The 72,089-nt window shown below is 42.3% G+C and overlaps 3 protein-coding genes across 4 annotated transcripts in view; all 3 read right to left on the reverse strand.

Moving 5' to 3' along the window:
* Nucleotides 1–23,703: 23,703 nt before the first annotated feature.
* mcrip1 (MAPK regulated corepressor interacting protein 1) lies at nucleotides 23,704–33,333 on the reverse strand. Of its 2 annotated transcripts, none has more exons than XM_028818944.2 (5): nucleotides 33,150–33,333; nucleotides 30,953–31,032; nucleotides 27,540–27,658; nucleotides 26,844–26,948; nucleotides 23,704–24,428 (listed from the first exon to the last, which is right to left on the reverse strand). In XM_028818944.2, the coding sequence occupies exons 2-5, from the start codon at nucleotides 30,958–30,960 to the stop codon at nucleotides 24,364–24,366; spliced, it is 297 nt and encodes a 98-aa protein (XP_028674777.1). In that variant the 5' UTR covers nucleotides 30,961–31,032; nucleotides 33,150–33,333; the 3' UTR covers nucleotides 23,704–24,363. The 2 variants fall into 2 exon arrangements, with proteins under 2 accessions (XP_028674777.1, XP_028674779.1); XM_028818946.2 differs by having other exon boundaries at nucleotides 33,271–33,291.
* A 10,133-nt stretch (nucleotides 33,334–43,466) lies between these two features.
* ppp1r27b (protein phosphatase 1, regulatory subunit 27b) lies at nucleotides 43,467–49,708 on the reverse strand. The gene is made up of 3 exons (XM_028818497.2): nucleotides 49,403–49,708; nucleotides 49,109–49,259; nucleotides 43,467–43,622 (listed from the first exon to the last, which is right to left on the reverse strand). Exons 1-3 carry the CDS (start codon nucleotides 49,587–49,589, stop codon nucleotides 43,499–43,501), a joined length of 462 nt encoding a protein of 153 aa, XP_028674330.1. The 5' UTR covers nucleotides 49,590–49,708; the 3' UTR covers nucleotides 43,467–43,498.
* Nucleotides 49,709–58,102: 8,394 nt separating this feature from the next.
* p4hb (prolyl 4-hydroxylase, beta polypeptide) overlaps nucleotides 58,103–72,089 on the reverse strand; it is a 34,822-nt gene continuing 20,835 nt past the window's right edge. Inside the window, exons 5-10 of the mRNA XM_028819866.2 lie at nucleotides 67,741–67,971; nucleotides 67,430–67,630; nucleotides 66,565–66,685; nucleotides 65,503–65,684; nucleotides 62,415–62,510; nucleotides 58,103–58,744 (exon numbers count right to left, since the gene is read on the reverse strand). Coding sequence (XP_028675699.1) covers nucleotides 58,679–58,744; nucleotides 62,415–62,510; nucleotides 65,503–65,684; nucleotides 66,565–66,685; nucleotides 67,430–67,630; nucleotides 67,741–67,971 — 897 coding nt within the window. The 3' untranslated portion in view covers nucleotides 58,103–58,678. The remainder of the gene's footprint in view (nucleotides 58,745–62,414; nucleotides 62,511–65,502; nucleotides 65,685–66,564; nucleotides 66,686–67,429; nucleotides 67,631–67,740; nucleotides 67,972–72,089) is intronic.

Genomic DNA, 72,089 nt, shown 5'->3' on the forward strand with positions numbered 1-72,089 from the left:
TTAGGGACGAGTAAAAGCATCTGGTCTGCTGACCCGAGAGGGCGAGGCGGTACATATGGTTGCAGCAGTTCAGACAGATAAAATGGGGCACAACCATTAAAGGATTTAAAAACAAATACAAGAATCTTAAAATGGATTAGAAAACAAACTGGAAGCCAGTGAAGGGAAGCCAAAATTGGGGTAACATGCTCTTTTTGTTAGGTTTGTGCATACCCCTTAGGGTCAGCCATTGCACAGTCCCCCCTGAAGCAATCGCGGATTAAGGGCCCAGCAGAGTGGGATCTCTTTTGGCAGTAACGGCAACATTACGGATACAAGGACGGATCCTTAGCCTCAGAGCCACCACTCTGCCTGCCCTGGAGGAACCCAGGAAGTAGTTCAGGGCCTAAGTAAAGTTTGTCTATGAACATCTAGACAAAGACCAGGACTTCTGGATCAATGTGCTCTGACCAGACCACATACAGAGAGTCAGTCATTTGTCCACAGTCCCAAAAGACATGTTGGTGGAAAGCCATGACAGGGTGAATTGCAGCAGTTTTGAAAAAGAAAGACGAACCAACCCTGCAAATATGCATAAACTTAATAGAATTGTCAATAAATGCCTTTGAAAGTTATGAAATGCTTGTAATTCTACTTCAGTATACCAGAGAAACATCTGACAAAAAGATCTAAAAATACTGAAGCAGCAGACTTGGTGAAAACCAATAGTTGTCATTCTACAAACTTCTGGCCACGACTGTGTGAAGATGTGCTCAAATAGACGTTTCAGAAAACAAAGAATGAAGAGATGGATGGATGTTCTGGTTCAGATAAACAAAGGCAAAGCCTTTCCAGAAACATCAAGTGACGAAAGGAACCACAAAACGGAATCATCCATCAGAAATCCACAGGTCAACAATAAAGACCATCTAGCCGAGAAGATGAAGTGAAAGAAAACCAAAGAAAAAGTCAAAAGGCAGGGAACGTGGGGCAATAGAACTGTATGAAACTCCAGAGACGTTTGTCCATAAGGATGTGGCGAGCCCCTTTATACCATCAGTCCAAAAGCGGCAGCTGTGGAGACACTTCTTTATACAAATACGGTTCCAGGCAAGCACTTCATCAGATTAACAGCCACATCCATTATGAGAACCTCTTGTAAGAAATGTCCGACGTGCTTATATTCTGTACCACATTCCATTAATCAATCCCAGAGTTTAATAAAAATAAAAAGTGGCGCAGGGCGGGAAACGGGGGGCTGTTAATCAGTGTTATTTTAGATTTGCCGACGCCGACTGTGTGACGTTTCATTTATAACCTGAAACGCCCCTCTGTACATCAAGGATGTGAAGCTGTCTCTGCTGTGCATGCCGCCCCATTTTTTTTTTTTTTTTTACCATTTTTGAAGATACTGCAGACATTTCTCCTCGTGGGACATTTTTCACGTATCATGTGTTTTCTTTTTAAACATATGTGGACATCTCAATTTGAACAGCATCTGTAGAAGGAGGTGATGTAATTGTAAAAGAAACAATGAAAGTCTGACCTTGCAATCATTTATTCAATAAAACATCAACAGATCTGGCAGTTCCATCTGTGGAAAAAGTAAGCACCCCCCCCCCACCTTGGCGCTGTACTAGTAGGAATTGTCAGAAACTGCTTGACAGTGAGGGGACATCGACTGGGTGACAGTTCTTTCCACTCCTCCTCTATGCAGAATTCTTTCCATCGTGTGATGTTTGAGGGGTGTCTTGCATGCACAAGTGGTTTCAGCTTTAACTTGGCCAATCCAGAACCATCTCTGTTTCATTTCAGACATTCTTTGGTGGACTTACTGGAATGTTTGGGGTCATTGTCATATTGCCAGGTCCACTCTTAGGGTTGAGCTTCAGATCTCGGGACTGATGGTCTCGCATTGTCCTCGAGCACCTACTGGTATGAATAAGAACACGTAGTGGATTCTATGATGGTAGGTCCTGACACAACAATGCAAACTCAAACCAGAACATTTCCATCAGCATGCTTAATCGTTGGTATTACGTTCTTCTGCACAAATGCTGTCTTTGGTTTTTGCTAAACATGTCTGGTATTGTGGCCAAAAAACTCTTATCTTTGTTTTGTCTGTCCAGAGCAGATTGTTCCAGAAGTCCTGCTCTTTGCCTAGATGTTTGTCTGCCCAGAGCAGATTGTTCCAGAAGTCCTGCTCTTTGCCTAGATGTTTGTCTGTCCAGAGCAGATTGTTCCAGAAGTCCTGCTCTTTGCCTAGATGTTTGTCTGCCCAGAGCAGATTGTTCCAGGAGTCCTGCTCTTTGCCTAGATGTTTGTCTGCCCAGAGCAGATTGTTCCAGAAGTCCTGCTCTTTGCCTAGATGTTTGTCTGCCCAGAGCAGATTGTTCCAGAAGTCCTGCTCTTTGCCTAGATGTTTGTCTGCCCAGAGCAGATTGTTCTAGAAGTGCTACTCTTTGTATAGGTGTTTCTGTCCAGAGCAGATTGTTCCAGAAGTCCTACTCTTTGTATATATGTTCCTGTCCAGAGCAGATTTTTCCAGAAGTCCCACTCTTTGCCTGGATGTTTATCTGTCCAGAGCAGATTGTACCAGAAGTCCAGCTTTTTGCCTAGATGTTTGTTTGTCCAGAGCAGATTGTTCTAGAAGTCCTACTCTGTATAGCTGTTTCTGTACATAGCAGGTTGTTCCAGAAGTCCTGTTCTTTGGCAAGATGTTGTCTGTCCAGAGCAGATTGTTCCAGAAGTCCTGTTCTTTGGCAAGATGTTGTCTGTCCAGAGCACATTGTTCCAGAAATCATGTTCTTTGGCAAGATGTTGTCTGTCCAGAGCAGATTGTTCCAGAAGTCCTACTCATTGTATAGATGTTCCTGTCCAGAGCAGATTGTTCCAGAAGTGCTGCTCTTTGCCTAGATGCTGATAGGTAAACTTGAGTGATCTCCTGATGTTCTTTCTGGTTTCCTCCTGGCACACCTCCCCATGCAGATCTCACTTCTTCAGCCTGTTTCTAATGGTAGACTCCCAAATGTTGATATCAACAGCGGAAAAAGCTACCAAGAGGTCCCATGATGAAATTCTGGATATCTTAGAGACTTCTTTCTACATCTTGTGTTTTGCTCTCAGGATGAACTTGCTGGGGTCATGACTTGGCCTGGACAAGGTGGCAATCATTCAAAATCTTCTCTGCTTCTAGATGATCTTCTAGATAGTGGAATGGCAGATTTCCAACTGTTTGAAGATCTTCATAAACTCCTTCCGAGACTCATAGGCAGCTCAGGGAGTGCTTTCGATCTCGGCATGGTGATGATGCGCACTTCAACGGCCAACTCAAAAGTGTGAGGTTTAAAGAAGATGGATTCAGACAAGAATCTCTCTAATGTTGTGCTACTCATCTGCGTCTGATCTGGTGCACCGCATTCTCATTAGAGGTTATGATAAATGGAGGGGTGCACTTAATTTTCCACATGCAATATTTGCTTTTGTTTATTTAAATGATTGCCGTGAGATGTGACCGTGGCCTGATGTTTGTTATATTATATCACCTTCATTTACAGATACTGCCTAAATGAAGATCAAATCTTGATAGGTCCACATACATGGGATGCACTTACTTTTTCACACGACTGTCATTGCACTCTTGCTTCACTCAAGGTGGCCATTTTTAATGTAACCATCTCTTACGTTCGGGCAGGCAGAGCCCTTGGCTGTGATGAAACGTTTCCCATTTGTGACCATTTTGCTGTGATATCAGAAGATGGTTACCTTCACAAGCCCAGGTTTGTCATGGTTTAAAAAAATGGATCCATTTGAATAGCACACTTATTTCATGACAGGAGTAGGACTAAGTGGGGGAGGGGGAGGGGGTGCACTGGGTGCCAGTCCATAGAGAAAGCAATACAAGGACAACCAAATGTGGGTACAAGCCGAACGCGCAGAGTCCACAAATCTGAACTTGGGTCTCCAGAGCTGTGAGGCAACATCGGTACCCACTGTGTCACCTAAAGTTTGAAACCAGTGAGAACATAGGTCAGGAAGGAGGAGGGTAGATCCATGACAAAGGAGTTCGATGGAAAGGGTCTCAGGCCACCACGAGGGAGACCTTCTGTTTGCAGAACTCCTTAGCAGATGAATCGCTTTATGTTCTATTTAATTAACGTTTTTTTCTAACAGAGCTGCAGACATTAATCATTCGCAGCCTACTTGTTTGCTCAGAAGTGAATGAAATGCAAATCTCTTCCACAGGTCAAGGAATGTGTTACACTAATTCCCCTTATTTAATTGAAAAACGCAAGGCCAAGATTGCACGCCATCTCCGGGCTGAGGAGATTTTTACTGCAGGATCTCCGTACCTGGAGCAACTGGAGCTGCTGACCAATTCTTCATTCGGAACCCTTCATCTCCTATTTTTTTAAATTGAGCCTCAGTCACTTACATCAATGGTCACGTTCAAATTCATTTAGCTAAGAACAAGAGTCCCTCTTGGTGGTATGCTTCTGTGAAGCTTTGAGGGCCTACTTGAGTTTCAAGAGCCAGGCAAATCATAACACAGTGGGGACTGCAGCTCAAAGACAACCCCTGTGGAAGTCCAAATTATGATCCCACTATATGGTCTAGAGCTGAACCTGAATATCACCCCAGATGTTTATTTATTATTTTATCCACCCATCCCAAGAGTACTCCACTCAGTATCCCGCCCACGATACTTGTGTCTCACACAATGCGACAGATGAAGTCGCTGTCACATTGACCTTGCAACATGACAATGACCCTAAACATACCAGTACTGTACATCCACCAAGGAATGTCTGAAAAGAAACAAACGAAGGGTTCTGGAATGGCCAAGTTAATGCCCAGATCTCAGATGCCATGGGGGGTGGTGTTGGATTTGAAATAGGCTTCGTAAGTAAGACACCCCTGGAACATCTCACAGCTGACAAAAAATCTGCATGTAGCAGAAGTCTTTATAAAATGAAGGCAAACACAAAACAGAAAGGTTAATGTAGGGCAGCACAAATGTTTAAATCGTAATGTCATGAGTTCCAAACACTTCCAATAATGCCCACTAGAGGGGGGAAATACACTGAAACCCTGGCTTGTAATGAGGGCCAGCACAGAGTCTTCATAAAATAAAATGGTTCATTTCCACAAAAATGCTTGTAGCAAGAATGAAGCTCCATAGAAGCATAATGGAGTTGCGTCAAACAAAAGGGAATCCGGGCAAACAAGACCCCAAAACAGAAATCCAGAATGAGGTCAAAATACGAAACCAAGAGCAACAAGGTTCAGAAATCCAATACATCAAGGAAGCACAAGAAAACTCACCAACTCCCAAGTGCATTCAAAGTGGACGACCCTCCAGATTTATAGGCGGGTGACCCTTCCACTTGTGGGGGGACCACCCACAAAGCACATGGAACATAACACAGGCAGTTTACATACTATCGCACATGCATGCCAGAGGGTCACCTTCCAGGTTTGCCTATAGTAAATAGTACCACCCCAGGACGAGAGGGGGCACTGTCATTAATGGTCTTCTCTCCTTGTTTCCCCTCACAGCCTTGAGAGACTGCCCCTTGAGGGCACTGAATCCCCAATTCTTCCAGTCTACCCGTTATAAAAGCTGAACACTCCCGGAAGGCGGGGTCTCATTTTGGTGCTGACCTTGCTAATGTGCAGATCAAGACCAGAGCTTGCAACCAAGCAATGACAGATAAATTGATTTTAATTCTAGCATAGTAGGCAGGGACAGATAGATAGATAGATCATTTGCCTATCAGATAGATAGATAGATAGATAGATAGGCAAATGATCTATCTATCTATCTATCTATCTATCTATCTATCTATCTATCTATCTATCTATCTATCTATCTATCTATCTATCTATCTATCTATCTATCTATCTATCTATCACTTTTATGACAACAAATCAATTGACCAAACAATTTGCATCTTTTCAGATATTCCTGTTTGCTCAACACATGCATTTTCAAACCTGCCTGATGTAATTCAGGGTTGCATCAAAAATGCTGTACAAGTGGGCACTTGCATATACAGTGCATCCGGAAAGTATTCCCAGCGCATCACTTTTTCCACATTTTGTTATGTTACAGCCTTATTCCAAAATGGACTAAATTCATTTTTTTCCTCAGAATTCTACACACAACACCCCATAATGACAACGTGAAAAAAGTTTACTTGATGTTTTTGCAAATTTATTAAAAATAAAAAAACAGTGAAATCACATGTACATAAGTATTCACAGCCTTTGCTCAATACTTTGTTGATGCATCTTTGGCAGCAATTACAGCCTCAAGTCTTTTTGATATGATGCCACAAGCTTGGCACACCTATCCTTGGCCAGTTTCGCCCATTCCTCTTTGCAGCACCTCTCAAGCTCCATCAGGTTGGATGGGAAGCATCGGTGCACAGCCATTTTAAGATCTCTCCAGAGATGTTCAATCGGATTCAAGTCTGGGCTCTGGCTGGGCCACTCAAGGACATTCACAGAGTTGTCCTGAAGCCACTCCTTTGATATCTTGGCTGTGTGCTTAGGGTCGTTGTCCTGCTGAAAGATGAACCGTCGCCCCAGTCTGAGGTCAAGAGCGCTCTGGAGCAGGTTTTCATCTAGGATGTCTCTGTACATTGCTGCAGTCATCTTTCCCTTTATCCTGACTAGTCTCCCAATCCCTGCCGCTGAAAAACATCCCCACAGCATGATTCTGCCACCACCATGCTTTACTGTAGGGATGGTGCCAGGTTTCCTCCAAACGTGACGCCTGGCATTCACGCCAAAGATTTCAATCTTTGAATTTTCTTTCTTATGGTCTGAGAGTCCTTCAGATGCCTTTTGGCAAACTCCAGGTGGGCTGCCATGTGCCTTTTACTAAGGAGTGGCTTCCGTCTGGCCACTCTACCATACAGGCCTGATTGGTGGATTGCTGCAGAGATGGTTGTCCTTCTGGATTGTTCTCCTCTCTCCATAGAGGACCTCTGGAGCTCTGACAGAGTGACCGTCGGGTTCTTGGTCACCTCCCTGACTAAGGCCCTTCTCCCCCGATCGCTCAATTTAGATGGCCAGCCAGCTCTAGGAAGAGTCCTGGTGGTTTCGAGCTTCTTCCACTTACGGATGATGGAGGCCACTGTGCTCATTGGGACCTTCAAAGCAGCCGAAATTTTTTTGTAACCTTCCCCAGATTTGTGCCTCAAGACAATCCTGTCTCGGAGGTCTACAGACAATTCCTTTGACTTCATGCTTGGTTTGTGCTCTGGCATGAACTGTCAACTGTGGGACCTTCTATAGACAGGTGTGTGCCTTTCCAAATCTTGTCCAATCAACTGAATTTACCACATGTGGACTCCAATGAAGCTGGAGAAACATCTCAAGGATGATCAGGGGAAACAGGATGCACCTGAGCTCAATTTTGAGCTTCATGGCAAAGGCTGTGAATACTTATGTACATGTGCTTTCTCAGTTTTTTATTTTTTATTTTTAATAAATTTGCAAAAATCTCAACTAAACTTTTTTCACATTGTCATTATGGGGTGTTGTGTGTAGAATTCTGAGGAAAAAAATGAATTTAATCCATTTTGGAATAAGGCTGTAACATAACAAAATGTGGAAAAAGTGATGCGCTGTGAATACTTTCCGGATGCACTGTATATGAATATAGTTAACGTCAATTTAGTTTCACCAACTAATCTAACCTGCATATCTCTGGGCAAGTGCTTGGAGAATCCAGACACACTGGGAGAACGTACAAACTCCACATTGATAGTGATTGAGCACTGAAATCAAACCTTTCCATAGCAACAGTGCTGATCACAGTGCTAACCTCTTTACTCAGCAGTAAAATCAAACTATTTTATTTTGATTTAGTGATAGATATATAGATAGAACTTTATTTGTCTCCAGGGCAAATTCTTTCAATAGTGATTCAGAGAGAACAACTATATCTCTCAAACTATGCACTAAGTTGCATATTTTTTGTTGATTTTCTTGATTTTTTTTATTCCAATTAAATGGTGTTTTGCCCAGTTGGCACCCCAAGCATTTGGCTTTGCCCTGTCTCTTCATTTGCTCTGCTACAATACATGGACAAAAACAAAATTAAAAGAAATATGCACATAATCAACATAAAAAGAACCAAAAAGAGACGTTAAACATGAGTTTGACACATCAACCTCAAATTCGTTAGGAAAAACAACCGACAAAACAAAATAGCAGCAGCTGAGAGATCTCCCTGCATGAATGACGCCAAGCTGGCATCCTGCATTAGTGAACGGTGCAGAGCGAACATTGGCACCAGGCGCAGTTCACTCAGATACCAGTCGATGGCCCCAGTGTCATGGACGTGCCACGCTCGCAGCGCCTGCACTGCCGTTAAATAAGTGCTTTCTGTGTGCATGGATTGTGACACATCTGTGGCCATCAGTGACATTAGTTGTAAATTGTGCTTTATTTTTAGAAGCAACACCGCCAGAGGATAATTTTAATCTGGCAGACAATCAGTTTGACGTGTGGCTAAAAATTACAGCAAATTCTATAGACCTGATTTTCCTTTTTTTATTTTGTTGCACGCTAAACACACTGGAGGCGTACGAGGCAAGGTTCTTCATTCATGTGTTCAAATACAGCATGAAATGAGGGGCCGACTCAGGCACATTCATTGTGTAACCGTCTCCGTTCTCGTCCACAGTAGTGCCAAGGCTGTTAGTGCGAGGTGGAGGTGTTGACGCCAGGGGCTCCTATTTTGATAATCGTTTTCCAATGTCTGTTCACCTGCCGGAAGGACTTTAGACTGGAAGATCCAGCATCATAAGACGGTTCAGTTAGGAATTGGCGTCTGGAAAGACATTTCCGCAATTAGTGTGTGTTTCTTTGTGATTATTTCACTTCATTTATATGGGGGTCACCAGGCTGTTGCTCCAAATGTTTATTATGGTCTGTCTGGTCACTTAAACTGTTAATTTAAAAAAAAAAAGAAAGAAAGACAGCCACTGTGTTGGGTGCACTTACTTTTTCACACGACTGTTCCCTCACTTTATCTCTGCCTAGCCCGTCTTTTTCTCCTTTAAAATATGACAGACATTTCACCTTAGCCTGGCTTTGGTATCTTTAAGGACTTCTGGTAGAACACGTGTCTTACAGCTGAACAGCAGTCTAACAATAACCTAAAAAATGTCGTCATTGAATTTTCTTAAACCCACTTTCCAAGTCTGATGATCATAATGTCTGCCTGTCTTTCTTCATTATTTTAATATGGGGGGGCCACACTTTTACCATTCACTGCGGTGAGTTTTAGTCATAATATGAGTATTAGGAGAACAACACACATAATGTTTAAAATGAGCGTTAATGACCTCTCGTTGCATTTATGGAACAATTACCTGCTCTAATAGTCCACCGCTGCAGACCACATAATGGACTTTAAATGGACCTAAAGAGGGAAGTGCAAGTTACAAACCCCATTTTATCAGACGTAAGTGGCCTGTTAAGGAGTCGAGGCGTCTGACGAAACTTTGGATTGTGGTTCTTGTTCTGTCTGCAGCACTTGATGCCCCCCGGTCTCCATGATTACAGTCATTGTGAGTAAAATGATGACAGTCATGTCCTAGCAGAGGAGCCCCCTGAACATGATCTTACTCAGCTTTGTTTAACAGTTTAAAGGACTCACCCCAGGATTTACTGCTGAATTTACAGCCAAGGTTAACACCAAAGAAAGTGAGTGACAAATGAGTTCAATAAATCTTTCGCCAACATTTTTACCAAAGATGAAATGAGCGCAGTGCTTCAGGCCCAAGTAACCTAAACTCAGTTTTTGAAGACATTTAAAATGTCAGGTATACTCGACACATTAAATATGAACAAAACCTTTGGACCTGAGGAGGGGGTACCAGGAGTGCTGAAAGAAATGAACGGTTGTCCCTGGTTCACTTTTGCTATACTTGTTGCCAGTCACGTGACCTGGATCGTCATCTAGAGCTGCACAGTTTAACCCAAATTTGAAAAATGGGTGCGGTAGCAGAAATTTGGGATTTTTCAGTACTGGAAGTAGACTTCAGCCATCATGTCACACCCCCTCAACACTTCAAAATGATCAGGACTTCACAAGGGACCCCCTCCCCCCAAAACCCCCATTATTGGTTGGATGCAATTGGCACTTCACGGTGGGGGATATTTCTTTGACACGATTGGAACTTAATGGCTTCAAGGGGAGAGTGATGCATAGTGTGGCGTGATGGCTTGGAGCACCAGAGAGGCTGGAGTAAGACTGGGGTGGGGTTTGGAAGTTATCAGTTACTTGCTTTGGAACCGTTTTGGTACCAGTACGGAGGTCCGCAAGCTGGTATCGATACCCAAGTCGAAATTTTAGCACCAATCCAACACTGCGGCCATCACCTTCAAATATTGAGCCTTCAGATAGTTTTCACATGACATGTGCATTTTGTTTTGGTGCAGCCCTGTGCTAAAATCGTTGAAATTCAGTTGTTCCCTCATCGAACAACACTCGATATTCCAGAATGACACACCGAAAAACAGGATTTTAGAAATTTTTTGCCAATTTATTGATAATAAAAATTTGAAATCTCCAATTGACACAAGTATTCAGATGCTTTGCTTTGGCTCGGGTGCGTCCCTTTCCATTGATTACAGTTGTTGAGATGTTTGTGCACCTTGTTTGGAGTCCACCTGTGGACGATTCAATTGACTGAACTGATTTTTGGAAAGACACACACCTGTGTCTGGAAGGACCCACAGTCGTGACAACACCAAGCCATGAGGTCAAAGGAATTGCCCTCAGAGTTTAGAGGCAGCATTGGGTTGAGGCAAAGTTCCGAAGAAAACTACAAAAAAATTTCTGCATCAATGACAGTCCCCAAGAGCTCCATAGACTTCACAGTTCTTGAATGGAGGACGTTTGGAACAACTACAACACTTCCAAGAGCTGCACACCTGGCCAAGCTGAGCGATCTGGGCAGAACAGCCTTAGTAAGAAAGGTGAACCTTATGGTCACTGTGGTTGAGCTTCAGAGAACCTTTGTGAAAATAGGAGAAACTTCCGGAAGGACAGCTATCACTGTAACACCCCACTGATCTGGACTTTATGACAGAGTGGCCAGATGACACCGGAAAGCCCACTTGGAGTTTGCAAAAAGAAAAGGCACCTAGAAACAGGAGTCTCTGCTCTGATGAAACCGAGATCATGTCACATCTGGAGGAAACCAGGCAGCGCTCATCACCTCTGCTATACCATTCCAACGGTCAAGCATAGTGGTGGCAGGAACAATGATCGGGAGACTAGACAGGGTTAAGGGAAAACTGAAAGGAGCAATGTACTGAGATTCCCTTCATGAAAAGCTGCTCACAGTGATCTGGACCTCAGATCGGCATGAAGGTTCACCTTCCAAAAAGACACAAAGCAAAGACAGCACAGGAGTGGCTTATGGTGGCATATGAACCCAACCGAACTTCCATGGAGAGACTTGACCATAGTGAATTTGCAAAGCAAAATACTCCGTGGGTGATGTTTTGCATGTTATCACTGAATTGGACTTTGACTTGTCAGACTCTGATTTTGATTTATGTAATTAAAAAGTATCATGAGGTGCGAAAATCAGCTGAACGATTCCCCAGCTGGTTGTGGTGCTGAACGCTTTTGTGTAGCTGATGTGTCTATGGCAACATTTGCCTTATAGGACCACCACTTACAATGACAAGATTGCATTGCACTACGACCGCCACCGCTGCTGCTGCCCATGGCCAACAAAGATGGCATGGCAGCCAGCCAGCCAGCCACCCGTGAGTGGTGAGCCACAAGAGACTGCAAACTGGTGGCCACAGCATGCAGCAACAGACATTATGTTGATTTATGTGTGAAACGATTAGTTTGTGTACTTTTCAGAAAAAATATTCAGCCCTGAAAGAGTTAAATGGGAGAGGACCCCTCCTGGAGCTGGGAAATCGTGGGGTGGTAAGAGAGGTGACCAAGAACTTGATGGTCACACTGGCTGAGCTCCAGAGAACTTGTGTGAAAGATGGGAGAAAATTCCAAGAAGAGTCAGCATCACTGCCGCACTCCACCCATCTGGGCTTTATGACAGAAGCCTCTCCTCAGTAACAGACACATGGAGTCCCACTTGGAGTTTGCATAAAGGCACCTAAAGGACTCTCAGGCTGTCAGAAATTAGACTTTCTGGTCTGATGAAATCAAGATTAGTGTCGTGTATCCAGCAGAAGACGCCAGGCACCACTGCATGATACTATACCAGTGAAGCATGGTGGTGGCAGCACCTTAATGTGGGACACCAGACAGGGTTGAGAGAAAGCAGAGCAAAGTACGGAGAAATCCTTAATGAAAACCTGCCCAGAGTTCTGTGGACCACTGAGTGGGCAGAAGGTCCACCTTACAACTGGAGAATGCAAAGACAGCATGGGAATGGCTTAAGGTCAACTCTCTTAATGTCCTTGGGTCCCATCTTGTGCCCAGTGGAACAACAGCCGTCCACTGATGGTCTCCATCCAACCTGAAAGAGGAGCTTGAGTGGATCTGCAGAGAAGAAGAGCAGACAATCCCCAAATCCAGGTGTGTAAAGCTTGTGGTGTCAGACCCAGGAAAACCCCCAGGCTGGAATGGCTGCCAACGGGGCTTCATCTAAGTCCTCAGTAAAGCGTCTGATTACTTGTGTCAAGGTGAGATTTCAGTTTTTTGTTTTTAATAAATTTGCACAGATTTCTAAAATCCTGTTTTGGCTTTGTCATCCTGGACTATTGTTTCATGATGTGGAAAAATTGAATTTAAAAGATCTGAGCATAAGGCTGCCCAATAACAACATGTGAAGAGGTGCGAGTTCTTTCTAAAAGTGCCATACATGAACAATGTAGAATCATCAGCTAACATAACGGGCACGTCTTTGTGTTTTCTCTCGCATCCCAAAGCACTCGTTGAAAATCCATGGGGACAACGTTTAATGGACTGGCGTATGACACTAATAGTGTGCCCTCGTGCCACCTCTGACTCGGATTGCGAACAAATCAGCTGGAGGAAGTGTCTTTAGAGATGCGCAGTTCGCTGCCAGTCAGCAATTTGCAACGTGCGGGCCGCAGGTCAGAAACCTTGATAGAGGAGGAGACCTCCGCTCTGCCGCCTCTGTCTTGGCCGTACGTACATTTTACACAAATAACCAATGGCAGATTTATCAATAAATTCTCTGCGGATGCCATCTTTAACTCCGTAACCGCATACACGTGTCGCGCTGTGTGTGCCTTTAGTGAGGATTGGACGAGTTCTCCGTTTTTATTATTCTGGGAAACTTGAAGGAGTTTCATTACTAGCACGTCAGCTCCACCTAGTGTTCGAATCGGAGACGCACATTCATTTAACCAAGCAGGGAGCCCTGCGAGACTAGAAATTAAAGCCTCTATCTGCCGCTTCCCCAGTTCGACTCACTTTGCTCGTTAAACAGAATCGGTTCGAGTAAGCGTTCACCTTTTTATAGAAGGAAAAGCAATGTTCTTGTAATTGACCTTGGTGTTTAATTTTTCACGTCCATGCAAGGAGGTGGCGTGGTCTGAAAAGTGCCGTTTTCTTTTAGATCACAGATGTCAAACTCCGGGCCTGGGGGAGAGTCGCGGTGGCTGCAGGTTTTCATTCTAACCCTTTTCCTAATCAGTGACCACGTTTCACTGCTAATTAACTTCTTTTCCCTTCAGTTTAATAGCCCTGATTTTATGGATTCAGTCATCTCAATTGATTCTTTAAGAAATGAGACATGAAATGAGCTGACAGATGACCAGGTAAATTGGGGCTTCAAACTCCACCCAGTTTCACTCCAACCAGGTTCTTAATGAAAAGCCGATTCTCGCTGTTAATTAACTCTTTCACGGCTGATGTCAACTTTGTCAAAAGGAGGAGTTGGCGATGGTAATCAACTGTAAACGGTGACAAAACCAACTGTTATGTTTTTATTGGACTCTCATTGCCCTAAGGCACGTTAGATTCATTGGTTTGACCGAGATTTCCTGCGCAAGAGTGAGTAGCAAGGCGCAAACAATGGCAAAAATGGGACTGACATCTAGCGAGAGATCAACGCAAATGCGTAAAGCAAAATACTCCGCAGACAACATTTTGCCTGTTATCTCTGAACTGGACAATGCCTTCTCGGACTCTGATTTTGATACAAGTGATCGAAAACGAATGTGAGGTTCTAGATTCAGCTGATTGGTCCCCAGCTAATTGTGGTACTAACAATGTTCACCAGGTAGAACTGCCACGTAACAATAAGAGGTAGAAACGACATTGCAATGCACTGCGACCGTGATCACTGCTGCTGCTGCTGCTGCCCCAGCCATGCGATGACAGCCTGGCAACAAACCTGCTCCACATTCTTGGCAAACTGGCAGCCACAGCATGCAGTAACAGGCGTTATGTTGATTTCTTTGTGAAACAATTGCTTTTCAGAAAATTTTTTGTAAAAAATATTCGGCCCTCAAAGAGTTAAAGCCGTATCATGACTTAATACTGCTCTCATTCTGACACAGCAGACATTTCCAAAACTGTTGATTTTCTGTTTTTTCTAAGAACATCATCAAAATGTTTGGGTGACCTGAGAGATCAGCCTTACAGAGACCTCCACCCTTCTTTATTTCCAAATATTGTGTGATGGGCACAGTTTCCCAGCGGCTCATTTTGTGTCTCATGATTGTTTGACTGCTAATTAAGGAAAAAGAACTACTAAGGGGCCCGAGTAAAATTAATTAAAACTAAGGCAAAAGAAGGTAATTAGCGATCAAAACGGGTCACTAATTAAGAAGATGGTTAGAATGAAAACCAGCAGCCACTGTGGCCCTCCAGGACCAGAGTTCAACACCCCTGTTTTAGATCTTATGGCCTGGCACAGGGGTGGGCAATGTTGGTCCTGGAGGGCCACAGGCTTTTGTTCCAACTCAGCTTCTTAATGAGAAGTCAATTATTGCTGATGAGGCACTTATTACTCGAGTGACATTTTAGTGGTCTCGCTTGTTAAGCTTCCCCAACCTTAATTGCTTATTTCAATTTTAAACCGCTGCATTGTGTTTTAATGGCCCCTTATTAGCAATAAGATGTAAACGACAAAGCAGCCAGCAGTTCCACCGTCTATCTTTCATCCATTTATATCTGTATGTGTTCATCATGCACCGTTTGATTTAATAAAACACTTAACAGAAAAACGGATCAGACTGAAAATGATCGGTTTTAGGCTTCAAAACATTTGGATGACATCCTTGGAAAGGAAAAAATCTACGATATTCGAACCTTACATTGTGCAGACTAATAAGCCATAAAATCAAATAAGGTCAGAGACTGGCAAGGATTGGTTTCTAATTAAGCAACTGGGTTGGAATGAAAACCTGTTCTGGTTCTGTTCTCCAGAACCGACATTGCCCATCCCTGGCCTAGCGGATGCGAGTTTGTCCTTTACTTGGAGATAAAGATGGCGGCAGGGTGCACCATGGGGAAAAAAGGCAAGTCTGTGGAGGCAGTGGGATGCCCTGAAGGTAAACCTTGGGTCTTGGCATTCAGGTGGATGTTACTTTAACACGTGCCACCTACCTAAAGACTGTGGAACACCACAGACACCCCGTTTATGGCAACGGTATTCCCGGATGACAGCGGCCCTGTTCTGTAGCGTCACGCCAAGCATTGTACAGGAATGGTTTGACAAAGAGTTCAAGGTGTTTGACTTGGCCTCCAAATTACGTGAATCTCAATCTGATCGAGCGTCCATGGGATGTGCTGTTCACAGAGGCCCTTAAGACTTTAAGGGTCTGCTGCTAACGACCCCTACCGGGACACATCCATGTATAATAAAAAATATAATTATTACATGGTGTGAGTGAAACGTAGGCAAATCCTCTTCAAATAAAGTTCACAATCTGTTGATTTGTAATTTTAACTGGTGGAGCAGAGGGAGGAAAAAAAATCTAAGGAAAAATGGGTTTTGTCCCAAACATTATGGTGGGCACTGTATTCACTTCTGAAGACACTGGTTGTGGCAAAGGCTGTGAAGTCGCAGTCGGAAGCAGTTATTGTGTTATTGTGTTACTGGAGTTCGAGTTGGTAAAAATGTACATTTTTAATATAATCCATCATCTTCTATTGTTTAACCAGATTTGAGTTGTGGGGGCAGCAGGCTAAGCAGAGATACCCAGACGTGCCTTTTCCCTGCCCCCTCATCCGGGGGTTGGGGGAAATGCCGAGTCGTTCCCAGGGCAGCCAAGAGAGATCTCATCTCACCAGTATGGCCGGAGTCTGTCTTGAGGTGTCCTCGCATTTCAACAGGCCAGACGCAAAGCCCTCCGCGGGGAGACGTCCCAATCTGAAGGCCGAGCAGCGGATGTCTCTGAAGGTGGGTGTATACTGCTGCGTCGGAGGAGTCAGAGTCGAAGGTTTCGTGGACCGACTCAGCAGCCCTGGTTTGATGAGCACGACATTTTAAAGATTTATTTATTGAATGATTGTGTTTTATGGAGTAATTGTACTCGAAATGTTCAGAAGCGCAAGCGTAATTGACTCGTGTGAAATGTAAATTTGACTTAACGAGTTATTTTTGACAGCGATCTTAATAATTTAAGTGTTTGCACTATATTCGAATTAAAGTGGCACGGCCTATAAATCACGGTACGTTTTTGCCCAGAAAGTCTGGTTTGCCACCTCACTTGCTTTTGGTCCGGCTTAGTTCATAAACTGTTCGATGTTCCAAACATGGGGTAGAACTATGACCGCGGGCACCGGCACTCCATAACACAACATCTTCACTGCCACTTAAATTAGAAGAAGGATCACGGACTGGAGCCTATCCCAGGAGCGCTGCGTGCAGGGCATTAAACGGGCTTCGAAGGGGTGCCAGTGCCCACCTAAACACAATCGCACAGGAGCCAATTCGGAATCGCCGAGTAACCTAACCTGCATACCTTTGGTGGTGATGGAGGTTAGGAGCTGGGGGATTGAAACCCCATGCAGACCCAACATTGACAATGAGCAAGCATGGGATTTGAACGCAGAATGCTTCATCCTCTTGCTTCACGCTCAATTAAACGAAAATGGCAGAAATGACAGACAAATCTTCATAATCGATAATTATACTATTAATAATAGAGCTTTACCTGCAGTTGGACTTTTCTTCAGAATTCTCAGCCTTTGTAAAAATCTTCAAGGTGCTGCAAAAGACTGGAGCGAAGCGGAACACACAAAAAGTAACACGAGTTTTCATTATGAAATATTTGTAAAAAATAAAAAGGTCAATGGCTCCGCCTACTGGGGAAAAGCAGAAGAGCTGGTAGATAGAGCCCGAGAGTCCATCTCGCTGCCTGTTCAGTCCTGCTGCGGTCTGGAAGTTCTCTTCAGTTTAGGGAAGTTTCTGCCATCGTGGCGAGGTATGCATCATAAAGTGCAATCAATCAAAGGGTCTTAAAATGGATTCTGGCACCCACCTACTCCAGATTAAAACATAATAAACATAAACAGTTGAAAAGGCCCGTGGACTATTGTGGTGTTACTGATCTGAGCAGATGCCAAGATACAGCAAAAGTAAAGAATCTTTTTAAAGCCTTCAAACAGCTTCAGGCAGCCACCATGATAAAGAGTCCAAATTGAGCGATTCGTGTCTTTGAATGGAGAACTTTAAGAATTCAAATCCGTTAAAGAATTTCAGGGATGTGTGCGGCCAGAGCCAATAAACGACAGACCCCAGACCTGGAGGGAATTTCAAAATTTAAGCTCAATAAAAAAGGGTAGTCTGGTCAAGACGAGTTTCCAGCAGTGAACATAGCAAGGCGGTCATAAAGCGCACGACTTCGGCGTTGTACTGTCGGACTTCCCTGCAAGTTGCACGCCGTGCTTTTTCTTACTGGTACGGAGGACAAAAAGAACTTCAGGGACTGGCACTGCTTCCCTACGTAGAGCCTGCCTGGTTACTCCCTGTGTTCTTCAGATGGCATTTCTCAACTGCTCCAGATGAACCTTGAGCCCTGTGTTGTATTAAATGATGTTTTGAATTGAGCCAAACTGGCACGAGTGGCATTCAGCTAATGTGCAGCTCCCCCAGCTTGTAATGAACAGAGTAGGTTCCGCAAATGGACAGAGATGGTAAAAAGATAAGTGACAAATCTAGGAAAGTGGAGCAAGTCAACTCAAATCCAGATAGACAGATACACAGGAAAGGCACTATATAAGAGATCATTTGGGAAGTTACCATATGATAGACAGAAAGATACATGCTGTATAATTGATACATCTTGAAGGCACCATCCAACAGAAATACTTAAAGGTATTAAATAATAGATATGAAAGGCACTAGATGGATCATTGTGTTATACTTAGGGAAGGTACTCTGTAATATATCTCTCTATCAAGGCACTATAAAATAGATTGGAAAGGTAGATTAAGTCATTGTATTAACCATAGTGAAGGAAAGCATTTTGTAACAAAGACCTATAGCCAGATAAGGTATTATAAAATGTCTGTCCAGCTAGACAGAACACTATATAATAGATATCAAATGCACTATATTAGATATCAAAGGCACACAGAGGCACTATGTAATAAACATATATAAAATGCACTATATTAGATCTACAGAGGCTGTAAATGCTATACAATAGATACAAAAGGCACTATAAATAAAAGAGAGATAAGGCATTACATCAAAAATAGTTATGAAAGGCACTGTATATTTAGATGTGAAGCATACTGTAAGGGAAAGAAAATGGTATTATACAGTTCGGTCCATAAATATTTGGACAGAGACAACTTTTTTCTAATTTTGGTTCTGTACATTACCACAATGAATTTTAAATGAAACAACTTAGATGCAGTTGAAGTGCAGACTTTCAGCTTTAATTCAGTGGGGTGAACAAAACGATTGCATTAAAATGTGAGGCAACTAAAGCATTTTTCTTAACACAATTCCTTCATTTCAGGGGCTCAAAAGTAATTGGACAATTGACTCAAAGGCTATTTCATGGGCAGGTGTGTGCAAGTCCGTCGTTATGTCATTATCAATGAAGCAGATAAAAGGCCTGGAGTTGATTTGAGGTGTGGTGCTTGCATGTGGAAGATTTTGCTGTGAACAGACAACATGCGGTCAAAGGAGCTCTCCGTGCAGATGAAAGAAGCCATCCTTAAGCTGCAAAAACAGAAAAAACCCATCTGAGAAACTGCTACAATATCACGAGTGGCAAAATCTACAGTTTGGTACATCCTGAGAAAGAAAGCAAGCACTGGTGAACTCAGCAACACAAAAAGACCTGGACGTCCAAGGAAGACAACAGTGGTGGATGATCGCAGAATCATTTCCATGGTGAAGAGAAACCCCTTCACAACAGCCAACCAAGTGAACAACACTCTCCAGGGGGTAGGCGTATCGATATCCAAGTCTACCAGAAAGAGAAGACTGCATGAAAGTAAATACAGAGGGTGCACTGCAAGGTGCAAGCCACTCATAAGCCTCAAGAACAGAAAGGCTAGATTGGACTTTGCTAAAGAACATCTAAAAAAGCCAGCACAGTTCTGGAAAAACATTCTTTGGATAGATGAAACCAAGATCAACCTCTACCAGAATGATGGAAAGAAAAAAGTATGGAGAAGGCGTGGAACAGCTCATTACCCAAAGCATACCACATCATCTGTAAAACACGGTGGAGGGAGGCTGTGTGATGGCTGCCAGTGGCACTGGGACACTACTGTTTATTGATGATGTGACACAGGACAGAAGCAGCCGAATGAATTCTGAGGTGTTCAGCGACATACTGTCTACTCAAATCCAGCTAAATGCAGTCAAATTGATTGTCCATCTGTATCATGAAACGCTGCCCAATGACCCAAAACATACAGCCAAAGTAACCGAGGAGTTTATTAAAGCAAAGAAGTGGAAAATTCTTGAATGGCCAAGTCGGTCACCTGATCTTAACCCAATTGAGCAGGCATTTCACTTTTTGAAGACTAAACTTCAGACAGAAAGGCCCACAAACACACAGCAACTGAAAGCCGTGCAGTAAAGGCCTGGCAGAGCATTAAAAAGGAGGAAACCCAGCATCTGGTTATGTGCATGAGTTCAAGACTTCAGGCTGTCATTGCCAGCAAAGGGTTTTCAACCAAGTATTAGAAATGAACATTTGATTTCCAGTTATTTAATTTGTCCAATTACTGTTGAGCCCCTGAAATGAAGGGATTGTGTTAAAAAAATGCTTTAGTTGCCTCACATTTTTATGCAATTGTTTTGTTCACCCCACTGAATTAAAGCTGAAAGTCTGCACTTCAACTGCATCTGAGTTGTTTCATTTAAAATTCATTGTGGTAATGTACAGAACCAAAATTAGAAAAAACGTTGTCTCTGTCCAAATATTTATGGACCTAACTGTAAATGGGAAAGGTACTATACAATAGAGAGATCAGGCACTATATGATAGATGGGAAAGAAATTATATAATAGATAGATGAAAAGGTAGATTAAGTCATTCTATAAACTATAGGTAAGAAAAACACTTTTAACAAAATACTTACAATATCTATTCTGCTACTATTACTGTATATAATAGATATGAAACACACTATACAGTATTAGATATTGATAAGATGTGTAACAGAGATATCAAAGGCACTATACAAGATAAAGCAAGAGAGACACTATATAATAAAGAGATAGGAATGGCTCTGTATAGATTGATGTGAAAGGTACTATAGAATAGATTGAAAAGTATTGTAGCCGCCAAAGTATAAGGCAAGATCAAGCACGGGTAAAACGCGTACCGAAAGAAATTTCTCAGTCCAAAAATTTGTTTTAAAAATATTTAGTGAAAGTTAAAAGAAAATACACAAGAATAAAGAAAAAAGTTGTTAACACACGTAGAATAAAAGGCAAAAAAAGGAAAAATGTATCTTCTCTAAACTTAGTTTATCTTGAGAAACTTTATTTATTTCTGTACTTAAAAGTTCTTAATTTCTTCTTCTGTACGCCTTAGCGTACGGCTCTGCGCTTAAATAAGCATGAGTTACTTCTCACACTTAAAAGGCCCGTAGGTCCTTAGGTTACACATGGCAAGGCTGGTCACTAACTGAGAGTAATATTTAGTTACAGCTATTAGAAATGGCAAGAATATACCAATACAATTCTACTTATGGGGGTTATAGGAACCTCCCATAGATTATGCTTTGTCATCTAGTAAAATATTTATGATTAATCTTGTATAACTAGGAAAATGGCTCTTACAAGTATTGTATTATACATAGGAAAGTTACTATATAATAGATAGGAAAGATATTATACTATAACAAACAGATGGAAAGGTAGATAAGCCGTTATGTCAGATAGGAAAGGCACTTTGAAAATAGATAGCTATTTTATAGTGCCACGTCTTTTTATAGGCCTGTCTAGCTAGACAGAATGCTATATAACAGATATGAAAAGCAACTGCATTAGATACACAAGACAGGTAAGACGCTATGCTAGGTAAAGGGATACAGAGACATTATATAGTAGATAGACATGAAAGGCACTATACAGTAGGTAGGTGGATTGATAGATCACTGTTATTTCACAGATACGGGGCTACACAATGGATGTGAAAGGCACTTTATCAGATAGATGTATCAATACACTGATCCAGAAGGCACTATATAACACATCAGTAGCTGTTCTTTGTGCACAGCAGGCCTGTGTGGTCTACCTAGTCCAGTCAGACCCCGGCACCACCTTCACTGATCTCAGAGGGTCCCCTGGGATTAACAATGTCACTCACCTGCTGTCTGCATTGGAGTTTTTCTTTCTCCCTGCACTGTTCTGGTCCTCTCCTCAGTTTCTTCCTCAGTGTGCCCACAATGTACGAGTCACCTGTGACGTTTCACAGATGGCGTAAATTGGAGCTGTAATGAAAGTTTGGGATTGGGCGGACACATTTCTGGGGTACTCCAGTTCACAGCTCTGGACCCCCACAGCATGTCATCCATCACTTAGACAATCCATGACCCAGGAATGTGGAGGGGTGTCTACCTGCATCACCTGGAGCTGAATCCCCAGACAGTAACGGCACTGGAGAAAGCAAACAACATGAGCCTGAACATGGTGGCAGAGGACATCATCTACTTCAGTGCTAGTCAACCTTTATGGCCTCACGACCCAATTTTACCTCTTTAAGTTCACTGACTACCCACAGACAGCAATCAATGAGCAGGGGGAGGTGCCCCCCTTGTTGAAATGTGGTTGAGAAACCCTGATGTACTTCTATGGGCTCCTGGTGGGGAAAGTGCAGGGGATGCAGGTGGTCTGTACCCAGGGCTTCACATCAAGAGCTCAGTTTCAATTCAACACTCTTCAGTTATGCACAAGAAGATATTTGACAAACTGCTCATTTAACAACACTGCAGATTAGCAGAAAAATCATTCGTTTTGGACACGGTGGGCATACAGCTGGATAGCCAACTTTTGAATTCTGCAGTTTTAGTATGTACTTTCTGATGTCATTGGCTGTTGTTGTTCAATGTGGGACCCAATATGAACCACAGCATATCAGGAATATGATTACCTCAAGTTCATTATTCTGCAGATTTACTGTACGCTGCATCTTCACTGCTGTATTAAGCAGGCCATGTTCCTCAGAGTGGGAAGCTCCAGGTACAGAGGATAAGCGCTCATCAACCACAGCTGACGAGTATCGGGCTCTGATCCCTGTGCATTCGCTCACACCGAGGGGCGAACAGTGCAAAACAAACCTTGAAGGAGCCCAACCCCCTCTCCCACCCAGAGTAAAAACACACGAAACCCCATGAAAAAAATAAGAATAATGAAAGATTTATTACTATTTACAATGTGTTTCTCTTGTCTTGATAGAAGGAAAAAATGTGAAGCATCTGCACAGATAGACCGGGAAACAAAAAAAAAAAAAAAGGCATGGCAGCTGCAAGGAGTGTGACTTCAAAAACCTCTGTGTGACATGGCCAGTCGGTCACAGTGAATGCAGCGATTATTTTTATTTTTTTTAATCTGAATTCTGTTTGTGCACATCTTTGGCCACAATAAATGGGTCCGGCGTAGTTTGGCAGATGCTCCCCAAGCCCTGAGGGACGCCAATGCACCATTATAATCCACATTTACAGCCAGTTGGGACTCCAATGCACCATTATAATCCACATTTACAGCCAGTTAGATTGGTCCTTCCCCATTGAACTCGGTACATTTCCCCCCCAAAGTTTGGCAATCACAATTGCGCTGAACTCCCACCTTCTCGCTAATAATGTTACCACCGTGTCAATTCTTTTTCTGCCCGGAAGATCAGGAATGCAACTTAAAGGCGAGACATTTAATTATGCCTGTATTTTGTTTATGTATGTACACATAATATGTTAACATATGTACATGTATATACATATTTATACATCCATATACACCTATGATGAACTTATACAAAAAAAATACTAATTCAATATTAATGTCATTGCTTCCAGTAAAAAAAAAAAAAAAAAGAGCAACTCAAAACAGATGATTTCTGCTTCCTCAAATATTTCGTTTTGACAAAGCAAGGACTTAAAAACAAAAAAAGGAACGAAACACAGGTTCCATATCGATGAGTTACTACATTTTAAAATGCTCAGTCCCTCGTGTGCTGCTCTCCTTGTTACGGAGGATGACGACGGATGCCAACTCATCCGCATTTCTGTGTGATCCACGTATTTTAATTAAAAAAAAAAAAAAAATAAATAAAGCTCAACAGCCAAGTAGGTAAACTACTCTAAATCGATGAGACTGAATGCACTTAGAAAGTATTCAAATGTATAGATCAGCATGTGTCCCCCATTATTATAAAATACATTTTATGAATGTAGACACACACACACCAACGTAAATGTTTTTCAGTTTGGTCATCCTACTTGTCTTTCCTTTTCCAAGGAGCACTTCTTTACGGATAAATCTGCACAACCTACAGAATTAGGAAGTATTTGAGAGAGAAAACAAAAAAATCTCTGAGAACAGCGAAGAGTGGACCACTGCATCTTAAAGCAGAGGGGGCTGACGTGAGGATGCCTGCACTCTCAAAGTAGCTTTATTTTTGGGGGGGCGGAGACTTTCAGAAAATAAGAAGCCAAGAAAAATCGGTTAAAACCCACATAATATCCTGGCTGTTGTTAAAACTCAACTCACTGTCAGGATTCAAAGTTCTTCAACAAGACAGCTTCAGGGTTGCAGGGGAGTTTGAGGGGTCAGATTCATTCATATTCCTGGCTTGGACTAACTGATGAAGAAGGTCATTGAGAGAAAAATAAAAATAAAAAAAAAAAAGGAAAAAAGAGCTTCTGAGGAAAGCCAAAGGAAGATAGTGAACCTCGGGATCCCTTGAAGAGTCTGCCCCCTAAGACTTCTTAGATTCCTGCGTGTTCCGCCTCTTTATATCATTCAAGTCAACGGGCGTAAAAGCTAAGAGGGAAACAAAAGAAACAAACGGTGTCAGTTAGCTGCTTCGTTAAGAAGAATGTGACAAACTTCATGTACATTCACTGAGCAAACTATTAGAAACACTTGAATACACAATGGGCGGCCGGAAAATCGAGAGTCCACCTCATGAGAAGGCTTTAGGAGTCATAGTGGACTCTAAGGTATCGAATTCCAGACAGTGTTGAGAAGTCATTAAGAAGGCTAACAGAACATCAGGTTATATAACTCCTTGATGTGTGAACATCAGGTTATATAACTCCTTGATGTGTGGAGTACAAGTCACAGGAGGTTCTGCTCAAGCTTTATAACACACTGGTGAGGCTTCATCTGGAGTCCTGTGTGCAGTTTTGGTCTCCAGGCTACAGAAAGTACATAGCAACACTAGAAAAGGTCCAGAGAGGAGTAACCAGGCTGATTCAGGGCTACAGGGGTTGAGTTATGAGGAAAGCTTAAAAGAGCTGAGCCTTTACAGTTTAAGGAAAAGATGATTAAGAGGAGACATGACTGAGCTGTTTAAAATAATGAAGGGAATGTGTCCAGTGGATCGAGACTGTTATTTTAAAACTAGTCATTTAGCCTGTTACAATAACGGGCGCTAGAACAGTAGTGCATAAACATTAGTAGGAACAGTCTATATTAAATGGCAAGGGACTTTGACCTCATTCTTTTTGTTGGTCGTATTTTTCTTTCTTTCAGCCTTTCTTTTGTTGATGTTTACTTGCTGAGCTGACCGTTCTTCGTGGGCTGCCGCCGTGTATTGTGTGTCTTTAATTTTCTGTGACAGTAATACTGTCTTGTACGGCTCTATTCAATAAGGGCACGCACAAAAAGGCGACCTCAATTGAGCACGGCAAATAATGGCTCGCCTTTTTGTGCGCGCCTTTATTGAAGGATAGGGTCTTGTATGTCCGCTGGCTTGTACGTCCGTAATATACCTTTAATTTTCTCTGGCGGTAATACAGGCGTGCGCGTCGGTAATATGCCTTTAATCTCCTCTGACAGTAATACTGGCTTGTATGTGGCTGTAATATGCGTCACTGTATTGTGTACCTTTAATTTCCTCTCGCAGTAATACTGGTTTGTATTTCCGTAAAACGCCTCCAACTTTCTCTGGCAGTAGTATCGCGCATCGCACCGTGCCCCGCGCATGCGCACTTCATCAGAAGACACACACACACGGACACCTGGACGCACATAGGGATTTTATATATATATATATATATATATATATATATATATATATATATATATATATATATATATAGATAGATGAGTTCATCAAGAACATGCGGACACAGTTGGAAACTTGTTAAGGGTAAATTTCGCACAAACATTAGGAAGTTTTTCTTTACACAAAGAACGACAGACACTTGGAATAAGTGACCAAGTAGTGTGGTGGACAGTAAGACCTTAGGGTTTTCAAAACTCAACTTGATTTTTTTTGGAACAAATAAGTGGATAGGACTGGCGAGCTTTGTTGGGCTGAATGGCCTGTTCTCATCTAGAGTGTTCTAATGTTCTAACATCTGGACGCCTGCTTATCCGTGCAAAAGTGGCAGCAGCACAATGCATAAAATCATGACGATGGTCAAATCAAATGACAAACAAGAGGGACTCTCATGTCATTTTGACCGGGGCATCACTGTTGGTCCAGACAGACTGGTTTGAGTGTTTTTGTAACTGCACATCTCCAGGGATTTTTACACACAACTGTCTATACCAGGGGTCTCCAACCCCCAGAGAGCTACTTTTACAAAATGAAAATGGCCGAGAGCTACTCACATTTTCTAACGTTTATTTCTCATAGCTTATTTCAACCCAAACAAACTGAATAAGCTTGTTTTGCCTGAACATTTACAAAATGTTGGTTTCCACAACTCACTTTTTGCATTAAAACGTCATAAAAAATATTTGGTTCACCTGCAAGTGAATTTTTTATGTCTGTATGCATTTTCTAGTGCATCTCACACTGGAAGTCATGTAATGTGCTACCAGCTTTGTTCACACCCTGTGTTTGCCATGTGGGAAGACTTCTATAAATGCTTTTTGATTTGTATCCCATCGGGTACACTTCCTATTCCATTATCTTTTTCCTTTGAATACAAGAACATTCTGCTCACAAAAAAAACCATGAATATGGATATGCAGGTTTAACAGAAATCTGAAGTTATTCTACGTCGTTACATTTTTTCCCCCCCAAGAGTGAAAAGGACAGACACAATTTGTCATTCTTCTCTCTGTCTGTGAATATTGAGGATGTTTTAAAACTCTGCGGTTAAAATCTTTGAAGTTTCTAACAGGTCCTCATGATGTCAGTAAAGCTTTGGTATTGTGGTGTCGGACAAGGAGGATGAGGTTATTCTTCATCCACACACTGCAGTTTGTTTTCATACTTACTATTAAGAATAGGATTTGGAGTCTTCTCAACATACTGTTGTGGCCCTCTTTCACTTCGTTCTCCACCCTGGGAAGATCCAAGATCTCTCATGACACATTGCCATGCTGTTAAAAAAAACAATTAAAATGATCTTAGCATTTTCTTATACAACAGTCCTTTCTTAGGCCTGTTCAGCGAAGTACCAAGCCCATCCTGGGAGCATCAGGCACAAGGCAGAAATTGCTGCTGCACAGGGCACCACATCCAGATGGTGCCAATTTAGAAATGCCAATTAACCAAAGAAGCAAGTCTTTCACATGGAGGAGGAAGAGCACTTTCTTATTTATATTTAGAACCAGTTCAGATCAAGAAGACGGGATCGATTACATGAAAGCACCAAAACAAGTATGTAAATATAAAAGAAATGATGAATGCCCCATGAATGCTTAGAACTTCTGCAGTTTTCATGGGCACACAAACACCTGGCCGTGGTATTCCTCATCATTAATTAAAATGCGCCTTAGTAAATCTGGCAGCACTACAGAGCTCTCCAAGTGAAAAACCGCTGCCAGTATCACAGTGATAACTCATTACTGCTGTGCCTGAATGATGTTTGGTTTTTTTTAATGATTGTGGATATGCCAATTCAGAAAATACTTTGGGAGGGAAAAAAAACAAGCTGTGCCCACTTCCTGTGTGAATCATGAAATGTTTACCTTCATATATGAATCTAACGTTTTCTTCATGTGCCGGAGTAAACAGTTCTCCAGTGTTAGTAGGTGATCTGGGACTTGGGTTCCTCTTGCCATTATAAACTACTCTAGAGGCAGGTGAGCTAAAAGACAAATAAAAAATAAAACAGCAGCATAACAACACACCCAAAGGTTGTTAGAAGTTCTTTTCTAGGCTATGTGAGCCCCATTTATTTAAAACAAAAAAGCAAAAGGACAATACTTGGGAAAACCTCCATACATTGACCATGTGCTTTTACAAAAAAAAAATGTCAAAGAATTAAAATAGTAGTAATAAAAAAGTACTGACACACAATTAACGGCCACTTCTTTAATTTGTTAATGCAAATAGCCTGCTCCTCCAGCTAATCACGTGGCTAGAATTCAGTGTATACAGAATAAAGGTATGGACAACAGCTTTCACGTTGTTCAAAAACACTTTAGAATGGTGTGGCAGATGGCTAGGGACCCTACCCAGTCGGGACGCCTGGAAGGACCAAGAGAGAGACAATACCTCCCCTGGGCCACGAGAGGGCAGCTGCCCTGGTCTGCACAGGGTCCACGGGAACAGAGCTGGGAAGCTCATCCCTGTTTGGGCCCGTGGCCACCGCCAAGGGGCGCCCGGAGGATTAAAGAGCCCTGGAATACAGCACTTCCGCCACAACCGGAAGTGCTGCCGGAACTAATTCCGGGTGCTCATACGGCATTTCCGCCACATCAGGCTTCAGCAACTCTCTAAAGGTTTCCACACAGAGTTTACAGATTATGAGATGTAGTCCCCTACAAAAATATTGGAATGGTATGGCCCATTCATTCAACCCCGGATATTTGGGTTGGAGATCAAAAGATGAACTTTGGAACTCTCGTCTCCAATTCAACTTTTTTTTACAGATTTTGATGTGTTAAACGGCACAGGCCACGGCAGACCACACCATTTTTAAGCAGGCCTGTGACTGGCAGGTGTTTCTTGTTTCCCAGGTGTGTCAAGTTAGACTGATTGATTGTTTAAACAATTAACAGCTCTGAATGTGAACTCTTTGTTTTAGCTTTGTGTTTCACCTGTGAAGACCGCATTTGTTGTTAAAATGAAAAAAAAATCAACATGACGACCAGACAGCTGTCTAAGGGAGACAAGCAAGCCATTTTGAAGCTGAGAAAAGAGGGAAACTCGATCAGAGAGAACTGCACATCGGGCATGACTAATACAACAATCTGGAATGTTCTGAAAAAGAAAGAAACCACTGATGTAGTGAGCAACAGACCTTGAATGGGTCAGCCAAGGGAAAACAGCAGCAGCTGATGACAGCCATACTCCATAACCCAGTTATTCACAGAAACCTGCTTTCTAAAATGCCATGTAATAAAGCCTTATTCCGGATAGAAAAACCCGGTCAAGAGAAAGAAATTTCTCTGTGAACACCCCGATCATGTGGCCATGTAAACCTTTAACCATGTTACTATTAAGGATTTTATAGTCTGCACAAGTCCATTTGTCCCTTAGGCACCGTTAGCCTAAGCAATACATACACACGCTTTCAGCAGCTATGGGCAGGAGCCGCCACAAAATAAATTTACAGAGGCAAATGTTCAGGTGATTGCATTATACTAACTCCTGGCTGAAATAATCTGACTCAATATCTGTTCTGGATCAAAAATTGACTCCCGTGAGCCTTTAGTTTCCCCATTTATGATGTGCTATTTAACAATACTTTAGCAAAAAAGCATATGTTTTGCACATTGTGAGCAGGCAACTGGATAACAGACATTATGTGGATTATGTGACACAAGTAACATGAATCTTTTTCCCCATGGACATTTTTCACATCAATTGCCATTATACAGTATAGTATTGGCCACCACTGGGTTCTATTATCTACTATCTCATATATATATATATATATATATATATATATATATATATATATATATATATGTATATGTCCAGGGCCGGAAATAAAAGACAAAGAGTAGATGACAAAGACAGCTGCTGTGCAGGCTTTTAAATGTTCAAAGTGCCTTGTGAGATGCAGATCACGCGGCACGGCAGCAGCAGCAAGCCAGCAGCTAATCGAGCAAAGAGGAGGTAAAAAAAATAAAAATAAAAACTGCATTGTATCACCGTTTAAGAGGAGGTTTCGGAGGAGCGACTGTGTCTCCTTGGGGTGCGTTCAGCCCCTCTCTTCACAACACGAGCAGCAGAGATGCGAAGTGGCTGGCGCGTAGTGCAGGCAAGAGGGGTTGGCAAGCGAAGCGAGCATGGAGTAAGTATAATATGTTTTTTTCTCTGCATTGTGCATAACAAGATGAGATAAAAAAAAATATTGTTCTTGACCATCACTACAAATTACATGGGATGCTTAGCATATTAAAAAAAAAAATCTTTTTAATATTTTGAACGGGTATCAAAATGTGTGCTGCTTTAGCAGTATGACGTCACTAAATCTGTTTTATTTACCGTTTTCAGAAAGAGCCTGGTGTCTCCAGTCTTCAACAGCGTTTGCTGAAGATTCAAAACCTAGTGAACGAACAGGTATGTTACGGACGCCTCCTAGGTGATTCCTCAAAGGATTTGTACCGTAAGGCTGATTTACACTTCTACATCAATCCTACGCCGTAGGCCACATTGCCTGAAGCATATCTATGGCATAGCTTGACGCACACCTCCTCGAAAAATGAGCCTACGCATCCCAGTGATGTGAACCCCACGACTCTGATTGGCACGTTTTGTAACTGCGTACTCCCTAAAACTCGTTTCTGTTCATCTTCCAGTTTAAAAGTCGCCGAATGTATGGAGAAAAAAAAAAAAAAAAGCGATGTATGACAATATGGAGCAAGAGGGCTGGTGATCCTGGAGGGCAAAATCTATGGTGTATTTATAGCATAGCTTGACTTGCCCCACTTCAAAAACGACTATGCATCATGTCCATGTGAACGCTAAACAGACCCCTAAGCCTCTGCTTCCCCAGTCTGGTAATTACGTATTTCCTGACATGCATTTCTGTTCATATTCTAGTTTGGAAGATGGCGAATGTGTGAAAAAGTGGAAAAATGTGAGTGACAAATACGTTTGGCTACAGTTGAAAATGTGTGGCAAGAGCAGAGGGGATTCTGGAAGGCAAAAAGTGCCTGCATTTTAATGGATCATTCGCTTTTCTTGTGTGCTGCCATCACAACCAACTAGCATTCAGACGCGTGACTGTGGGGTATAAACTGCTTTCAACGGCATAGCCTATGCACTTAGCTACAGTGGAGGATTGAAGCAGAAGCATAAATCAGCTTTAAGGCTTCTGGGAAGTGTGGCCTGTACCCCTCACCTACTAATGCTCAATTGTCAATACCCTTTTTCTTTCCTTGAGACAACTGTTCCAATACAACAACAGAGAAAGCAGAATGCTCACCTTGTCATTTCCTTTGCTTTTGCCTTTCCTTGGCTTTAATCCACTTTTATTTTTGGCAAATCCAAGATATTGTGGAGACTCTAGGAAAAAAAAGATTAAAAAGACGACAAAAATCGTTAAAATCAAACTCAATCTTTTATTTATTTTTTTATTGCGCCTGACCCATTTAGCTTACGACACTGCACAGCCTGCCTAATGCAATGCAGCACAAAGGTTTCCTGCTAACATAGAAATACAAAATGGGGTGCGTACATTGTGTGGAAAGCACAAAGCTGGTGGACCGAAGTCAGCTAGCCATCCAATCGTCCCCTTCTGCTGTCCGGGTGACACGTCCAGAGTGCAGTGGCGTTTTTGGGAGTAAAGAACAACAAAGCTTCCTGTGCCTTAGAGGCACCATGTGGTTGCTTCTGTTTATTGTTAATGGCCGCCCGTTTCCCGCATTAACACAGACAGCTTCATGGTGCCCAGATCTAAACACAGGTGAAATTTCATTCTAACAATTAATAATAAACCACACATCTTTTATGGACTGGCATGCCATTCATTGCTGGTTCCCACCTTGTGCTGCTGGTAAAGCGTCCAACCTCCCCGTAATCCTGAATTGGAAAACGCAGGTGAGAATTAGGTTTAAATTGGCAAAGGCAGGAATCAGGACAGGACAGGACAGGACACAGGCCTATCACACGGTGCACACATGGCCACATTCACTGCAATTACGATTTACAAATTAACCCATAGCCCTTGTCACACTACCAGAAGGCATGTCAGACTTAACGACTACATGTTGCCAATCTCATCCCACGAGGATGTCAGATTGCACGACTGCTCATCACAGGGGATGACAAATTACTTGTGTCGGTGGCGACTTTGCAGCACAGTTTTATATATCCAAAGTATTGTGAGCCTTACTGCGCCAGGACTGTATGAAGGTCTTCCAGACATAGCTAGTTCAGCTGCAGTCGGGGCCAATTCCATTCCTGTGTCTCTCACAAACCCAACATGGAGTTGGGGGCCAGTTTTTACAATGGTGGCAGAAGTGGACTAAAAACTGACTGACTATCCAAAGACGAAGGACTGGTTTAAAAAGGCCAATTCCATTATCAACGCCTCTCACACCCCTAAGGTTGTCACACTGGTGACAGCGGTGGAATAAGAACCAGTTAATGACTTGGAGACGGAGGACTGGTTTAAAGAGGCTAACTCCATTCCTCCCTCTGTCACACCCCTGGGGTCGTTACACTGATGAACTAACAGCCAGCTAATAACCCCAAGAAGGAGAATTGGTTTAAAATCGGCTAATTCCAATCCTTCATCTCTGGCATTCCCCGGATCATTACATCACTCTCTATTCCCAGTAATGGACACAGTTATTAAGTACATGGATGAGGAAGCTCTGAACATCTCTAACATTGACATGTTAGCAATAGTGGAAGGATAACATTCAAATTATTTGAGCACAGAATGAATTATCCCCTCTTTTGCAGAACTGGTCAGTTTTGTTTTGAAAGTGTGCTGGAGTGTCCACAACGAAAGGCGCTATATAAAACACCAATCGTCTCCAATACTAAAGCATGAAGGTTCGAATCTACGTGAATTACCGATATATGCATAGTACAAACGCAGGCCTGCGTCCAGATCCAATACACACTTTGGGCCCCCCACTTACAGAGTGGCCGTCGCCGGTAGCCGTGCAGGGTATCGGCATCTCCTGTTAAGGTGTCGATTTTACGCGATCTCCTTCATCTCACTGAACTGATTTCTGACACTCCTTTAACATCCTTATCCTTCTGTACAGCTCGGCACCCGTCTTCTCCCTGCTCATTTTGTTTCCTCTGACGACTTTGTATCGAACGCTCCAAGCGCAGGGGCTTCGACGTGGCCGAAAGTGAACGCGCCGCACGGGTGTCAATAAAGGAACAGGAGCGAACGTGACACAACTCCACGGTCCGGCCCGGCCTGTGCCGCCCCGCCCCCCTGTGCATACCGGATAAAAGTTGCGGCGATGTAAAGGATGCCAGACCCCCCGAAAACCCTTTCGGTGATGTACCACTCCCCCTCCCCGTGATAATCTCAGCAGCCACGGCTCTCGATTAACTCGCACTGCGGCTCGTGATGCGCCCCAGCCAGCTGGCAGACGTCGGCTCGTCCCGCTCCCCGCGCCGCATCCTTGTCTATTGTTCATTTTCTTTTAACTAACCCGTTGTCTTCTTTGCCTTGTTTCCAACACAAACGAAGGCCTCCTCCTCCTCCTCCTTCTCTGCCGCTGGCCGTGACGTTTGCCTGCCAGCCCTTTCCGGGAAGGAGAAAGAAATACAAACCCGATATCGTCGGCCTTTTTTTGCCGTCTGCTGTCGCTCTGCTGATAAAGTTAGCCGATTGATAGCAGACGGCCGCGCGGCGATAACAGGCGACCGCCGCAAGAGGGCGCACAAGAGTCGCCAATAACACATGTAGAAAACGGAAAGTTGCAGATTCGTTTTTGGGCCCCTCCATCCATCTTCTTACAGCGCAAAATATAATGTCACATTTTTATGGTTACCCCACTTATAACTAGAGTGGGTGGCACAGTGGAACTGCGGTTACTGCTCCGACCCTTGTATAAAGATGGCACCTTCTTCCCAAGTGAATGAGGTCTTCCTAGGGGGTCCAGAGGGGACTGGGCGATCTCATGGTCTGGAACCCCTGCAGATTTTATTTTTTTTCTCCAGCCGTCTGGAGTTTTTTTTTTTTCTTTCCTCCCTGGCCATCGGACCTTACTCTTATTCTATGTTAATGTCTTATTTTAATTTCTTACTTTGTTTTTTATTTTTCTTTTCTTCATTATGTAAAGCACTTTGAGCTACATTTTTGTATGAAAATGTGCTATATAAATAAATGTTGTTGTTGTTCCTGGCATATCCACTTAAAGTTCATGGATAACTCGAAAAATCGTTGAGATGTAAGTGAGACAAGTACCCTAGATCTTAAACTGTGATTTGAGTCCTACCACTTGGGCAGATCCTACCTTGTCTTCTGTTGTGGACAGATGTCAATGGTGCACCAGACAAGAACGGCGGCGCATACATCTTCTCTATACATCTTCTCACTAGGTCCTAGAGATGATACCCAGCTGTACCTGCGGTTCCTCCTCCAGAGGACCACTTGTTTTCAGCTGGACTCTCTGCATGGCTCCCTGATGTGGAAACACACATGAAAGGTGCACTATCTCCACCTCAACCTGATGAAGGCTAACCTTCTGGTTATCCTATCTCACCCATCTCTGTTCAGCTCAGCTCATTATCGCTAACACCCACCAAGTCTGTATGCCACCTTGGGGTGGTGATTGATGACCCACTCTTCTCCACTGACCATGTCGCAATAGTCTCTCGGGCTTACAGATTCACTCTATTCAACATCCGACCAAATCTGATGGAGTATGCAGTACAAATCCGGGTCCGGGCTTTGGTCTTATCACATCTGGACTACTGCAGGCTTCTGCTGGCGGACGTCACCAAGTTACTGAGGACAATACAAAATTCAGTGACTCGTCTGGTGTTCAACCAGCTGGGGCAGGCACATGTCACTTCAATTTCCAGATTACTCCACTCACTGCCTTTAGTTGCACATATGAAGTCCAAATCCTTAGCACTTGCCTACACAGCAGTCAGTGGGTCATCACCTATATATATATATATATATATATATATATATATATATATATATATATATATATATTGTACATATGGAGATAAGTGTGAGGTCCTGTGCTCCTTCTCGCTCACTCAGGTCTGCTGATGCCAACTCTATGTAGTATTGAATCTCAGTCCACGGGTGAATCCTAGCTGCCCACCACTATTTGTAATTCTAACTCCCTCAAGGTGTTAAGGAAGTGTTTGAAGACCCTCATGTTTGGTGAAGTTCTTTCTAGTTGATATTGGCCGTTTATTTTTTTCTAACCAGGGAATTGTAACTCGCTGGCATTTTGTTCTAAGCTCTTCACTTGTGATGACCAACTATACAAACCTTGTTGTTCTGTCATACTTGTTCTTCCTAAACAGTTGCCCTGGTCTGATGTTTGCTCGATTATGCTGACTTCTTTAGTAAATTGAATTTGATAAAAGTGTCTGCTAAACAAGTAAATTTAAACGTAGATGGTGATGCTAAAAGGCATAAACACTGCATTGGGTGCTATAACAGTAGACTATAATGGATTATCACACCATTGAGAGGCTCGCACTTGCTTCAGTTATCATAGGCCAGCATCAGTGCCACCCTAAACTGGGTAAAGAGGGCACAGGTAAGGAATGAATGGAGATGGATCACTGTCCCTTCCAGGGTCTGCCATTTAATCCTGACCCCTTGCCCACCCGAAACTGGACAAAGTGCATTCAGATAAAGGATGGCCGAACAAAGGGAGATGGATGGGGGTTCCAGCCCAGGGCTGATTCCTGTTTTGCACTCTGTGCTGCTAAGATGTTATGTCATCTTCAACCCTTTATTTGGAATGAGCATGTTTTGGAAAAGGGATGTAAAAATATTACAATATATATTGACTGTTGTGTTACCCGTGGCATTATAAATTTAAATTATTTAGCATTTCATTTTTTTGCAGATGTGAATATTCCATCCCATGTCTCAAAGGTCTGCACATTAGGCTCATTGGAGACTGGCATGATGTGAGTGCGCTCAGCACCTTGTCTAGGGCTGAAGCCCTCACAACACTTGAAAAGGGAGGGATGAATCTGCGTTATCACCTGCTGTGTGAAGGTGCTATGTAATATACAATTCATTTTCAAACACAGATTAGACCCCATCTTTCCCGTAATCTTGTCAACCACCCAGCCATCCATCTTCATAACCTGCTTATCCAGTGAAGGGTTGCAGGACAGCTGGAGTCTATCCCGGCAAGCACTGGGCACGAAGCAGGAACAACACCCGGACAGGGTGCCAACCCATCACAGTGTGAACACTTTAACACAAACACACATTAGGGGACAATTTGGCAATGCCAATCCACGTAATATATGTGCAAGTGTTTGGGCTGCGTCGGATGAAACAGGAGAACGTGGAGGAAACCCACAAGGTTTGGACCACCCAGTCTCCTTACTGTGAGGCAGCAGCTCTACCAGTGTGCCATCGTGTGGCCCTGTTCTCGTCCCATCACTTCTATTGACATCCCACTATTTTCCAGAAGGGCTGTGTCTGATCACAGGGACAGGTGCATGTGACAGGTCATAATATGGTGTCATGTGCAGCTGCCTCTGCACTTCAAGAACTGGCTGGCATTCAAGAACAATCTGAGCACAATTACGGAAGGGAGGCAGGATGGTCAGCACTGGTACTTCGCAATGAGGACATTGCAAAACATTTTGACAAGAACTTGGCACTCAGGCCAACAAAGCTCAACAATTCTATCCACAAGGATATGATTTCTACAAAATAATATCACGTCGAGTGTCAACGGTGCCTAAAGTCCTTCTCTCCACCACACTTCTTGATAAATTATTCCACGTGTTTTTGTGCGAAACCTACCCTTAAAAAGAGTTTTCAACAGTGTCCCCCGTGTTCTCGATTAACTCATTTTAAAATCGCAGGCTCGATTCACTGCATAACTTTAAACACTTTAGTCATGTCGCCATTTATTCTCAGTTTGCTTGAATTTAAAAGGGTCAACTCCTTCTGTCTTTTCCCCACATCTCATACCTCTCAATCCCCGAATCGGCCATTTCTTGCTTCGGTGATCTTTTCTTTTTTGTATCCTGTAGACCAAAACTGCAGGTTGCACTCCAGGTGAAGCTTCATTAGCGCGTAGTAAAGCTCGAGTATAAACCCCTTTGATTTGTCTTATTTTTCTACATATCTTGCCGTACAATTTACGGGTTGCACACGCCGCTATGGTACGCTTCGTGTTTGAGCGCGCATTGATATAGGCGTGGCTTTGATAACGGGACCTCTGATTGGCCTACACTTGTGTCGGTTTTGAAATGAACGGATGTGATTGGCGGTGATTAGACAGTTATATCGCTGCTGAGAGTCTATGGGTAATGACGTACACAGCACGGTAAATATGCGTTAATTGAACGAGAAATTAGTCAAAAACGTGCAGAAGTAAGAGTTTTATTTTTAAAGTGCAGACCGAAAGTACTAAACAATGGCTGATATAAGAAGATACTTGACATTTTCTTAGTCTTGATTCTAAAGAGCACGTAAGTGTCATCGAGTGGGTGACCAACCTGTATGTTCCTATGATGGAGTTACGGGTACGTTTTCCGTGTCAAAAAGGCGCCGGCCTGTTCGTCACTTTTAAGGTTCTGATTCAGTAGACCAGGGGTAGGCAACGTCGGTCCTGGAGTGCCACAGTATGTGCAGGTTTTTGTTCCAACCCAGTTCCTTAACGAGAACTCAATTATTGCTGATGAAGCACATATTGCATAAGTGACATTTTAATGCTTCATTTTAGTGGTCTCGCTTGTTAAGGTTCTCCAACCTTAATTGCTTATTTCAATCTTAAACTGCTGCATTCAGTGTTTTAATTGCTCCTTATTAGCAATAAGATGTAAAAGACAAAGCAGCCAGCAGTTCTCCAGCTAGCTTTTTTCCAATTACATCTGTGTGTGTTCATCATGCACGGTTTGATTTAATAAAACACTTAATAGAAAAATGTGACAGACTGAAAATTATCTGTTTTAGGCTTCAAATCATTTGGATGATATCCTTGGAAAGGAAAAAAATCTACGATATAAAAGCCTTACATTGCACAGACTAACAAGCCATAAAATTAAATAAGGTCTGAGATTGGCAATGATTGGTTTCTAATTAAGCAATTGGGTTGGAATGAAAACCTGTAGCCACTGCGGCTCACCAGGACCGACATTGCCTACCCCTGTTTTACATCTTATTGCTAATAAGGAGCAATTAAAACACTGAATGCAGCAGTTTAAGATTGAAATAAGCAATTAAGGTTGGAGAACCTTAACAAGCGAGACCACTAAAATGAAGCATTAAAATGTCACTTAAGCAATATGTGCTTCATCGGCAATAATTGAGTTCTCGTTAAGGAACTGGGTTGGAACAAAAACCCGCACATACTGTGGCACTCCAGGACCGACGTTGCCTACCCCTGCAGTAGACCATGGGTCGGCAACCTACCGGAACGATTTTCAATGGCAATCTGATTGAAATAAAAAAAAAAATATTTTAATTACAGCGCACTACGTTTTGCGCATGCGACTCAAATGTAAAGGGGAATCAAGTGCCCAGTGCAGGCTGTGGTACATTAAAACAGACCTCTTGTTGTTATTATTAAGTAATATACTGCCCTAAAACGACTCATAAAAGACAAAAAGCTTTATTTTCGCTCTTTTCAAGACTCTTGGACGAATGAATATGGATTTGTACAACAAAAGGATTGTGCTGTTTGTGCGTTATGCAGTGAAAATGTCGTGTGTCGTACGTCAAGTGTACAAAGACGACACTATCAAACTAAACATCAGTCCACGTTTTAAAACTCTGAAGAGAAAAGTGAAGCTATAAAAAGGGCTGTTTCTGTCTTTAAGAAACAAACTACTTATTTTAGTGAAATAAATTGGAACCAAAACTAAAGCCACCGAATGTAGTTATACAATTGCTTCGCATTAATGGATTAAGAGCCCTGATTAATAATAAAGAATGATTAATCATATTAGAATTCTTGATAATTTTTTCTTATTCAAACTACATTTTGTATTGAAAAAATTGTCATTTATAAATTTGTAATATCATTTTTAATAAATGTGTTGAAAGTTAAAATTTGACAAAATATTCTTTTCACATATGATCCTATGTATTTTAAAATATTGAATGACCAATAATATAATACTTTTGAAGCCCATTATAACCGGATCAATTACTATATATAACAAAAATGCTTAGAATTATGTTGGCATGCGGAATAACATTGTAACATAGGTTTGGCACGACGCCGCTGAAAGGTTGCCAACCCCTGCAGTAGACCAAACGAGGTTACCATATACAGCAGATGGCTCTACGGTAATTTATTTAAAAGCGTGTAGAGAAAATCCTTTCTGCGGCTGTAATCACAAGGCAGTGCCCGGCCAGCCATGGGGCCAGTTTACAGTCGTTAGCTAACCTGAGCGGCACCTGTGACAATGACATTGATGACAACCACATGCCAACACCACCCAGGCAAGTGAGCAGGGATAAGACATAACACCTTGAAGCTCTAGGGCTGTTGAGTCAAAAAATGCTCATTTCTGTGCCATTGTTAAACCTGATGTGCACTTTGAAAATTCGGCAGCTCTATTAGAATTGTATTCAACAGATTAATTAGTTCACTTCTGTATTTTTTAGATGCTGAAGAGAATTTTGCCAAGAAGTCTCTGGGCAGCAGCGGTAAAAAGTGTGCCAACATGATGCAAAGACAGGTAGATGATGCTTCGTTTGTCCCAAGAGGGTATTTATTTAGCTTTTTTACATAAATTAAAAAAATGCAGTACAAGAAACAACAAGAATTACTAAAAAGAAAACTTCTGACTTGAGTGAGGCGCTATAAAGGTGTATTGCCATAGCTGTGAAGGAGCTCCAGCAGCATTTCTTGACACACATCTGTTAAATAAAGCACTGGCTGAAAGTGCTTAGTAATCGCGTGTCAGAGAGAGGATGTGCAGCAGTGTTCATGCTGTGAAGTTAAAAAAAAAAAGAAAAGAAAAGAAACCACAACAGCAGGCGCTGGTTGTCAGACCTGACTGTTTAGTTGAAAACACAGAAGGTTGCCAGTGCCACACCTACCCACAATAAACAGTTCCAGGTCTGTGTTTTTGTTCTTTTAACATTTATCAGTGACTCTTTCCGGTAAAGAAAACACATTTTATTATGAAATTACAAAAAACAGGAAATAAATATAAAAAGATAAGACTTCCAGCTTACAAATTCATTGCACAAGCAAAGCATGTTGCATGTTCTCCATTGCTAGCATTCTGAAAATGTCTGTTTGGTAGGACCTGAGATGTACAGTATCTCCCACACTAACGACGTGCTCCTTTTGTCATATAGTGCAGCTGCTCCAGTGTGAAGAAATAGCAGCGAAGGCACCAAGACCACAGGTAAGAAATCCATCCATCCATCCATCCATTATCCAACCTGCTTAACCAGTTTAGTGGGCTCCCACCTATCCGTGAAGCACAGGGTGCAAGGCAAGGGGTGCACAGCAGGTTATAATGCTAAGAATAAATTCAACTATCCAGACATTCTGTTCTTGAAGGTTCCTTGAGATAATACTTGCAATGAAAGCCTGCGTCATAACTATAAAACGGTACTTTTGAAGTTTTAAAGCTGATTACAAGGATATTCTACATTCCATTTTTTTTTGTCCCATATTTTTAAAATTTAAGATTCAGCTTTCCCAGGCTGTATCACAATACAACAGCAGGCATTAAAAACGAAAAACAAAATCGGCGAGAATGACAGAAGAGCCAAATAGGAGCAGTAATTCAGAATCCTGCAAGCTTAGTAGCCACATCACTTTAGTCTAAATGAAGAAGCTTAGCCACCACCAGTGGAAAAATCTAAATAGCTATCCATCATTTCACTTCTTTATATTCATGATCCAGTTTTAGGGAGTCGGGAGCTATCGGACTCACAGTGAGGCACTCCATTACAGCAACAGGGCACGATTCACTTCATTGCTGACAGTGAAGCTCACTGGGAGGAAAATTGAATTGCTTGGAAGATAATGTGCAAACTCCATACAGCAGTCAAGGGGAGCCCTGGATGGGACGTCAGTCCTCGAAAGGCCACGCTTACACTTTAAGTCCTGTCACGCTACATAACTTTGAAATTCTTTATTCAGTTAGTCGCAGACTATATTTTACATAATCTTAGTCAGTCAGGGACAGTGAAGGCAAACTCACGTAACCATCAGTTGTGTACTTGGACATCCCCAGCAACTCATTCTAACCTGTCAGTCAATCACCCCGACAAGATCAAGCAGCTCTGATTTTTGACTGAAGTCATAGGGGTGTACTCCGCGTATGCAAAAACTGACAGCTGCAGCCGTCAAGCAATAAAAGTCGCATAATGTGATGCTGGCGTTGCTCGTTTGCCTCATTCACGTCAATTTCAGAGTTACGGGGAGCTGCTTTCTATTCCTGTAGGATCAGGTTCAAGGTGAGAAGGAGGGCAGCAGTTCATTACTGGGCATATTCATACACAGGGGGTTCATGGACAAGCCTTATCTGCACGTCTTTGGGATGTGGGAGGACCAAAATAAAATGCACAAATGCAGGGAGAAAGTGAATACAGGATATGAAGCATGGAATCACACACAGCGCCACCCCCATACTTGTATGCGACTATACAAATCACTTATATACAGTTTTTGTTAGTTGTGAGGTTTTGCAGAGTGGCTCGTAACATAATGTAATATTTAATAACCCGTAACGGCACACTGCACAATAACATGCAGTGAATACACTTGACTTGAGCATTCATAGCTTTCATGCTCTTTCTCTGTACGTTTAGCATTCATTTGCTCAGAGGTTGATGCTTCTTTTTTCCACCCTACGGGCACAGTTCTTCTCTCCTTCCTTCGGCATCTTTTCGCGTTAAAACTGATTAAGTCAGTGTTTGTATTGCAATTACTTTGTGCGTTTTCCTTCATTTTTCACTTAAGCTGGCACTTAAGTGTTCAATCTGCCTCAAGAATGATTTAAGATATGATGAGGTAGAGGAAGTGACGGCGAAGGTGGTAGGGAATGAGAATGGCGCCTGTATGCATGCGCCACACAGCCGCCCTGCTGGCCACTGCCAAGAGATCCATCCATCCATCCATTTTCCAACCCGCTGAATCCAAACACAGGGTCACGGGGGTCTGCTGGAGCCAATCCCAGCCAACACAGGGCACAAGGCAGGAAACAATCCTGGGCAGGGTGCCAACCCACCGCAGGACACACACAAACACACCCACACACCAAGCACACACTAGGGCCAATTTAGAATCGCCAATCCACCTAACCTGCATGTCTTTGGACTGTGGGAGGAAACCGGAGCGCCCGGAGGAAACCCACACAGACACGGGGAGAACATACAAACTCCACGCAGGGAGGACCCGGGAAGCGAACCCGGGTCCCCAGGTCTCCCAACTGCGAGGCAGCAGCGCTACCCACTGCGCCACCGTGCCGCCCTCTGCCAAGAGATGATTCTACAATAAAATAAAAAGAGGAATAACCTTGGAGGTCTGTCATCACCCCAAAAGTGGACAGTAGACGTCATGTAGTATATGTGTACCAAATTTCAGGTCAATGGGTCAAACGGTTTGTGAGCTACAGGTGATTTAAAATCCTGGACAGACAACCATTTATTTTACGCGTGATGTATGAGAGAAGTTATTTTTTACTTTTTAGTACACTTTTTAACTTAATATGAGCGTGGTTTTAAATTTTTTTTTATATATATATATATATATTATTTTCAACTTTTTAGTCTTGGGTTTGTTTTAGTATAATTTTGTAATCAATATTTCAACACTTCCTTTAATATTTCTATCTGTTACTAGCTCCATCTATTGGTGAAATCTTTAACTATTCGTCATATGAAAATTTCATTTCTTAATTAACATGGATTAATTGATCAATTAGTGAAACTGATTATTGATTCATGTATTGTCATTGCAAGTAAGTGTGCAAAATTTCAAGTCATTTGGACAATAGGAAGTACAAGATTTGTACCAGACAACAAACAGGTGAAGTTAAAATAAGTGTGGTAATAATAATAAAAAGAGGAATAACCTTGGAGGTCAATCATCACCCCAAAAGCGGATAGTAGACGTCGCATAGTATATGTGTACCAAATTTCAGGTCAATCGTTCAAACGGTTTGCGAGCTTCAGGTGATTGAAAATCCTGGACAGACAAATGGACAGCCACAGTAGTGCATTATATAAGAAGACCTACTTCATCCAAATCAGGGTCACATGGACTTGGAGCCTAACCTGGCAGCACTGGCTGCAAGACAGGAGGCAAGTGTGGCTAAGGTGTCAGTCCATTACAGTGTTCACACAAGCAAAACTCCACACCCACACTTGTGTTGGGCCAATTTGGAACAACTGATTGATCTGATAGTCACGTCTTTGGGGCAACGGGAGAAAATGATAAAAGGAAACTCCCATACACGTGCAAACTCCACACAGTTTCACGTGACTGGATCAGTGCCGTGTTGCGCCTGTTGTTGTTTTGTGACACGTGACTGCCATTGGGCTTTCACAGCGTTTTCAAAATGGGACCGCGGGCTTCTTTTTTGGAAAAATCGGCGCTCACTTTAGTTTGTGCGTTTGCTCGATATAAAAAAAACAAGAAATTGAACACACAAACACACCCGACTGACACTTTCAGTTACGTTGCAAACCAAACCCCAAGGCAGCATCTTCCAACAATTTTTCAGCTGTAACCATTCACCTCCCAGCCAAGGAGCTTGTGCAGAACAGGGCCCTGGGGGGTCCCCAGAGGGTCTTACAAACTCTCCTTGTGCACAGGTCCCTTTAAAGGGTGAGGACGTGTCCATCGGGGCCGACGTGTCAAGCCACGCCGATGCCTTGGAACAGTGAGACCAAGTCCTTGCAGTCCGGGTCGATGAGGTCGGCAGGCCTTTCTCCTTCTTCATTTGTCACGTCCACTTTGGCACCCAGTGACATGAGATACCTGTCAAGAGTATAACAGGAAAAAACATTTAGACCTTTTGAACCTGCCGTATGTATCTCCATGAAGCAAAACATGCAGGTGCATTTGACACAAGACCAACAAAAGTACAGAATCAGATGTGAGCAGGATAGGAGATTCCGTACATAAAGCTCCTTACACAATTATATAGTTGTTGGGGCACAAATGTGTACAAAAAAAAAAACGCCACAATCTCCTTTTCAGCCTCCAGCAAAATCCACTGGAGCACTTTTACTCTAAATCAATAGGTTTCTAGTAGTGCTAGTAGGATTAATCACAGACAATCACATTGTTATGTGCAAAATTCATTAATGAACTCAAAAGTAGTGTATTTGGTTTGCAAACACTTTAAACAAATAAGGTGCTTTTTAACAGCAGTATTCCCCTTACATAGTAGCAGTTCAAATATTTCTTGTAAATCTTAACTTAAACATTAATGTAATCAAATCAAATATAAAACCAAAACTATTGGCCACTGCCAGGGCATTAACGTTTTATCGAGTTTGCTATAGAAAAACAAGTTAGACTCCGAGTCCAGAGCCACGATCACAGCATTATAACAGGTACCTTCTGAGCAACAGCAAGTTAACATTTCTAAATCTGTTTTCCTTTTTATCTGAACAGATACCAGCAGAAACATTTTCTTTTATCAGGGAGCAGAATAAACAGTCGTATGTTCAGTAGCATCTCTTTCAGGGCTGTAATTTTTCCCAAAAAAGTCAGTTTTCTGAAAAGACCACAAAGCAACAGTTTCACACATAAATCAACATAAAACGTCTGTTTGCTCGGTGGGCTGGCTGCCTTTGTGAGATGGGTACGTGGGGGGATGGCAGTTGCAGTGAGACGCAATCTGGTTTGTACCTCCTGTCATCGTAAGTGTCTGTCCTCCCAGGCGAACGTTGCCATCGGTGCATCAGCTACACGAACATGTTCAGCACCACGATCAGATGATGCCGGTACCTCACTTTCGTTTTCGATCTACATCTCCAGATCACGTGTGTCAAAATTGGGAGTGCGACAAATCAGAGTCCGATTCAGCGATAATACGAAAAAACTCATCCACAGATTATTTTGCTTGGAGCATTCACTCTGGTATCTCTCCACATGCCATTTTAGAAGCTGCTTGCTCTTCGCTACTCGTGCAAGCGCAGGGAATCAAGGTCAAATCAACAAAGCTAACTTTCCTTCTAGCGAAAAGATCACGGATCTCTAATGATTGCTAGTAAGACTGAGGCTTTCAAAATAATAATAATAACAAAAACTGAGTTAGTGCACGATAAAATAATTATCGGCATTAATTAATTAATGCGTTAACGCAGTAATAACATGTTAACTTGCCCAGCCCTAGTTTCTAGTATTTTATACTAGTAACTGGGCCAAGTTTGATTTGGAATAAGCATCTTGTCTCATTTTTAATTTTTGTGTCCATAGACGTACAGTACATCATCACATGGACAGATATCACACCAAATGGGGTCAAATCACACAGGGTGAGTCAAAATTATGTTAACATTGGAAACAATTTATTCACAAAACAAGATGATTTACAGGAATGTCTCAACCTGTTCGCCATCATGCACGACACATAAATTGTCCACAAAATTGTATGTAAGTATATACATTGCAATACCATTAGTGTTAACATAATTTTGACTCACCCTGTATTTCGGTGAGGCCTAAAACATGTAAATATGTAGAAAAGTCAAAATTGTGACGTAACAGCCTATGAGATAAAATATTTAAAAAAAAATGGAAAATGCAGTTAACGTTGTAGAGATCGTAACCGCTATGCTTCACTAAATTTATAGTGAAAAATGAACTACAGATTGCATGTCAACCCCAAACTGTCCTCACAGCGGCAAAAATGACATCCACTAATAAAAGTGAAATTTACAGAAATGACCCAGAGAAAAAAATTCCACAAACTCCCCAGACATATGCCGATTCCGAAACCGCCCACCCTCTCCCAACATATACAGTACACAAATACCATAAAATCATGTACCCAAAAATATCTCACAACATCTTTATAAGCTAATCATCCATCCATCCATCCATTATCCAACCTGCTATATCCTAATTGCAGGGTCATGGGGGTCTGCTGGAGCCAATCCCAGCCAACACAGGGCGCAAGGCAGGAAACAAACCCCGGGCAGGGCGCCAGCCCATCGCAGGGCACACACACACACATACCAAGCAAACACTAGGGACAATTTAGAAACACCAATGCACCTAACCTACATGTCTTTGGACTGTGAGAGGAAACCGGAGTACCCAGAGGAAACCCACGCAGACACAATGAGAACATGCAAACTCCACGCAGGGAGAACCTGGGTCTCCTAACTGAGAGGCAACATCGCTACCCACTGTGCCACCGTGCCGCCCTAAGCTAATCATATCTCTTCAGACATGCCAATCCCAGAATAAAAAATTAATGTGCTCACTCTGATCCCGATCCCATCCACTGTCTAGTCCACTTCCCTCAGTGTATTGGGATTCTTCGAGGTGGCCACCCCCTAACCCAGGGGTCCTCTCAATCATGGTCCTGGAGGGCTGCAGTGCCTGCAGGTTTTTGCTCCAACCCAGTTGCTTAATTGCTCAAGTGATTCTTCTGCTTCATTTTCATTGTCTTGCTCGTTGAGATTGTGAACCCTTATTGCTCATTTTAGTCTTAAACAGCTGTATTCTCAGTTTTTAATTTGCTCCTAATTAGCAATAACATGCAAATGGCAAAAGAGACCAGCATTTCTCCATTTAGCTTGTTACCATTTACACTTGTGTTTTTTTTTTATTGTGCACTATTTGTTTTAATCAAATACTTGGAAGGAAAGTGAAGAGATAAAAGTGAAGGACTGAGAGTTACTCGTCCATTTTAGCCTTCAAATCATTTGGATGATATCCTTAGAATGGGGAAGAAAATCCAGGATATGAGAATGAGCTGACATAGCAGAGTTAAAGCACGAACAAGCCATGATATGAAATTATTGGCAAGAATTACTTTCTAATTAAGCAACCAGGTTAGAACAAAAACCTGCAGCCACTGCGGCCCTCCAGGACTGGGATTGAGGACCCCTGCACTAAACTGCATCTGACTTTTGGTGCTCCACAAGAAACAATCCTTTTCCTGGCCGGGTCTTGTTCAAAAACCGCACACCATCAGTATACACCAGGGTTCAACACTATTTTAAGATGTAGCTGGCCTTACCCCCATGAACCTTAAGTTCAGGGTTTGTAGTAGGGGCTTTTGTCATCTACTTTTTGAACAAGACCCTCCTGGCCTTAGATAGGTCACGTCTGTCCCCTCCGCCATAAAGCTCAGGCTGTTTTTCCTCTCTCTTCCTGCCTTTTTGCACTGCATTTCAATAGTGCGTCTGTTTCCACGGCACTCCCAGAAATCGCAGCGACAGCCCCATACCTCACAAAGGTCCTCCCTGTCCATCCTATACTATAGATGTGCTCAGATGGAGACAGAATTCACATCGAGAGACAAAAGACAAACCAGAACATAAATGTAGCACAGTCATTAAGATCTGGATTCTAACCCACAGGGGTGTTGGTTCACTTCTCACTTTTGACGCTCTGTGTGACTCTAAGCAAGTTACTTAACCTACCTATTGTGCTTCAAGCGCACAAAATACAGGTGAATGGTCACTGCTTGCAAAATGTCATCTTGGGATGTGCTCTGATTACGCAAAGATATTTGAGAATTATTATGAGAACAAAATGGATCAGGAGACGATAAATGCACAAGATGCAAAGCATAGTTGGGCAGGCAGAAGTCGTCAGTAAATTGACAAAAAATAACTGAGGGCCAAGTTAATGAGGAAATTCAATAGAGCACACTTGGCAACGTAGCCAAAGTCCAAAAAACCCGTCAATCCCTGTTGTCAGTTCCTGTACGTATCTTCTGTTGTCGTGGATTCCTAACGCAGTAGTAAATCTTCCCTTCAGTGTCAATTTTAATTTTGGGAACAAAAAGAAGTGACATGGAGCGAGAGGAGGCAGAGCAACTCTTGGACTAACAATGACGTGTGTGCAGGTGCGTGGTCATTGCGAAGAATCAAGTTTTGGGGGCGCCACATCTTCGGACACTTTTTTCTGATTTTTCATTTTCCCCGTAGCTTCAGCACGAGTACTGCATCTCAAGCAGAGTATTTTGAAAGTGAATAAACGGTAATAGTTTTTTTTTATTTTTATTAAATTCCAGTCATTTTTGGGTCCCTCCTTGCACATCAAAACACTGTCGATGGTTTTGGGGGTCACCGCATATCAAAATGTGCAAAAAGCACAGCAAAGTGTAATGAAAAAAGTCGATAAGAAGCAAAATCCGGAATCACTTTCGATCTCACATAAACACAAGGCAACATAACCTTAATAAAAATGAATGTTATTAAAATGAGACAGAATTCCAAAATGAGTAACAGAATTAGATCCTGCATGAAAAATGAATCATAAAATTACACTAATAACAATATTACCAGATTCATGAAAAAAATTCTAACACGATGGTGCATGTTCTGAAAATCCACTCTACAAAATAAAGGAGATCAGTCTGTAAAGAGCCCTAATTTAACCCATAACTGATTTATGATCGTTTATTTTTAATTTACTGTATTGGCCGCAACAGTACGACTGGCACCAGGACTTGACGCGCCTTCCAGCCAGAGAGGTCGTCAAATTTAATGACCACATTACCTCCGAGGGTGTCAGATTATACAGCTAGGAATTGCATCCATCTCACCCCTGAACACGTGAAACACGACTGAAGAAGCTAGCATGACTGTAAGAAAAAAGTCGTTTCATTTTAGCACAATGGTAACAACCGAGTCCTCTGAAAAATGCCAACCCAAGGCTACGGTGCTATGTGATGGGAATTTGAATCTTACTAAAAATCTTCAGCATAAGATGAGCACTCAGGTTTACGGTGTAATGCCAATGAATTTTCTCCCAAGTGACCCTCACATTGCTGGCTTAACAAAATGACTCGTGGGAGGTGGGGGATAAGCAAGTGGATGGGATTTCAGTGGAATGGAGTCCCGTGGATTTTACGCTGCCACTGTTGCCACTGCGAGATCTTCAAATTACCAGGTACTATTTGTGCCTCCAGTGACCGGGCGGGAGAGCTAATATTAACCGCGACACGTGACTTTCTTGAATGTAAAAGGCAGGCCTAAAGGTTTAGTAGTTAAGATGTCGGACTGCAAGTCACAAGGTTGCTGCTATTGGCTTACTACTTGAACCCATACTATGGTCGTAAGAAATTAGTATGAACAGTTTCTGTATTTTAAAGGAATGCTGATAGATATTATAAATAAATATTTCAGCGAATGCAAAATTGCTACAAAGGTGGCATCTCTAGCATAGATCATGGTCAATTTGTGGCATCTTTGGCAATTTGTAGTATCTTTGCAGTTGATTGCTTCGACAATTAGTGGGGCTTCAAGCAGAGACCAGTCGTCCTCACTCACCTGGCAATGTGCGGGTAGCCATCGCTGCAGGCCATGTGCAGCGGGGTCCAGCCGTTCTCATCCTTCTGGTGAATGTCTGCTCCGTATTTCACCAGCAGCTTCACGCATTCCAGATTCCCAGAGAGGACTGCTTCGTGCAGAGCTGCCATGCCTAGAACAAAAAAAAATAAATAATAAACTCCAAGATCAGACTTGAACCAAAGATTTCAAAGGAAAATTTTGCTTCAGATGCTCAATAAGGTTTTGTATCAAAATACTGAACTCTTTTTAGTTTTGATTGTAGAGGATGCCCACCTGAGAGGTAGATGGTGTCCAGTTTCACTTTGCGGGCCCTAATAAATCTCCCAACTTGCTCCAGGTCTCCTTGCCTAATGTGATCCTGGAAAACAATGTCATTGGGGAAGTGCACAGTGCGGGCCGGCTTGACGGTAGTGAGCCTACTGTTGTAGCGGGAGACGGGGCAGTGAGAATAGTACTTCATATTTCAGCAGTGATCTCTCCCGGTCTGTAGAGTGCAACAAAAAAAAACGCCCAAAACAGCAGTCCTCTGTGAGGAGTCAGTTGGTGGGGGTGCTTATCGCTTCTTCTTTGGTGGTTTTGCTTTTGCAGATCGAGGTAGGATAGATGTTGCCCGTTCCGCCTTGGTGAACACAAGAAGCGAACCAAGTTCTGTGAATGTTTCCGTTTTCCTTTATGGAAGCTCAGTGTTTTGACTCGGTTCTCTTCTTCCCTTCTGCTGCCTATCCAAACAAGAGTCCCAAGTGCTTTTCCTGCCAGCCTGCCCATGTGGCACCGTTATATAGACTACCGCCCTACACGGCTATTTTAGGTCTAATCACCTCATGGATCAAGTGACCCTGACAAACAACTCTTCACAGAATCCACCCTCTTGCACTTTCATAAACGGCAAGGCACTCAAGTTACAGGTCGAATGGCTTAGCTCTCCCCCCCCCCCCCCCCCCCCCCCCCCCCCCCCAAACAACGTTAGGGAGCCTGCCAGCCTCCATGCAAAGGCCCGCTTCCTGACAAAGCCTGAAAACCAAATTGGTGCCAGAGGAACCGAACGGGGAGCACGAGGAGATTTCACCACCACTCCAATTCCAGTAATGAAGAGGCAAACATCAGCCAAGGAGGGCCTGACCTCGGGTTTCTTTTTTTGCATCAGCCACTCCTTTACAGTAAAAGACGCGACCAAAGAGGCGTCAAATAATGGAAACATTTAATAGAGCAAAACAACACCTTATTGCACTGCATATCCAAATTTGTAAGTGTGGCCCTCCAGAATTATAAAGCATTAAGTTCAAGGGGGGGGGGAAGTACCGTATATACTCGAGGATAAGTTCCCCTGCGTATAAGAAGTCAGGGCTTAATTTTGTAGTGAGGCTACGTAATAATAGGTTTTTCTTTTTTTTTTTTTTTTTTTGTGCCTGTGCTGAGTTGCGTTTTGTTTTCATCGTCCCGTTTACTATCATGTATGTGTGTGTAAGTAAATGTTGTACCTGTAAGTCAAACATGGAAAGACGATGAAGGGAGACCGCAACCCCAAGATGGGAATTTCCTGTTTACTCAACCAATTACAGTCGAGACATTCAGTGTTTAAACGAGAGGAGCGGAAAAGAAGAGAGAGGCGAGAGAAGAAAGGAGCCGCTTTACGCATTCATTTTCCAGCTCATCACTTCCGTTCAGTGTGCAGTTCCACTGCTTGCTTTTTCAGTATCTGGATCATCAGCACGACAACCAGTGCAGAGAAACCCTGGGGTTTGGATTCCTATCAGCCATTGCCAAGGACTTGCACGGTGAGGTCGTTTTGTATTTTTCGGAAAGAAGCAAAATATCACTGTGGCCAATATTCAATTATCACCGGACTTTATTAGCTTCGGACTCATTTATCACATACTTTCAATTGCCATTTATCATTAATCTGTGTTTGTGTTCCGTGTTTATTCAAGTCTAGTCAAGTCAAGAGTATTTATTGTCATTTCATCCATATACAGTAGTACAGCATACAGTGAAACGAAACAACGTTCCTCCAGGACCATGGTGCTACATAAAACACAGGACAATGAAGAATCCACAACACATAACATAAAAACACATAATATACGTATAACAAGGTGCATGTGAGTCAAATGTGCAAACATGTGCAACCATGTGCAACACTGCAGAACAGAACACATATGTCAGATATCAGTCCGGTCCATGAGTGTTCGGGGGTCTAACTGCTTGGGGGAAGAAACTGTTACACATTCTGGTGGTGAAGGCCCGAATGCTTCGGTACCTTTTTCCCAGTGGCAGGAGTGTAAACAGTGAATGTGAGGGGTGTGTTGGATCATTCACAATGCTGGTGGCTTTGCAGATGCAGCGTGTGGTGTAAATGTCCATGATGGAGGGAAGAGAGACACCGATGATCTTCTCAGCTGTCTTCACTATCTGTTGTAGGGCTTTGCGATCCCTGGCCGTGCAATTTCCAAACCAGACAGTGATGCAGTTGCTCAGGATGCTCTCTATGGTTCCTCTGTAGAATGTTGTTAACGTAGCTGGTGGAAGATGGGCTTTCCTCAGCCTACACAGGAAGTAGAGCCGCTGCTGGGCTTTCTTGGCTAAAGAGCTGGTGTTGTGGGACCAGGTGAGGTTCTCTGCCAGGTGGACACCCAGGAATTTGGTGCTATTGGCGACCTCCACAGTTGAGCCGTCAATGTTCAGTGGCAGATGGTCACTCTTAGTTTTCCTAAAGTCAACAATCATCTCCTTTGTTTTGTCTACATTCAGAGACAGGTTATTCGCTTTACACCAGTCCGTTAACCACTGCACCTCCTCTCTGTATGCTGACTCATTGTTGTTGCTGATGAGACCCACCACAGTCGTGTCATTGGCAAATTTTATGATGAGCTGTGCGTTGCTGCACAGTCATGAGTCAGCAGTGTGAACAGTAATGGACTGAGCACACAGCCTTGAGGGGCTCCAGTACTTAGTGTGGTGGTTCTGGAGATGTTGCTTCCAATCCTGACTGACTGAGGTCTCTCAGTCAGGAAATCCAGAGTCCAGTTGCAGGGGTAGGTGTTCAGTCCCAGCAGGCTCAGCTTTTCCGTCAGCTGCTGAGGAATGATCGTGTTGAATGCCGAGCTGAAGTCGATAAACAGCATTTGAACGTATGTTTCCTTATTGTCCAGATGAGCGAGAGCCAGATGGAGAGTAGTGGCTATTGCATCGTCTGTTGAACGGTTCCGGCAGTAAGCAAACTGCAGGGAATCCAGTGAGGGGGGGCAGCAGGGTTTTGATGTGCCTCATGACAAGCTTCTCAAAGCACTTCATAATGATGGATGTGAGTGCAACGGGACGGTAGTCATAGTCATACATTTGTGTGTTCATATAAGTAATATATATATATATAATATAAAATCATTCACTGGTGTCTTTGGGATAGTGGTGAATTGTGTGCACATATGTAGTATTGTGTATTTGTCGGCCCTGGTGTGTGTACAGTATATATAGATTTATCCACTAACAAAATATTTGCACTTGATTTTACATTGCTGACTTGTAGTGCCTGTTATTTTGTCGTTTGGGGGAAAAAAGGACCATCTGTAAGGAGTACAGCTTCCTATTAGCTTGAGAATCCTCAGGTTAGCCAAGGCAACAGTCTTGGTAGTGTAGTTGCCAGTCTGGGTAAAGGGATCGGCCGTTACAATTTTACCGTATAATTTCCGGTATTTTCAAATGTCAGTCGTATAAGTCGAATGTGGAAAACTCCCGCTATTGGTCCAAGAGATTACGATATGCTAACGCCCACTTGAGAGAGGAAACACAGAGCACACAACCTTTTTTTTCTATGTATTGTGCCTACGTGACCACACGGTAATACCCGAACTATTCCGAAGCGACATTTGCACTGTTTTGTGTTTTTTGTATCTCACACCCTCATACACCTTTATCGTACGATGGAGCATTTAATCAGAAGAAAATATGAAGCTAGTTTTAAATTAAACGTCGTTGAAATAGCAAAAGAAAATGGTACCTGCGCTGCTGCAACAAAATTTGATGCGTTTGAGAAACTGGTGTGAGATTGGAGGAAGCAAGAAGATGTAAAATAAAAATGTGTCGCATTTTTGAACGGGCATATAAGTCGGGGTCTGATTTTATGATCAATTTTTCAGGTTTCAAGACTCCAACTTATATGTGAGTATACACGGTAATTTAGCAGAGTAACCTTGACAGTTACGACATACTGATTTAGCCAAAATTAACACCAAGTATGGGCATTTTTCACAACTTAATTGCATTACAATTCGCTTTTGCTTCCCTATTTGATCTCCTTTTCATTTCATTGCATTTTATTTTTGAGCACTGAGCTTTATTTACGGTTGCTTTATTTGTGCCGGAGCTGAACAGAGCATCCAATTTTTTACCCTTCTAGGACCCTAAAATCTACGTATTAGTTTTTAATTTTATATGATTACATATACAGTATCAAGTATTCACCCACTTGGACGTTTTCAAGTGTTATGGTTATACAACATTCAACCACAGGAGGATTTAATTTGCCATTTTTGGCACAACAGAAAGACTCTTTAATAAACATCTAAATAAATTACAAACACAAAACACAGGTGCCCATCCATAATTAAACAGATCCTCAAGTTAGGCACACCAGGATATGTAGAATATAAAATGTGCCTCTGTATAAACGGAAAGGTAACAGGGAAGTCCAAATGGGAGCCCAGTGAATTCATATCATCCACTAGCTGTGTAAGCCTGGGCTCCGAGGAACTATTGAAATCGTCAGACAAAAAAATTGAAATGCAGTCAGTGGTTTTGCTTTGCAACGTGCTCGCCCCTCATCTGTCAGCAGCGAAGTGCGTTTCTCATTCCTTGGCGGTCTCACTTTGGTGACAGAGTCACTTTCTTTCACCTTCATACGGTAGCTTCACACTTCCACGCGTAGACGGTTTATATATATATATATATATATATATATATATATATATATATATGGGTCCTAGAAACTATTGAAATCGTCAGAAAAAAAACTGAAATGTAGAGATGTCAGGTAATTGAAAGGAACAACTCTGGGCATCTCTCTCCTAGGAGGTTTCGTTTTGCCAATGTGTTCACCTCCCTTGTGTATCCTCGGAGCTGGAGGCCCTTACCCCGACTCCACCTCTCACTTCCGGGCCGCACAGACATTATGAAAGATCAGCCCAGCAACAGACAGACACAGACTCCAGATGTCCCAAAAACACGCACTTTTTAACTGAATAACTGTGCACACACAATGCTGTGCACAGACCACAAGGCTCAGTCCTTTGCACTTCTCTTCAGCCGCCTCCACTTGTCTTTCGCAAGCTCCATCTTCTCCCGCCTGACTCCAGCTCCTCAAATGGAGTAATGCAGCCCCTTTTATCCCACCCCGGATGTGCTCTGTGATGGTCTTCTGGCAGCACTTCCTAGTGTGGCGGAAGTGCTGTCCTTGCACCCGGAAGCATTCCGGGCATACAGTGTTCCTGATTTGGCAGCACTTCCTGGTGTGGCAGAAGTGCTGTTGGCTTTGGCTCAGGAACCAATCCTAGTGCCCCCTGGTGGCAACCACAACCCCCCACAGGGCTCAGCTTCCCAGCTCTGTGGTCCTAATGAAATCCAGTGGGAGGTATTGCCCCTCATCTGGGCCTTCCGGGTTCCAGGTGTCCCGGTGGGGAAAGATCCCTGGCCGTCTGCCACAACATTTATAATATAGATTAGGTAGGGTTTTTAAAAAATAAAAAAGCAAACAAACTGTCCTCAGTGGACCAGACAAGTAGCCCGTTCTTACACCAAACATGATGGTGGAAAGACTTGCCCAGTAGTTTATTAGAACTCTTTTACAATTCCATCCCGTTAATGAACTTTGTCCAAAATAACTGCAGATGGAGATGTGAGGTTACATAAAGTCTTCCACTCCAGCAAACTTGGGAATTTAGTCCACGGGTCTGTGGCTCTTTATGTGAAGGAACACAAGGGCAGATTCTGTACAAATGAAGTTTACAATATGTCCCCCATGTTCTTGAACATTTTAAAATATTAATTTTTGTAATTTTAAAAACTTTGTTATATCCCTTATTACCCAAAGTTTGCATAACCTGAAAAGGTTCAACTCCTTTAATCTTTCCTCATTGTTCATACCCCCAACAAGACCTTTTTAAGTTGTACTGGGAGAGATAACCACCACCAAGCTTTTACACCATGGCCAAATTCATCAGCTTTCTACAGACAATTATGAACTTTGGACCGTTTATTTTATGCTTAAGATGGCTTTTTAATGTACTGAGTAAGACATCTTATCCCCACACAAGATTCTTTGGTTGAATCAGGATCCATCACAAGTCTCCTTCACTGGTATTACAGTCCATGAGCCAATTTGTTTTTGTGGAAAGAGGACTCCCATCTGTCACTCTTTGCAAATTAATGTGTGAGATGTAGAGCAGCTCCAACTATTTACTTACCAATATGTTAAGGAAGGAACAGCAAGGCTAGTTGAAACTTTCACATTTCCTGAAAGTATTGATTTGGATCTGTAAAGTGGAGACCCATTTTCAGAACAAAAAAAAAAAAAAAGTTTTTTGTATATACATTTCTAACCAAAATGTATTTAATAGACACAAAGGTTAACACTCTGCTACTGAAATTATTTCCATGCAAGGCATTCACCCCTCCAGCTCCAACCAATAAAAATACAGCTTCTCACTCATGCCACCAACAAGATGGTCAGAACTTTGCTTTTTGCTGTCCTAACACTGACACAGAAGGTCACCCTTAACTGCTAGAGAGGGGAGGCCTGGCTTCGTTAAAAACTAAAATGGCTATGGCACGTTTTTACATCTGACCTGTAAGAGCCCCACATTAGCTACCATTTTTATGCTGTAAAGAGCTGCAATCCATAAAACCTATAACCTAAAATTCCCAGTTTAACTGTCAAAGATTGACCTATTCAAGTATTTAAAATGCAGAGCAAGCAATTCTCCAGGTAAATGCAAATTCTACACAGCACTAGGCTAAAATTTAAGCAAAGAAATAGAATCTTTAATGTCCATTTACTGATCAAGAGTCTCTATACCAAGTTGTCACCTTGAAGCTGTGGGCATCAGGCTGTGTGGATTCCTGCAGGTCAGTCAGTGTTCAGCAGCAGGATTCTCTTCCAGAACAGAAGACGTGAATCATGGTCTTCACAGTTTTACACTGTACAACTAAATTTCAATGATGTGCAAGCAAAAATCTGGAACTTTGGCCAGAATAACTTGGCAACAAAAAGGAGAACTTGGCCTTGTAACATTCAAGTCTTAAGATCCTAAAGCAGGACTCTCCAACTCCAGTCCTGGAGAGCTACTGTGGCTGCAGGTTTTCATTCTAACCCTTTTAGTGACCAGATTTTGCAGCTAAATTAACTTGTGCATCAATTAAAATTAAAGCAAACTTAAAGACTCAGGCCCCTTTTTTTCCTTAATTAGCAATCGCACATTAAGACACAAAATGAACCAACCCAACCACCTGCGTCCATCACACAATAACTGAAAATAAAGAACGGTGAAGGCCTCGGTAATGTCTACCTGCTCAGGTCCACCTAACATTTTTGACCGCGCTCTTCAAGAAAATCAGTTTTGGAAATGTCTTCCATGACAGAATGAGAGCCATGAAATTAAATAAGCGGTTTAATTAGCAACGAGAATTGGCTTCAAATTAAACCGAATGAAGTGAAGTTGGTTGGAGTTTGAGGCCCCAACTTAGTTGGTCATCTGTTGGCTCACGTCACAAATTTATATTTAGGTGCCATTAAAGGAAAAAAACAAATCAGTTCAGCGGTCAGAGTCTCAAGAAAAGTCAGTGAAAATAAAGGGAAATAGTTAACAGCAAAAACCAGACCCCTGTCTTAAACGTATCCAACAAGCTTAACCGGTACGGAGTTCACCAGGGTAAAAATCAGTAGTCTGGTTTCTTGCAGCCCAGTCCATATTTTAGCCCCAAAGCACAAGAAAGAATTGAGAAGTGGACAAACCCTCAAATTTTTAACACTAGTAATTAACAAAGTCCAATCAATAAGTAAAGGCAGCAAAAATGCACAGGCAACTAATAAAACTAAGACTGCACTCAACTTGGACGACGAGTTCAAGTCGACTCTGCTCTGTAACACCAACCAATTCTTACAATTGATAAGAAATTCAAAAGGACTCCAAACAGGGTTAGTATACCAGGATTTATTTTTTCCCAGTGGGGGTTGCAAAGTTAATATCCTTATCTTAGTGAGGCAGACTATTCCACAATGCCCCCAAAAAATATTACATTTGATAGGATTGAATATACAGTATTATAGACAGACTCAACCACGTCCTATAGCATCAGAACAGGCTGCAAATTTCAAGCGGAACACACCCATAACTCCCAGTACTCAATGAAGTGAAACTGACGACGTTAAATTTTGGTTTTTATTTTATTTGGCCACCAGGTGTCCCCCTTCCCCCCCCCCCACCCACACACCACCTTCCCCACTGTGGAACCTGAACATGGAATGCTTCAAAAAAAATTTTAAAGTCTTGTCGCTTTGAAGTTTCAAGCCCCAAACCCTGCAAACATCCCACCCACACTGAAGGCGCTTCACAAATACAAATAAGTTTGGGGATACAAAATGTAAAGTTCTACCAACAATCTTGAGCTACACGTCTACAAATTCCCAACCCTGATACATTCCAAATGGGGGGTATGGGTGGTGGGGTGATAGGGACTTTCTTGGATGGCATTGCAGGACACTCCATAGACCAACATCACTCCAGAAGACCATTTTAGTTTGTTTAAATGCAAAAGCAGATCAGTGCGTCTTCAGAAACCAATTAAATCTCCAACTTGCCCAAACCCCATTCCAGAATTAAATAACATGACCCTTTAAAGCTTGCACTTGATGCTTCTGTCTTAAAACCCTGATCTGAAGTTGGTAAAATATGAAGCCAGCAGTTTCAGGCTCAACCCAGGCTCTATTTATTTTTCGAGTACACATCAGTAACCAGATGGGACAGGAAGGTCCAGAATAGTGGAAACACACATCTCGATTTAAACCTCCAAGAGGATGGAGAAAATACATTTGTTAATGTGTAGACTTTCTGAACCAATATGTAAAGTCTGCATATTGTAGATATAGTCTACAGCAATACTCTGGTAAGCTGGACAGATTTAAAAATATGTACATCCTAATGCTACAATGCTGTTAAACAATGTGCAACTTTGCACACAAATGGACTGGACAGACATCTTTTGGGCATGTTGATTAAACTGCTTTCAGAGAAACCCATTTTCAACGAGCAAATAGTTGTGGGGGAGAAAAGGAGGGAATGAAAAATTAAAAGCCAGTACAAAAAAAAAAAAAAAAAAAAATCTACTTAAAAATAAAATCCTAAAAAAAAAAAAAGCCTCCCAACACCCCCCCCCCCCCCAACTGCACATTTCTCTCAAATTCCCAAATTTCAGCACTCTTCAGTCCCTCCAACCCCATCCTAATGCAACACTTTCAAATTAAGTGATGTTAGTGTTTTTGGGATATGTGCCTCATTCCATTTATAACTCGTCGTGTCCATCGGTGTCTTCATCTTCTGGCAATTCTGTGTCATCATCTTCGAGATCCTAGGTTATGGCGGGAGGAGGAAAAAAAAAAAAAATTAGTGTAAATGTCGAGCTACGGGAAAAAAGGCAAGACAGTGCTCATCCTGTGGAAATGAGCCACTTCAACCTCAGTGTCCACATTCTACTCGAGCCACCGCCAAATCAGCAGTGACAGCTGCAGTTACATCAACAGGGACACATTCTCTCGAATTAGACTTCTGAGAAGCAATGCGGCTACCACCCCGTACCAGATTCTTCCATTGGGCACGATTCCTATTATACAGCTGGAATGAGCGCTTTGGTTGTACAGGGCAACTACAAACTCCCAAAGCGTGCTTAGAAGACTTCATTAGTAACAGTATCCTCCCCTAAATCTAGCTTTCTTATATTCAAATGAAAGTCTTCCATGATGGATAAATGTCATTAAGGCACTTTCAGAAACAGACAAGAATTCATTTTGAAGCACAAAGAAAGCATTTCAGCTTCAGCTTCCAGTCAAGAACCTAAAACATGCTGCCAGGCTGCTTTAATGATACCATTAGATTAGAACCCGTTGGGACAATTTAACATGCGGTCCCTCCTGTAGTACTTTTGGTAGTCTTTGGACAAAAGCATCCGTGAACAAGAGTAAAATGTGCTGAACAAGGTCACCAACATTCCCAATCTAAAAACGACAAGTTATATTTTTAGGAAGAATTCAGAAATGCTGGAGATACAGATATCCACTACCAGCAAGGACAAGAGAATATGGCAGGGGCCTACTTGTGAGCAGTCTTGAGTATTGGACTGGTCTTTATTCTGATCCCCACCACCACTTTACTGTTATTGTGGAGTAAACTACACTTATAGTTCTTTCAGTTCAGGAACCTTCTTTTCCACTAAGGCAAATGATTAAGGACCATTAGTACAGTTGTGGCCAAAAGTTGAGAATGACCCAAGTGTTGGTTTCCACGAAGTTTGCAGCTTCAGTGTTTTTAGATCTTTTTGTCAAATGTTTCTATGGTGTACTTAAATTTTTGTAATTCTACTTAAGTTTCAAAGGCTTTTATTGACAATTCCATTATGTTTATACAAAGAGTCAATATTTGCAGTGTTGGCCCTTCTTTCGTTGTCAAGACCTCTGCAATTTGTCCTGGCAGTCTGTCAAACAGCTTCTGGGCTCAATCCTGACTGATGGTAACCCATTCTTGCATAATCAGAATTGGTGGGTTTTTTTTGTCCACCTGCCTCTTGAGGATTGACCACAAGTTCTCAATGGGATTAAGGTCTGGGGAGTTTCCTGGTCATGGACCCAAAATTTCAACGTTTTTTTCCCCGAGCCATTTAGTTTTCACTTTTGCCTTATGGCCCGGTGCTCCGTCATGTTGGTCACCAAACTGTTCTTGGATGGTTGGGAGAAGTTGCTCTTGGAGGATGTTTTGGTCCCATTCTTCATGGCTGTGTTCCTAGGCACCACCAAAGCAGAGCTTGCTCAGGAATAGCAGCAGGCAGGTGTGTGTGGAGAAGATTGAGGATGGCCTGGTGGCTGTCAAGAAGGGCAGCAAAGAAGCCAAGAAAATCAGGGACAGACATTCTGGGATTGGACTGCTGAGGAAAGTCATTTTCTCTGATAAATCTCCTTTCCAATTGTTTGGGTCAAAATAAATAAATAAAAGGTGAGTGGCGCTGCCATCAGTCCTTACCAACAGTAAAGCATCCCCGAGATCATTCATGTGTAAGGTTGCTTCTCAGCCAAGGCAGTGGGCTCGCTCACAATTTGGCTTAAGAACACAGCCATGAATAAAGAATGGGACCAAAACATCCTCCGAGAGCAACTTCTCCCAACCATCCAAGAACAGTTTGGTTTCCAACATGATGGAGCACCGGGCCATAAGGCAAAACGTGAGAACTAAATGGCTCAGGGAAGAAAACCTCGAAATTGTGGGTCCAGGTGAATTGCAGAGGTCTTGAAAAAGGGCCAACACTGCAAATATTGACTCTGCATAAACGTAATGTAATTGTCAATAAAAGCCTTTGAAACTTCTGAAACGCTTGCAATTCTACTTCAGTGTACCATAGAAACATCTGACAAAATGATCTAAAAACACAGAAGCCTCAAACTTTGTGAAAACCAATAGTTGTGTCATTCTCAAAACGTTTGGCCACGACTATTTTTTGTTCTTTATTTCACCTTATACAATTTCTTGTATTAGGAATTTGTTAATTTACACATATTATCCTTGGGGTCAGAGCACAGGGTCATCCATAGTACAGCGCCCCTGGAGCAATTACAGGTTAAGGGTCTTGCTCAAGGGGGCCCAGCAGAGTAGGATTGCTTTTGGCAGTGACGGGGATTCGAACCGGCAACCTTCTGGATTGAGTTTTTTTTAATCTGCAGGTCATAAGGCAGGACAACAGCTACTCTCACAGCCACAGGAGTTTCCTGTATAAATATTTCGGTTTGAATATGCACGTTTATTCTGTGTATTTATATTCCCCCAAGTTGCTATGTGCTCCTGTCCCTACTTAGGAGGCATACAACCAAAAGTTTAAATCTCTCTTATACACGCGACTTTAAATTTGGACTTCACGTTGATGTGATCAACTCTCATTTACATTTGACTAATGGCAAACTCCTCCCAATAAAGATTCAATACAGTCCCAAGTTTAAATAACACTACTACTTATTTGGCCTACACCTTTACCCAAAGTGACTTGCTTTGGAGATCACACCGATTGTTTTTCCAATTGGTACACAGGCAGGTGAAATGACTTGGTTGGGGTCTGACCGTACCACCACCACTTAGATTATGAAGGCAAGTTACCAAGTGTGCCCTGGTCTTTATCATCGGAGCACATTCCAGGATGAACCCGGGCATCTGTGTAAGGCCTAACCATGTAAAACACTCCTGTTTGGATTCGGTTTTTCAGGCATTAAAACTATGGTATCAAATAGCATGAAAAACGTTAAGGTTAAAAATGCAAATAAAAGGAAGCAGCAGTTCATGTAATTTGTTTCTGCTTACACCCATGAGTATTCACTGAAGTTTTGGAAGTAAACAGGAGAAAAGTGAGAATTGCTCATTCATTTTGGGCTTCAAAATAATTTGGATGACAATTTTCTTTTCCGAGGAGAAGACTGACCTGACATGGCAACCACAAAATTAAGATCCATTATTGGAACAGAATGGTTTCTAATTAAACAAAAACCTACAGCTACCGTGGCCCTCCAGGACTAATTTATTCACCCCCAGGATTATGCAATTCTGGTCAAATCCTTTTCAGCTAGAAAAACTAAATAGCAGCTTAAAAAACGAGCTAAAGTCGCAGCTTTATAAAGCATGTAAAGACAAACCTGCCTCCAATGCTGTTATTTATATCCCCTCAAACTGGTTGTGTTTGTTTGGCTCATATCCAGACAACCATGGTATCCTTGCTATCCATGGCACACACAGCCATAAGGGAAACTATATGGAGGGCAGCCCTAGGAGCGATAATTTGGGACACAAGACATTCTTGCCTGACGTCGTCATGTCAGAAGGGGGAATAAAGTACAAGAAAACACACACCTAAGAGAGCACATTGATTCAGCTGGCCCAATGTGTAGTAGTCAAAGCTGTTTTGTTGTAATTACAAGATTTTCTCACAAAATCTAAATTTGATTTAATAAAGCAGTTCAAAAAGGACGGAAAAAACCTAAATAAATACTCACATCATCGTCATCAGCAGCACCAGCGCCATCCTGTCCACCACTCTCCAAGAATTTGGTAAAAGCTTCCAAGGTTCTCTCACCATTGTAGTCTACCACCTGGGAAGCAAACACGATTTCAGAGTTAAACATGAAAAACCTCAACAGACAACTGGCATGAAAAAATGCTTAGCCATTTGCCAGGTTTTACGTCCAAAGCCACTGCTAATAATGCACGTCTTTCTTTTGCATTATTGCATCCCTTGGCTCATTTCAGTAATAAATGCCAACCCAAATAAAATGGTTTTGAGCACACGGCTTAAGAGAAAAGACTTGAATGAAAAATGAGACTAACCTTTAATAAAAGGTTTCCTCAACCCTTTCAGCCCTGACATCCTATTACTAGTACACACACACAGCCATTTTTGTAAAGCACAGGTAACATTCGCAGCCATTGGCACCAGGCGTGCTACTATTAGCACAGACTGGAGAGACTGGCATACTGTCTGCAAAACACGGAAGTGAAAATGGACACTTCCAGACTGGGCACACCACTTCCAATTTTATTTCAAGAAGATTGAAGTTTTTGGCAGCTATTGTATAATGTTTTTCAGCTTCCTAGTCACCCCAAAGGTAGACTTTCTCACAAAAAAAAATGTTTCCATTAAAACAGAAAATCCAGGGCCGAAAGGGGGTTAATGCAATCCGCACAAATTAGAGTATGGAAACCACCTCTTTGCATCCTTACCATTACTGTCTGGAAAAATTCAGGTTTCTATACACTAGGGTGGTCCACAAACCAAAAGCAAAGGGTTGTTTGTAGAATTTGTCCACAAGGTTTATTTTTGTCCATTTGTGATTGCTTGGCCTGCTTGTGAAACATTTACAGGTTGCTCCATTCTGAACATTTGTTACTACCTACATACACTTGTGCAGGGTTCTTAATTGGCTAAATGATTAGGAAACCCAAAGATTCTAGTACTGACCTCCCAGAACATTCTAGTATTAAGTAGGAGTTTCTATTTGAGCCCCTTTTTGATGACAGGGTCTCACTGGAAACAAGACGGTGCACAGTGGCTGCAGTTAGACATTCCTTGACATCTTAAGCTGACGAATCTGAGAAAGATCTTTTGATGTCTGTAGGGGAAAAAACTACACGGTCTCAAGTCAATTTAAGACACCACCAGAGAAGTGGAGTCTTCAATGACTTGTCAACCGTCAGCATGCCTTACCGTAGTAAAACACAGCTGAAAGAAGCACATCTCATTGGAAAGTGTGATGACATACTGACAGACCAAGGATGAGGAACAAAGTATTTTTGAATGGTCACAAGCCATCTTCAAATGACCACGCTAATGTGTTGGACCTACAAGTGTGGAACAGTCTGCTGTTCTGTTCAGCTGACATAAAACCTACCAAATGGAGTGGCCTTTAAATGTTTTCAAGAAAATTAATACAGGGCAAGCCAAAATGAAGTATCCCATTTCTCAAAGTCATTGTGAGACAGAGGCAGTAGAGTGGGTTGTGGGGGTCCTCAGAGGCAATCCTTGGTTTTCTGTTGGCAACATGCCTTGGTCTGGTGTGCACTGCGCTTTCACTGTTAAGCGTTCTTCAAAAAACAACAAATCCATCACCACTACGCAATGCGTCTTCCGAACGCACTTCAGCATTGCTCCCAACGGTGACGTCCCAAATCAGAAAGCAATTCTTCTGTGGGTGGCTAACAGACTGGTACAACATTGAACAGAAAATCTCCAGGCTGTCGTCCGACTGTGAACGCCTAGAAACATCCAAACTGTAAGGGCATCAATTTTGCAGTCTCCTAGACGTTCAGCGCGCTTCTGCCTTTGGCATTTCCAACACATCTTTGAGGAGGACTTTGCATGAAGACCTTAATTTCCATCCATACAAAATGGAACTCAGGAACTCAGACCGAGAGCCTCAGAGTTGTGTGCCAACATTCTGCAAACTGTTTAAGGTGCCATCGTCATTCGCAGCAATGAGGCCCATTTCGCAAACCGTTTAAGGTGCCATCGTCATTCGCAGCAATGAGGCCCATTTCCATTTGAATAGTTGAATGTTTTGCTTATTTATGCACTACTGAGCTGAAACCAACCCTCGAACGCATTGTAGGCCCTTTGAGGAGGTGGGGAGCAATGGTCGCCGTCGCTTCAAAACGTTACGTTGAAATGCTCGAGGACTTTTTGCGGCCCCAACTGGAAGAAATGGATGTGGTGGATGCCTGGTGTCAACAGGATGGAGCAACAGCTCATACGGCACGGAGATCCAGGCAAGCTGCAGATGTTTCTGGGAAAGCTGATCTCCCTGCACAGCAACGTTGGGTGGCCTTCACGTTCACCTGATCTCACTCCATGCGATTTCCTTTTGTGGGGCGCTCTCTCAAGTCAATGGTCTACATGCACCAACCTCAAAACCTTGAAGTTCAAAGATGCTATTCACCATGAAATTGCTACTATTCCTCTTGAAATGGCTGAAAGTCATGCGAGCGGTCAGAAAGTCTTAAGAGTGTAATCGCTAATGGCCACCACCTTGAAGATATTTTTAAAAAGGGGGGGGGGGAAATTTGTATTCCCTTTATGTCGTAATGAAATTTATTTTATCTTGTACCATTTTTGTAAAACGTCTGAAACGTGGTACTTTTGGCTCACCCTGTATGATAAAGAACAAAATTAGGCTTGTGGAGAACTTGAATCGGTTAGGTTTTTTATTTTTAGGACCACCCTAATCAACACGTTTTAACTGGCTGGGTAGATTTATAAATTATTGTATTTACGCATGTACCACGCACACATTTCCCCCCCCCCCCCCCCCCGAAAATTAGCATTTTAAAATCAGGTGCGCGTCATACACGAGGAAATTTTTTTCTGTAATGTTTACTTCTGCTCGTGCTCCTTCTCTCGCGGACGGAAGAAAAACTTTCGTCATGCAACAAAAAAAACTGAAGGGCATTTTGTGGAAAACGTGCCCTAAACACTTCCTATACAATCACAATGCGCGTCGTACACTGGGCAAAACAGTTTTCGCAATTTTCTTTGTAAAAAATTTGGGTGCGCGGTACAAGTAAAAACGGTACTATTCAGAAGAAACTTGCCTTTCTTTCTTCTCCAACAGGGAAGAACTTTAGTGTGGGAAAACTGTGTACTTTGACAGTTTCAATTTCATTAGCAGTGGAATCCATCTTTGCAATGACTACGTCTTCAGAATCCTTAAATTTCTCTCCAAGTTTGTCCCATATGGGTGCGAGCTGCTTGCAGTGACCACACCATGGGGCATCTGGGGAATAAAAATGTCCACGTTAACCCACTGAGAATCAACACCAAATGTTCTGTACAAGTTAAGCCCATAAAGTCAGAGTCTTCAAAATATTTGAAATTGCCCAATACATAAGAGTATGTATTGGGCAACTTTAAACTTCTATAAACACGCATGCCAACAAACAAATTCTAACTCTGAACATACTGTAGATATTTCATTACTATAAGCTATGTCAGAATACAGTCCTCCAAATTTAGTTCAGCTCATTTTCACATGGCCATAAATCCACAGCGCGTGTGCAACAGTCTTGCCATTTACTTGTTAACAGCAGCAGCCGCCCACATGGTCTTCAAAAGAATGTTTATTGCAGTGTACAGTTACAAAATGGAATCTAAGCCACCTATTTACTCCCTAAAGGTTTATAGGTGAAAGAGGAAGGCACAACAGTCATGTCAGATTGAGTTTCTATTAAAATGCAAGAATGTTACAGTAAAACACTTAGAAAATCATTTGTTCATAAGACTACTTAATGGTGATTTCTTATGTAACAAGTGAAGTCAATCGGAAGCTTACTGAACTCTAAAAGTGTCGCAACATCCAAGCGGGGTGTTAAGATAAACAGCTCAAATGACAAGCTTCAATACAAAAGGGATATCTTAAGATCCCCCAAGCTTGAACTTACCACATTAAAATGATAAACTGCACAAAATGTATAAAGAAATGACTCATACAGTTAGGACATCATTGTGGTGACCAGGCAACATGGCCATCTTCTGCTTGTCAAGATGTACACTTCTGAAAACCTCCATGAAATGAGGCAGCTGACAGCTTCTCTTCACATGTACTTCAAGCAAAAACAAGCCCTTCTCAAAAAAAATCATTTAAAAAAACTACTTACAGAATTCTATAAATACATTCTTTGTTGGATCAAAGGCAACCTCTTCAAAATTTTTGCCAACCAAAACTTTCACTGGATTTTTGTCCCAGTCCTCGGGGATATCTTGGCTCATTAAGTGGGGCTACAATAAAAAGCAGAATTTAATAAATAATGAAGGTCATGTTACACCCCCCGGCCAGGGGTGGCAAACTCCAGTCCTGGAGGGCCGCAGTGGCTGCAGATTTTCATTATAACACTTTTCCTAATCAGTGACCAGTTTTCACTGCTAATCAACTTGTTTCCCTTCATTTTAATATCCCTGATTTTAAGGATTCAGTGCTCTGAATTATTTGCTTCATTAGATGACAGCCAAACAAATCAAATGTAAAACAAGTCAACAGTTGACCAGCTAAATTGGGGCTTAAACTAATTTCACTCCAACCAGTTTCTTAATGAGAAGCCCATTCTTGCTGTTAAACTCGTTATTTAATTCTATGGCTTGTTGCTGCTCTCATTCTGACACAGCAGACATTTCTATTACTGTTGATTTTCTGCTTTTTCTAAGAAAATCAATGTTTTGGGGACCCGAGAGATCAACCTTACCGAGACCTTCACCTTTCTTTATTTTCAGATATTGTGTGACGGGCAAGGGCGAGCTGGTCACGTGGCGGCTTGTATTGTGTCTGTTTGGCAGCTAATTAAAGAAAAAAAAAAACTAAGGGGCCTGAATCAAGTTAATTAAAATTAAGGCAATTAAGTTAATTAGCAGCAAACACTAATGAAGATGGTTAGAATGAAAACCTGCAGCCACTGCGGCCCTCCAGGACTGGAGTTTGCCACCCCTGCCCCAGGCAGTTTGTCCATTTCTACAACAATGCAAGCGTACCTTGAGCTTCCCTTCAATGAATTTGGTGCAGAAGCCCTTAATGTTTTCTGTGGTGATCTCCTCACTTTCGGGTTTATATTTAGTCATTTCATCCTCCAGTGTGATGAGTCTCACAGCTGGGCATTCCTCCTTTTTCAGTCCAAAGAATTCCAAGATTCTCTGGTTGTCATCTAGGTTACTATCAATGAAGATAAAGAGGATCTGCAATATAAAAAGTATACATCAATTACAGTTCCATGTTTGCATAATCAATCGACTAATTTTACACGGTGACCTTTACACTGAAGACGTTAAGACAACTTGTAAATTACCTTGCCCTTGAACCCTTCTGCAGCTTTCTTAAACTGGTCAATTTTATCTTGGTAATCAGGAGAACTCTTGGGCAAAAACAGGAGGATATGAGACTTGATGTCGCCGCCAAAGATCTTGGGTGCTGTCTGCTCTGTGAACTCAATCACAACAGGGAGCTGGTTTGCCTTGATGAAAGCCAGCAGGTTTTCCTTGGTTGCTTCCCCTTCAAATGTGTTGCGACCTTCATCAAACTAGAACAGAAGAGAGCGGTTAGGAGCACACACTGATACAGCGCATTGCTGCGCCCAACACAAGACAAGCCAACTCAGGATCCCAGATTGGCGACACCTCAGCACCACACTCTACAGATGGAATGGAACCAGTGGGAGGGTGGTTTTTTTTTTGGGTGACTGGAGTGCCAATTCTGCCACTAACCCCCAGGTTTTTCCCTGCCAGTTGGAGGGACAACATGCAGGGCTGGATGCAGATCAACGTCATACCCAGGACAATACGGAAGAAACATTTGTAAATTTAGTTTGGTCTGTACAGGGGAAACACATTTAAAATCAAACACGAACAAATCTATGGACATTTGGTAAGAAAAAATACAAAACTGCAGATGAAATGTTCAGACATCTGCAATCTGCAAAACACTAGGTCCTACTGCATGATTTCATCCATAACATTAATAGCACTAATGCACAAAGTCAAAATGAACACTACCAGGTTAGTCTGATGAACCCACCTCAAACCTTCCAGACTTGTCCCTTTTATCACCGTACAGCCAACACCACAAGTAAGGAGTTGTGGGACTCTGCAGACAATATTCTAATGAATGTGAAGTACTAACCCTTCACCATAATACAAAAGGGAATTATTAAAATGCTAGAGGAAAACAATTCTATGCTCCAAAGAGGATAGTTGTAATACAAAACATTTGTAACACTATATATATAAAAAAATTTAAAAAAAGCTCAATACATGGTTGGGGGATAAATAATCCGGAGTGGTCTCCCCTCAACTTTCTTGTATACTCCGTTATGGGGATGGATTTTTGAGGAGTAAACTGCAAGACAAGTTTTCTGTATTGCGTTCAGTGTGCTCTGTGGGTACTCTCAGGTGGGCATTAGCATATCGTAATTCCTTGGACCAATAGCGAGAGTTTTCCGCATTCGACTTATACGACCAACATTAGAAAATACCAGAAATTATACAGTAGAATCAAGTCCCAACTTATTTATCTGCGAGTATATACAGTGGCCCAAAAGTTGATAGAAATCTACGTTTTGTACCTCATACTAGTATGCAAAACATGGTTGACTTAAGTGAAACCGAACTCAAGTTATCGTGTTTATACACACAGAATTCCAAAAATGTTTTGGACTCCGGAAGGTCTGAAAAACGTTGATTCGACAATCTCGAAATCAAAATTTTTGGACGATTCCAATACTATTCTCACGAGAAAGTAAAAGCGCCTCAGTGTAGAATTGAGCCTTATAAACAAACATTCTTCCTCTGTTCAATTCTGAACTGGCCAGCATAAGAAGCATCCCAAGGAGGGCTTTGTACAGAGTATCAAACTCAAGTTAGCAGACCCCTATTGCACGAGCAAGGCAGAAGGTGCCTCTCCATAACAGAGGCCTTATCTACAACCAGTTTAGCCTCTTTGCATAGTAACCCACTTCTCACAAATCAAGGCATGAAGAGCAACTTAAATCCTTATCCCACTGTAAACCATCACCTATGCATAAGCGCTGCTGCAAGAAACAAATATTGTACAGATAAATGTACTGCACAGGTACCTCAGGTACCCATTAACCCATAAACCACTTGGGCACATCACTGTAATATGGGGAAAAAAAAAAAAAAAAAAAAAAAAAAAGGGAATCTGATCATTTAAAACTTTTTTTGAGATGTATCCAGAAAACTTGTGGCTTACGTTCTGCACAAAATTAGCTAAGCGATGTTCTTAACTAACAACTGTTGCCGATCCTTTCCTGGGAGAGCTCCATGTAGGCATTCTAAGAGACTTGCTCCTTCACACAAGTCCATCCCATTAAGCCAACTGGGCTGGTGTGATCAATTTGCACTATAAAAAAATTCACCCCCAAAATATTCCCAATGGAGCTTTGTCTCATTTATGTTTGAATTTTAACACAGTCAGGAAAAAGTTAGAATTCAATAGGATTTGAGTGCAGTACAGGCTTGTAAATTAGGATTGCTGGGTCATTCCATTAAGGTGAACATCTGTCCATTTGAGATTCATGCACTTCAATTGTGTCAGAAGTTTAAAGCTTTTAAGCATACTCTGCAGATAACTGATGCGACCAGGTACTCCAACTGCATGAAGCAGGTTTGCAGGCTTTCCCCAGCATTTCTATTTTTTTCATCATCCAAGATGAATTTAAAAAGTCTTAAAAAGCATTTACAGTAAAAGACTGAAACTCAAATGGATGACAGGGTACCCTTACTGCTGGCAGACGCACTCCAGTCAGGCTAGACAGGACTCCACATGGAGGAAAAGAAAACTAAATTGAGTTCTGTGCAGTTAGCACGTAAAATAAAAAAGGTGTACTTGTAAGGATTTATGTAAATACGTTAAAAGCATGCAAATCAGCATACCACTTTTGAAATAACTTTCATAGGACAGCTTGTTATACAAGGTTGAACATGCAAGAAAAGTTTTAATTTACAGTCCCAAAGGTATCACGTCCAAGTGAGCTGAATGACTTCCGGCCTGTTGCTCTGACGTCACATGTGATGAAGACCAGGGAGAGGCTACTGCTTCACCACCTGAGGCCACAGGTTCAACATGCCCTCAACCCTCTGCAGTTTGCATATCAGGAGAAGGTGGGAGTGGAGGATGCCATCATCTACATGCTACACTGATCCCTCTCCCACTTGGACAGAGGCAGTGGTGCTGTAAAAATTGTTTCTGGACTTCTCTAGCACCTTCAACACAATCCAACCTCTGCTCCTTAAGGACAAGCTGATAGAGATGGGAGTAGATTCATACCTGGTGGCATGGATCGTGGACCATCTTAAAAGACAGACCTCAGTATGTGCGTCTTGGGAACTGTACGTCTGACATTGTTAGCAAAACAGGAGCGCCACAGGGGACTGTACTTTCTCCGGTCCTGTTCAGCCAACATACATCGGACTTCCAATACAACTGAGTCCTGCCACATGCAAGAGTTCGCTGACGACACTGCTATCGTGGGCTGCATCAGGAGTGGGCAGGAGGAGGAGTATAGGGACCTAATCAATGACTTTAAGTGGTGCGACTCAAATCACCTACACCTGAACACCAGCAAAACCAAAGAGCTGGTGGTGGATTTTAGGAGGCCCAGACCCCTCTTGGACCCCATGATCATCAGAGGTGACTGTGTGCAGAGGGTGCAGACCTATAAATACCTGGGAGTAAAGATAAATTAGACTGGACTGCCAATACTGATGCTCTGTGTAAGAGAGGACAGAGCCGGTTATACTTCCTTAGAAGACTGGCGTCCTTCAACATCTGCAATAAGATGCTGCAGATGTTCTATCAGATGGTTGTGGTAAGCACCCTCTTCTAAGCGGTGGTGTGCTGGTAAGAAGAGGGACGCCTCACACCTGGACAAACTGGTGAGGAAGGCAGGCTCTATTGTTAGCATGGAGCGGGACAGCTTGACATCTGTGGCAGAGCGACGAGCGCTGAGCTGACTCCTGTCAATCATGGAGAATCCACCGCATCCACTAAACAGGATCATCTCCAGACAGAAGAGCAGCTTCAGCGACAGACTGCTGTCACCGTCCTGCTCCACTGACGGACTGAGGAGATCGTTCCTCCCCCATACTATGGGACTCTTCAATTCCACCCGGGGGAGGTGGACGTTAACATACAAAGTAATTGTCTGTTTTTACCTGCATTATCATCACGCTTTAATTTAAAATTGGGATTAATAAAGTATCTATCTAATTGCACATGACAACAACAAGAATGATACCCTCAGGCACAATAAACAAATCGCAAGATAAAGTAAAATGACAAAATTAACCCATAAACTTAATACTGGACGTCTCCAAGTGAACTTTATGCTCGGTGAAATGAAAGGAGCTTCTATCCTTAACATTGCTAAAAAGGTGGGCCATTAAAGAGGTATCCCCCATAAGGAAAATGTACACACCAAAAGTGAATGGACGCATGTGACAATGCGGGTTCGACTCCATGCTCTCATCCATCTTTACGGGAGCCTTGAACCCGACACCGTTGGTAATATTACCGATGAGCTAGGCAGTAATGCACAACATAGCAAGGGGATGGTGCAAAAGTGCAGAGTGCTTTTATTTAAAAACAGCAGAACAGTGTCCAAATAAATAAAGTGCTGTG

Source organism: Erpetoichthys calabaricus, chromosome 14, assembly GCF_900747795.2.
Source record: "Erpetoichthys calabaricus chromosome 14, fErpCal1.3, whole genome shotgun sequence".
In the NCBI taxonomy this organism is placed as follows: Eukaryota; Metazoa; Chordata; class Cladistia; order Polypteriformes; family Polypteridae; genus Erpetoichthys; species Erpetoichthys calabaricus.

Bases quoted from the DNA above. Each gene is read 5' to 3' on its own strand.
- ppp1r27b (XM_028818497.2), bottom strand. From the start codon at position 49,589: ATGAAGTACTATTCTCACTGCCCCGTCTCCCGCTACAACAGTAGGCTC. The intron at 49,260-49,402 runs GTGGGCATCCTC...TTTTTGTTCTAG, and splicing joins GGACACCATCTACCTCTCAG to GCATGGCAGCTCTGCACGAA. The intron at 43,623-49,108 runs GTGAGTGAGGAC...TACTCTTGACAG, and splicing joins GGCTACCCGCACATTGCCAG to GTATCTCATGTCACTGGGTG.
- mcrip1 (XM_028818944.2), bottom strand. The intron at 26,949-27,539 runs GTAAACATTTCA...TTTTTTTAACAG, and splicing joins CGTTAGATTCATATATGAAG to CATGGCAATGTGTCATGAGA. The intron at 24,429-26,843 runs GTAAGTATGAAA...TTTCCCTCTTAG, and splicing joins TCCAAATCCTATTCTTAATA to CTTTTACGCCCGTTGACTTG.